At 34.6% G+C, this 72,089-nt stretch overlaps 1 protein-coding gene across 1 annotated transcript; it reads left to right on the top strand.

Moving 5' to 3' along the window:
- Nucleotides 1-23,707: 23,707 nt before the first annotated feature.
- TNFSF8 (TNF superfamily member 8) lies at nucleotides 23,708-66,040 on the top strand. Its single transcript, XM_051979513.1, has 4 exons — nucleotides 23,708-24,382; nucleotides 37,223-37,265; nucleotides 55,147-55,218; nucleotides 59,607-66,040. Exons 1-4 carry the CDS (start codon nucleotides 24,185-24,187, stop codon nucleotides 60,011-60,013), a joined length of 720 nt encoding a protein of 239 aa, XP_051835473.1. The 5' UTR covers nucleotides 23,708-24,184; the 3' UTR covers nucleotides 60,014-66,040.
- The last annotated feature ends 6,049 nt before the right edge of the window (nucleotides 66,041-72,089 follow it).

Below are 72,089 nucleotides of genomic sequence, written 5' to 3'. Positions count from 1 at the left end.
AATGTAATAAAATACACATAAAAAAGAGCGAAGGGAAGTTCATAACAGAGACAAAGTAAAGCAATATTAGAAATACATCCTAAATTTAATATATACTTTTAAAGAAACAAGCTATCCGCAATAGATTAATGATTTGATATACAATCCTTCTTTTCTATTCTTCATTGCATATTTGAATGTCCATTGTTTTTTTTTTTGTTTGTTTGTTTGTTTTGTTTTGTTTTTTTAATTTTTATTTAATAATAACTATATTGCCAGAATCCATGCCAGGGTAATTTTTGAATGTCCATTGTTGATGGTCATTGCCAGTATATAATTCCTTAAAAACTTATTCTTTGTTTCAATAGAGGGTCTTTCCCTTTTTCCTCCCAAATAAAATAAACCAAATCTCATAGGGAGGAAATCTCAGATCACTTCTGGGGACAGTTCTAATTCTTTACCAAAGTAATAGACAAATATTTGGTCCAAGGCAATTTAGTCTCTAACATCAGTTTAGTAATCAATTTCTGAAGACTCTGATTCATTCTTTTTACTTTCCCTGATGAGGGCAGATGCCCAGATATATGGAATCTCCGCACTCAATTTGCAATCTCTACTAGTTATTTCTTATAAAATTTTAGAAGCAAAATATGTTCTTTTTATCAGAATCTAAAGTCTCTAACAATCCATACTTAGGTACAAAATGTTCCAGTGTTATTCCACTAACACCTCTTAAAGCAGCAGAACTCAGGAGAAAGCTCCCACCAATCCCTATCAAGTGGCCCACTCTATCTCAGTTTCTGCACTAGTATCATTCCATTAAAACTTAAATTGAATATTTTGAAGCCAGATTCCCTCTCTCCAGAGGGACACCTTCTCAATGCCTTCTTATTTATCTTTAGACATATTACATACATCCTTTTGTATTGTACACAATTTGTTTTGCAATTACATATATTTCTATGCACTAAATTTTCTTGCTTTTACTTTTTTGTTAAAGGAAGAAAGCAAGACTAACCTTAAGATTCAGAATATAGGTAACATCTAAATGACTTTGGACCAAAGTTCACAAAATTGATAAGACAATCCAGCTGGGCTGACAAAACATTAAAGCACAGCTCATATAATTTTTATAAATTGCCCAATGTACAATTTAGCAAGCAACATGGTAGCTTAAATATATTTCATCTAATTAGGAGATATAAACATACAACCTTTTTAGGTTACCAAAGAACCACTCAGAAGAACTGTCAAACCTCTGAAGCTTGGGTATAATTTAAAAGGAGCCTTCAATACTCAGCTGGCCAGCTCCTGGCTGCTAAGGCTTTCACTCCATAACTCCCCTCCTCACTTCCAAACCAAAGTGGGGCTAAGAATAAGGAGCTTGATTTAGAAAAGCAGTTTTGTGTTTGTTTGTGTGAACCTATGTTTTGTCTACTATGCTTCTCTCAGCTGATCAGTTTACATTTCTCTAATCAATAGTGATTTCGAGGGTTTTTAAAATGACTATAAGTGACTTTAATTTCTTCATATGAAAATCATCTGTTCATTGCTTTTGACCCCCTCCATTTTATATATGGTGAAAATGAATCCTAAAGATATTAAGTGACTTGCCCAAGATAACACAAACAGCAGATTAGATCTAGAACTGCTAATAAGACCATTATGAGTTCTGGATGGAGATCGTGTGTCTAGACAATAGTTCGTGAGCAAAATTCTTGAATTTTGGTAAAGTAAACAGTCAATATGAGCCAATAAGGTTAACATAGAAGTCAAAAAATCCAATGCAATTTTAGGCTGGTGTTCATTTGCTTCAGTCATGCTTGACACTTCATGATCCTTTTTGAGGTTTTCTTGGCAAAGATAATAGAGTGGTTTGTGGTTTTCTTCTCCAGATCATTTTATAGATGATAAACTAAGGCCAATAGGGACAAGTGACTTGCCCAAGGTCACACAGCTAGTAAGTATCTAAGATCAGATTAGGAACTCATGAAGATGAGTCTTCCTGATTCCAAAGCCAATGCTCTATGTGCCACCTAGTTATCCACATATTTAGCCTAGAAGAGACAAAGTTATGAACAATATAATCACCATCTACAAATACCCAAATAGCTATTATATGTAAAAAGGAAAAACTAGAACCAAAGGATGGAAATTATAAGGAGAAACAATTGGTTCAATATAAGAAGGCGCTCCCTAGCAAATAGTTGTCTAACAATGGACTAGGTTTCCTCAGGAAGTAATGAAGCCACACCTTCATGAAATTATTTAAGCCGAGGTTGGATGACTGACTACTTGTCAGGGACATAGTACTGAAAACTATGATTCAGTAAGGGTTAAAGTAGATGCCCTTTAGGATGGCTTCTAGCTCTGAGATTCTTTGATAATATCATGCCTTTGCTAGCCTTAGAAAAAGTTGAAGTCACACAATCTTAACCATTTCTTCAAATTCATCTTTCCCAATTTTTCAGGACTTCTCATAGAACCTTTAAATGTTATTCTCCATAAAGGCTCCTCTATCATTCATTCATTCATTTGCTCTCTGTATTAATTCATTCATTTCAGCAGAAATTTGCTAAGTATCTTCTATACGCTAGGCTGCAGATATTGCAAGCCAGGAACTCTAGCCTTAAAGAGTTTATAATCTAATATCAGAGTTCATTGCCATGTTCCAAAGGTATCATTATGATGTGCAAACCCTCAGTGATGAGGAAAGCAGCTCTCCATTAAACATTCAAACTACTAAACTGCAAATCAATCAACAGTACAGAAAATTCTGGTTTTTGTCCAAATACTGATTTCCTAATTTATTGATGACTATCACATAATGTGCATATTTATGTATGCCTAAATATAAGCATGTAGACTATAAGTGGAAACTTTCTCCAGAAAATTTAATAGGAAAAAAAAAAAAAGATTTGGGGGCAACTAGATAGTGCAGTGGATAGAGCACCAGCCCTGAAGTCAAGAGGACCTGAGTTCAAATCTGGGCTCAGACACTTAACATTTCCTGTGTGACCCTGGGCAAGTCATTTAACCCCATTTGCCTCAGCAAAAAAAAAAAAAAAAAAAAAAAAAAAATTGCCTTCAAAATTATTTCAGTTAAAAAAAATAAAATTTCCCCTAAGATAACTTAGGTATCCATTTGAAACTTCAAATGGATTCATTATTATGTGAAAAGAGATAAAACTGGAGCCTCAATTTTATTAATATCTCTGCAAAAGTAATAAATCTCTGAACTACATCAGCAAAACTAAGTTATTAATGACCAACAGTTAAATTAATTATAATTAATTTGCTAATAGTAATTTGCTAAATGCAATAATTGTATTAATTAAAAATAAAATTCTTAATATTCTCAATCCAGATGTTTGAGAAAACTTCACCAAATGTGGATTTTATTAATTCATGATTAATACTATAGTGATCACAGTCAGTTCATGAATCTTAAAAACAAAAAAGTTAATCAGTCTCAGTTCCTTGTTCAAATAATATAGTTACTCTTGCCTTCCAAATGCCTAGATTTTATCAGGCTATTCACCTCTTCCATTAATTGTGAAAAAAAAAAGTAGCATAGTGTAGTTAATAATAATAGCCAGCATTTATTTGGTATTTTAAGGTTTGCAAAAGACTTTACATTATTATATCATTTGATCTTCATAGCAATATTGGACAATAGATGCTATTCTCATCCTCATTTTGTAGTTGAAGAAACTGAGGTAGATGGTTTAATTGACTTTTCCATATGCTATTCTTATTCCCATTTTTATAGCTGAGGACACTGAGGCAAACAGGTAAAATTGACTTGTCCAGGATCATGCAACTAGGAAGTGTTTGAGGCTGTATTTGAATTCAGATCTTCCTAACTCTATTCTCTACCCACTGTACTGCTGTTATGTTCAGGCTTTCTGGAGATCCTCAGGATCAGCCCAAGTCCTTGGTCTTTTTTTTTTTTTTAATTATAGCTTTTTATTGACAGAACATATGCATAGGTAATTTTTCAACATTGACCCTTGCAAACACTTTTGTTCCAACTTTTCTCTTCCCTCCCTCCACTCCCTTCCCTACATAGGCAGTTAAACATGTTAAAATATGTCTTAAATACAATATATGTGTACATATTTATGCAATTCTCTTGTTGCACAAGAAAAATCGGATTTAGAAAGGTAAAAATAACCTGTGAAGAAAAACAAAAATGCAAGAAGTCCACACTCGTTTCCCAGTGTTCTTTTGCTGGGTGTAGCTGCTTCTGTACATTACTGATCAACTGGAACTGAATTGGATCCTCTTGTTGCCAAAAATAGCCACTTCCATCAGAATTGTTCCTCATATAATATTGTTGTTGAAGTGTATAATGATCTCCTGGTTCTGCTCATTTCACTCAGCATCAGTTCATGTAAGTCTCTCCAACCTTTCTGAAATCATCCTGCTGGTCATTTCTTACAGAACAATAATATTCCATAACATTCATATACCACAATTTATTCAGCCAATCTCCAATTGATGGGCATCCATTCAATTTCCAGTTTCTAGCCACTTAGTCCTTGGTCTTAGTGGAGAAGTGATGAAGGCAGGATAGCCACCACAAGGCTGGTCAAAGATGGAATGTTTCTATTTTCAGTCCTCTCAGCCTTTAAATACCTTAGTATGATTACATCATTACAGCACACTATGTGAATTAGAGAACCATCACCTCATTAATCATGTAACACCCTGCTATAAGTATCTTTGCTTCAAGTATACTTTTCTCAGAATTCCCCAATATCTGCAGTCCTCTACATACCACCTAGTGGGTCTTGATAATGGAGTATCTTTGACATCAAGAAGAATTGGATTCAAGTCCTACTTTTATTTGACCTTGAGTAAAGACAATCTCTCAGTGACCCAGACAACTTGAAGACTTTCTTAGTTGCAAAACAGCTGTTGATCTTCATTGGTGAGGATTATACCACCTAAACATAGGTCTGGACCTAAAACATGTCATTATGGAACTACCAGATCCCCAAAGAAAAAAATAAAATTTGTTTCAAGTATATGTCATATACAGGCAGCTAGATAGAGCCATAGATATAGCACTAACCCTGGAGGAAGGAGAACTTGACTTCAAATATGGCCTCAGATATTCCTTATGGGTATGACCCTAGGCAAGTCGCTTAACCCTGTTTACTTCAATTTCCTCATTTGTAAAATGAGCTGGAGAAAGAAATAGGAAATCATTCTAGTATCTTTGCCAAGAAAATCCCAAATGGGGTTATGAAGAATTGGACACAACTAACTGACCAAACCACAACCTAAATCATATATAGTATTTTCAGATATATATGCAATACTCTCTACCCTACTCCCCTACCCACCTATGGATGCAATAACCAGATACACAGTCCCTGCAATGGGGAGAACTTACCACTAGGAAACTGAGAATACATGATAAGAAAAAAAAAGTCTGAGACCATGAATTTGAATCCAAACTCTGTTTCTTAGTGTCTGTATGATTTAATACAAGTCAATAAACTGACAAGTTACCTGGTAGATAAGGTAGACCCCTTGAATAGCACATCTGATCTCAAGTCTGGTGTCAGATACATAGTAGCTTTTATGATGGCTCTCTAAATATTACCTTGTACTTTCTGTGCATTTATGTGTGTAAGATCCTTGAGGACAGGCAAAAGCTGTTTCATTTATCATACTTGTATAACTTGTATAATATGCTAATAGCCTAGCACATGTTAGATGCTTAATAAATCAATATTGATTCATTGCTTTAAATAAAACAATTCAATGATAAATGACTACTGTCAATTGAGATTTTGCTATGTATTTGAAAGGAAAGTCCATAAAGCTAATTAGTTAGTGCACGTAGATAGACTGAAGCTAGATAATAAGTTGAATTCACTATTTTGTTTCTTCTTCTTTAAAAAAAAAAAAATAAAAGTAGCATTAAGCCAGATGATGGCTAAGACAATTTCCAGGTTTAGAGTCTTATAATCCTATGGTTTAAATAAACATGGAGAGAAAATTCATGATGCCAGAATACAAAGTGAAGTATACAATTTCACTTTGGTTTTCTTGCTTTTTTGCAATATAGTTGTAACGGAAATATGTTTTACCTGATTTCACATGAATAACTGATATCACGTTGCTTACTTTCTCAGTGAGTAGGGGAGGAAGTAGAGGAAGGGAAAAAATTTGGAACAAAAAAAAAATTAATGCTAAAATAAATAAATAAATAAATAATGGTTTTTAAAAAAAACCTGGAAAAGAGATCTCCATCAAGCAATGTTAACTAGGCAAGGGAAGAAGATAACAGTTCCTTTCCTTTGATAGTCTCTGGAGAGGTTCTCTGAAGCATATTCATTTATTTAAAAGAATCTTCCTCCTTCCTTCTCCCTCCCTCTCCCTCCCTCCTTTCTTTCTCCTCCATTTCCTTCCTTCTTTCCCTTCCTCCCTCTCTCCCTTCTTTTCCCTCTCCCTTCTCTCAGGTACATAATTCCTATTATTTTTCCCTTGAAAATGTCATGATTCTGTGATGAGTTTCCAAACAATATTTCTTGTTCCAGTACAACAGATCAAAAAAAAAAACCCAAAAAGATAACTGGAGAAGAAAAGTAACTTGGAAGGAAGATATCTTTATTTTGCATTAACATATCATCTGTGTGAAGACCCAAAGATCTTGAAGTTGAGGAGATGGGACAGAAGGAAGAGAGATAGAGAGACAAAGACTCAGAAACAGAGAAAAAAAAGACTAGAATTTATCTAATTCTGACAAATGAAAACTACCTCAAGTTTCTTTTAGGACTGAGAGAAAAAGAAAATTTCTAGTTCCCCAAGCATGTTCTGGGGCAGGAAGTGATACAATTTGCATTTTGCATTACCTTTTTTGCTACTGTTGCCTTTAAGAATTGAACATCCAGATTTCCAGGTAAGATATACGGTATGGACTACTACTGACATTACTGCTATGGCTGATGGCTCTCAATCACCAAATCTCATCATCAAATCTCATCACCAAAGAGATTCTAATCCTGGAGCAGGAATTGAGATAGAAGTCACAGCAAGAAAGCATCCTAAGTGCCTAACACTACCAGCTATTGTGATTTCCTATATTGTTGAGCTAAAGACATTTCTTTCATTTCTCTTCCCATGCTTTTCTGTTATAGTCTCATCAAAAGATGGGATCTCAAACATGCTACATATTTTAATTATTTCTTTTCTATAAGCTACAGGTCTATTGTGTGTTTTAAGAATTCCTCTGCTACCCCAAAGATCTATAAGGAATAACTAAAGGAGGTTAAGAAGATGCCTGCAGAAAGAAGGCTCCATATAAGGTGACAACCAATTTCCTTTCTTTCATTTTTACCATATTCAATAAACTATATGATGGGAAAGAAACAGACAAAGAGAATGGAAGAAAGTGAGGGGAAAATGAGGAAAGGGAAAAGAAAAAGGTGAGAAGAAATGAGAAAAGAAAACAGAGAGGAGACAGGGAGAATGATAGAGCCACAGAAAAATAGAAATAGAGACAGAAAGCAACAGGAAGATAGGCAAGGCTACAAAGACAGAGAACCAAAAGAAGCTGACAGAAGAGAAGGAGAGGGTAATACTTTCAATGTGAGAAACCTATGATAGAGCGAACTTCCAGGATGAAGAGATTTAAATAACATTTTCTAGTAAAAGTCAAAGTTAGAAATGCACTGAAATGAATTTCATTTTGATCCAGAAGGAAGCCTAGGAAAAGTTTTCTATGGAAGCTATAAAGAGACCTTCAAAATAAAGAAAAGCTTTACTACTGAAAATCAGGATGTTTTTGTTTTTGTTTTGTTTTTTTCACTTAGGAAGTGGTACCTTATCCTTTAGAAATAATGACCTGAGGTTGAATGATACTTGTTAAAGAAGTTACAGAATAAATTTCTCTTCAGGTACTACTTGAACTAGATGTTCCCTGTGGTTCCATCTAAATCAGATTCTGAAGATTATAGGATCACAGATGAAGAGTTAAAATGAAATAACAAATCTCTTTATTTTAGAGAATTAATTCACTTGCCCAAGGTCACATAGGAATAAAGTGACAAAACCAGGGTTTGAAGTCAAGTCCCCAGAATACAAATCAAGCGTTTTTTCCATTGTATTATGTTGTCTCAGAAAAAGGCACTGAGAGAAAAGATTTCCTTCTAGTTTTCAATAATCTAAAATTCTATAATTTAAAGAAAGAAAGATGAAGCTTATGGAAGGTACATAAAATAGGTAAATAAGTAGATATATAGATAGATATACAGATAGATAGATAGCTAATACAAGTGACATTTCTTTGTTTTCCCAATTATATAGGAGAATTTTCTCTGATTCATTCTATATAATTACATGGGACTTCACATGATTAACAAGACATCTTTTTGAGATGAGTAGCAGGAATGAGGAATCACTAGTCATAGAAAGAAAGAAACTAACAAGTCCCCTAAAGCATGGAATCAATCCCATTACTTTAACATCATTAGCAGAAAGTAGTATTCATTTATCAAAATATTTCCTGAATAAAAATGAAACAAATAACAAAAATTGATGCTTCCTTAATGAGAATGGAAGAGTCAATAGGAAAGATATTAGCATATGGAAAATAGGACTTGCTTGAGCTTTAATGCAATCTATAGAATGAGGAATAGACAAGAACAAAAACTAACCAACAAACTTGAATCTTGATCAAAATTCTTTAGTTTTCAATTCAACATAGTTTAAGAAGCATATATTAAGTGCCTGATATGTGCTAATAGAGGTTTTTTCCCTCATTCTGTCTGTCTCATTCTTTTTCTGCTTCTGTCTCTGTTTATTTCACTGTCTGTTTTCTTGTGTTCTCTATCTCTGTCTCTCTGTTTCTCTCCCTCCCTCCACTACCTCCCTCTCTTTCCCTCTTGCTCTCACTCTTGCTTTCATAGTCTTTCATTATAATCTCCATTTCTTCCCTCTTTAGATCCCTATGTTCTATACCTTGCCTTTGGCATGGTATGGTGAGGAGAGAAACATCCTTGCTCAAGACATTACCAATTTGTAGAAGAATGTAGAAAAATATTTGGAATTTTGAATTCTTCAAATTTAAAGTCGTTTATGACTAGCTTCCCTTACACTATTCTGATCTTACACTTACACTAAGTTGTGCAGTGGATAGAGCTCTGAACCGAGTCAGGAAGATCTGAGTTCAAATCCAGCTTCAGACACTTACTAACTGTGTGAACACTCAATTTATGTTTGCCTCAGCTTTCTCATCTATAAAATGGCAATAATAAAAGAATTTACTTTGCAGGGTTGTTGTGAGGATTAAATGAGATAATTTTAAGTGTTTAACACAATATGCCTAGCCCTTAAAAATGCCACATAAATGTTAGCTATTATTATTGTGGTGATGATTGTTATCCCCAACTCCATCATGACTTCTGTAATCTCATGATTCTGACATCCTAGTCTTCTCTCAGCATCTGCAATGTCCCACCTCCAGTCATTTTTACTACTTGTTCCCTGTGCCTGGAATAGTTTCTTCTTCATCTCTGCCTACTTGCCTACTATTTCTCTACTTTCCTTCAAATCCCAACTAAAATGTTATTATCTATAGGAAGCCTTTCCCAATTCCTCTTAATTTTGGTGTTTTCTCTTGGTTGATTATTTCATATATATATAAATTACATACATATACATGTATATGTGTGTGTGTATATATGTTATATATATTCTAAGATATATATTGGATATAGCTTGTTTATTTTTTAAAAAACTGCATGTTGCTACTCTTATTAGATTCTGAATTCCTAGAGAGCAAGGAATTTGGGTTTGAGGGATTTGGGAGGAGGTGGTGGTATACATTTTATTTGTATACTTATCACAGTGCTTGATATATTGTAGGAGGTTAATAAATATTTACTGACTGACTACTTAGCAGAGAACATGTTTGATAACAGGTGTAAAATTAAATATGAATTCAAAATCTAAGACATGAATCTTGAGTGAAATGTAATCATTGGCACTTTCTTGGTAATGTTCTGCCTTTAAGTTTACAAAAAAGAGTTTTCTATCACTTAGGAAAAAATATTGCTACAAAGCTCCTAAAATCATATAACGGAAGCTCATAATTTTATATATGATCCTATTTTGTATTCTCCTTTGTAAAATGAAATGCTTGTACTACTGATGACTAAGTTTATAATAAAAAGAAAAAATGTATAATGTCTCAATTTGTAAAAAGTTTATTGTTTTTTACTCATGTCTGTATTTAATTTCTTTTCTTCATTGGCCACCCAGCTACATGAACATCCATAATATGAACAGATTTTGACTATGCCCACAATTTCTGCTTGAGAGGAGGTGCTAACTGGTAAGCTGGGGCTTTTTTCTCCCTTTCCCAGTAAGAATCATCAGTACACAGAAGCAATCAGTACAGCTACAGATGTGGTTCATCTGTTTTCCCTCCTGGCCCTTTGACAACTGACAACAAAACATTGAAACATACTTTGATACAGGTAGCCACTGTAGCAATAACAAAATGTGTTCTGTTTCATATCTGAAGGGCTGAAGTGTTTGACTCAAATAACTCCTTGCTACCTAAGGCCAGAGATACATTTTTGTTGAAAAACCAAGAAATGATCCAACCTCCTGTTTCATAGAAATTAGAAAATAACTTCAATCCATTTAAAAAGAAAAATTCACTTCCTGATTTTGCTAATGTCAGGAAATGTAAAGGTCACCTCAGGAAATTCCTTGCTTCACTCCCAAAACAATGTGATCTGGAAGGCTCATAAATCTTAAGGGACATCTGCTCTCTTATTATTTTGGATCAGCATGTAAGACAACTTATCAAGTCTCTCTCAGACATTCCTTTCTATCCCTCTATTTGGCCTCCTCTATCCCCAACCCCTCTACCATTAAAAACAAACATTCTTAATTAAATAATTTCCTTTACTTCAGTTTATAGGCCTAATAGAATAGACGCTTAGACAAAAAAGAACGTAAGAGCTGGAAGAGATCTTAAAATACGAAATGATAGACTAAAAAATGCTGAATGACTTAAAATGACCAATAAAAATAAGAGAAAACTTATAGCATAAAATTTTAAAACCTATATACAGCAGAGAATGTTAGGGATCTTAAAGACAATATCATCCAACCCCTCATTTTATCAATGAGGTTATTTGTCCATGAATATTACAGCAAACAATTGGCAGGTGACTAGAAACTGAGTCCCCTGACCACTCGGTCAATCCTCTGAAGTACAAAGCACCAAGTCTCTAGTTGAATGATGCTCTTTCTGATCTCTTCTCCTCAGATTTCAATAGTCATGCCCTGTTTTAAGGATATATCACTGACACTGATCTCTTCTTATCTGAAACTAATGAGTTTATGACAGTAGTTAAGTTAGTTAAGCAAAACAAATAGAAATCAAAAAGTACTAAAAGGAAGAGACAAAGGATCTAAAGAAAGCAAAAGGCTTTCATGGGCATTAGAAATATCATTTCATACTACCGAATGATATGCTAATTTTGAAGAAAGAAAGAAAATAAATATTAAGTGCTTAGTAGGTGCCAGGTACTGTGCTAAGCACTTTACAAATTATATTTCATTTGATCTTCACAACTTTAGGGGGTAAGTGCTAATGCTATCACCATTTTACAGTTGAGAAAACTGAGGCATACAGAAATTAAGAGATTTATCTGTGGTCATATACTTAGTAAGTACCTCAGATCTTTCTTAGTCCAGGCTTATTACTCTATCTACTATGCCATCTAGTAGCCTAATAATGTAAAGTGTTCTTATTTATTCCTTTATGAAGTAAGTTATTCAACTACTAGACAACATTGGTCATTTTCTTAAATGACTGTCTTCTTTTTCTAAACTCTTCTTGTCCTATTTAAATTTTAAAATTCCCATGCCAAACAAAGTACTCTCTGCATATAGTAGATGATGAATAAATCCTTGTTGAATGAATGGATGAATGAACAAATGAAAGAAGTCAGTATCATAAAGCCAAATTCAACTCAACATTTAGTTTGGCTCTAATTTGACCTCTCATTATTTCATTTGTGTCCTAATGTAGTCTCCAAAACTCAATTTAAAAAGGAAAACAGGTATAGAATTTCTCTTTTCTCCTACTTAATACCTCACACTGGGCTGGCACATGAATAATGCTTCTGGGTTCACCAAATCTCAAAAAAATATATTTACTCTAAAATGTTTAATAATTCATACTTCTCACTGCTTGAGACTGGTCTTATCTATCAATAATTAATATTTTACATTAATAATAACCATTACATTTGCTAGCATTTTATGATTTTCAGAGTTCTTCCAAATCCATTATTTCATTTGTTCTTTAAAATGATCCTGCAAGGTAAGAAGGACAAGAGTCATTTCCTACATTGTATATATAAAGGAACTGATGCTCAAAGATGATAAATGACTTGTTAGGACTAAGATGTTGGTATGTTTGGACATTTGCAAAATTCCTAATTCAATCTAGAAGGGGGAAAAAAAACCTTCCTAAAACTCAGCACCTATAAACCCAATATAGAAATTACAATTCACTTTTCTAAGTCTTATCACTAGTAGAGTCTAACTGATCTCTCACTATAGGTCTTTTTAAAGGCATATTTAATCAAATAATATTATATGTGTAAAGGACCTACAAGACCACCTAGAGATAGAGAGGAAGTCACATACACACACGGAGTAATGGCAGAAGAGGTAATAGAAACTGGAGAGAATATGGACAAGAATCATATAGGAGGGCAGAAAGATATAAGCTTTCATTATAATGCCTCAGTTTCCCTGAATTATTATACCCTGGATGGAATTGTTTTGGCCACCTCCCTTCCTTGTCCCAATGGGACTGAGAAAATTGGGGCCTCAAAGCTCTAGCTACTCTCACATTCCAAAAAAAAATCATAAAACTCCAGGTGGCTTATCTCAAATGCCTGGGCATTGCTCACTATCTCTTGCCCTAGACTCACCGTCTCTTGACCCCCCCCCCCTCCCATCCTATCAGGACTAAGTTATGATCCTTTCCTGGAATTTCCATTCACCCAGTATTCTGCCCTCCCCCCCCCTTGCCTTTGTTTCCCTGATAGCTATGAAGTAGGAGGGAAATTATTCCCTTTACTGAAGCTGTGCTCCCTTTAAGATTCCCTTTTTTGTGTCCCCTTTTGTAATCTCAGAGATCAGGATCTCCCAGGCTCCAAAAAGTCTACAGGCAGGGCCCATCCTCCAAGATGACAGAAGTAATACTACTCAGGGGCAAATCAACTTCCATAGAAATTCTAAATTCTCATTCAATTGAGAAATCCTGGTGATCAGCTCAGGTTGTTCTAGCCCCCCATCAGGATGCCCTTATAACAGGTTCCCTTAAACTCAACTCCTTGCAAATGGCTCAAGCAAATTGCTAAGACCCTGCCCACTGAGCATTCAACGCCAAAACTCCATTTCCCAATAGGACTCTGCCAATACAGAAGTCGGTCTCTTAGCAAACTGATTTCTATCCAACAATAAACTTTCATTTTGCAATTAATATTTCGGGGATAAGTGAATTCTTTCACTTTTAAATCTGTAGCCAATTAAAGGGGATTTTAAAATTCTCTTACTGCCACTAACCTCATCACTATCGGGAATGGAGGGATTCAGACCTCATCAACTGGCTCTATAAACCTCATCAACTGGATCTCTAAACAAAGTCTCTGGAATTAATTGCTAGCTGCCGGATGCTTTGAGACAAGAGTTCCATTCAGCCAGATAAGGGTCAGGCATCTTTTGGACATGAATCCTGTTCAACCGCTAGCCAAAATTCTCCACTAATATTAAAAACCTAATCTCTATCTTGCCTCAGTTTCTCTGAATTACATCAGGTGCATCCATGGACATAAGAGCATGGACATGAGTGGTATAGCAGGAAGAGGACTGCATTAAGAAGAAAAAGTCCTATCTTGTTTCCATCAGAGTTATGTGATCTAAATAGGTACTTTAACTCTGAATCTGGGTGCTTCCTCTGGAAAATGAGAGAAATGATACCTGCCCTGCTCGTAAATAGGAAGATGGAATCAATAAATTGTTGGCATCCCTCATCTATAAATCAGTGGTATATCATATATCTCACAAATCCCTATACCAAGGAAAGAAGAATTTCTGCTTCTCTATTGAAAAAGAGCTGCAAGCTAACCAAGTCGTAGAGTCCCTCAAAAAGACATGGAAGCCATCATTACCAGATAACTTCTTTTTTGCTGATTTAGAAAGGTATCTTTCTAAAATATTCTCTCATTCAGAAGCTGACAATTTTAAGCTCTGATGTTCACCCAGACCCTATAGTCATACTATCTATATTCAGATCACTGCAGGTCAGATGCATTCTTGGAATATAGAAAGAAAAGGGGCTAATGCAACCATCAGCACATAAGGCAATTTGGGGAGGAAAAACTGAGAGGAGATAGGAAGTGTGAGACTATCCATGTCTACCATTTTTTGAAACAATATCCATAGGACTACCACTTCTCTTGAGTTTCAAGCAGTCAGGCATTAATTGAATACTTTTTATGTGCTGCACACAGCAGGGGTTATAAAAGAACAGATTAGAACTTCAAGGAGGTTATCTGGGAAGATTAGACTCAAGCACAGGGAACACATTGCATAAAGAGGAATGTAACTAATTGCTAAATTGTGTGCAAAGACTCATAAGCATTATATTCTAGTGAAGGGGATACAAAAAGCCAAAGTAATCAAAAAAAGCTTCATAGAGGTGATGTGAGATTTGAACTCTGTTTTACAGGATGGTTATAAATTAGATGATGGTGTTTAACATATATTGGATTACTTGCCATTTAGGGGAGGGATTGAGGAGAAAGGAAGGAGAAAAAAAATTGGAACACAAGGTTTTGCAAGGGTGAATGTTGAAAATTATCTATGCATATGTTTTGAAAATAAAAGCTTTAATAAAAAATTAGATGGTGGTATAGGGGCTAGGGAAAGAATGGGGGGGAAACATGACTGAAAGTACAGAGGCAGTTCTCTGTTGCTGTTACACTATATTTTGTTGCTATTGTTCAGTCATTTTTGACTCTTCATGACTGCATTTGGGATTTTCTTAATCAAGATACTGGAGTGGTTTTCTTCTTCACTTCATTTTACAGATGAGAAAATTAAGACAAACAGGATTAAGTGACAGAGCTCAGATTTAAATGGAGAAAAAAGGAATCTTACTGACTTCAGACCCTACACTGGGTGGTTTATCTTATATTTGACTTCCAGGCCTATACACTAACCCACCTAGCTGCCCTGTGTTAATGAGATATTAACAAGATGAAACTTGGATTGAAACCCTGGTTCTTGTGCGAATCACCATTCTCTACTTTCAGAAAATGCCTTCTCTCAGTCCCTATTTCCTCATCTGTAAAATGAGATCTAGGATTAGGTGACTCTTCTTCCATATAACTTTACATCAATGAGTGACCTATTAGAACAATCTTTCCTCTTTACCCCAAAGTAATATGAAATATGAGTGTTTGGTAAAAATGGGCCAGATTCTGGGAGAGCCTCAAAAGAAAGGAAAACTTCAAATATGATGGATGGAAAATAGGGAACCAACAATATTCTTGAGGAAGGGAATGGAATGATAAAAACTGTGCCCTCTGCCTAATGAGTTGTAAAAACGGGCCAGGGGTCCTCAAACTTTTTAAACAGGGGGTCCTTTCACTGTGCCCTCTGCCTAATGAGTTGTAAACACCGGCCAGCCGTCCTCAAACTTTTTAAATAGGGGGGTCCTTTCACTGTCTCTCAGACTGTTGGAGGGCCAGATTACAAAAACTTTGTTTTGCGGGCCTTTAAATAAAGAAACTTCATAGCCCTGAGGGGGATAAACATTCTCAGCTGCCGAATCTGGCCTGCAGGCCTTAGTTTGAGGACCTCTGAGTCCCAGACCATCCTGAATTTCTCAGTTGTTCTGAAGATTTTTCAGTAAGAACAAAGTTATGTTTTCCTACTTGCTCTCTAATCACCCTTGCAACTATATATTGTATGCAAAACCTGTAACAGTAACTAAAACATTTTTTTTCCATAGCTGGCCCTGGGGGCTGAAGGTTAAGGAAGATCTGCTCTTTTAACTGAGTTTTTTTTAATTTTTCATACACCCACATCTTCCATTTCATCTATTAGAAGTTTTCCATTTTCAGCAAAGAGGCTGAGATAGTGAAGAGCTCTCAACCGGTCTCTCAAGAATACAGTCTTCTCCAAAACCGACTTCCATATCTGTCTCTCTAACCAGTACAACTACCAAAGCAATTGATTAATGCTACTACTTCTCTCAAATTCTACTAGAACTCAATGGAGTCTTCAAATGGGAGGAAGAAAGGAAAAGACAAGAGAACAGGGGTTCTCTTTTGCCTTATCTATAAAATGAGAGAATAAAAGTAATTTAACAAGGATGGAAGATGCTGAATCATTCGATATGTTGAAATCAGTTCCAACTTTATTCTTTGTGAGCTGCTAATGAATTCAGTTCTTGGAGAATGAGGAGAGTAGGTTCCCTAAAAGTCCCAGATCTGAAGAGGCTAACTTAAATCTTTAGCTACACTGTAAGCATCAGAACCACTGTTAGGCAAACATAAAGTGTCCTAAATGCCAGATGAGACATTACCTAAGTGAAAGTCACTCTGGCTTCCTCAATTCTAAAATAAGAGATGAGCACCTACTTGACAGGGTTATTGTGAAAACCAAATGAAATAAATAAAATATGTTGTAATTTTGCAAATGTCAAAAGCCTTGTATAAATGTTGGCCAGTCAGTCAAAATGCACATATCAGACCATTATTATAGGCCTGGAAGTCAAATATAAGATAAAATAAACCCTCAAGGAGCTCGCATTCTAATGGAAGAGATAAAATGTACATAACTAGTTATGTGCTTGATCTATGCAGGTAGCTGGAAGTTAAGCTCTGAAGGGAAGTCACCAGAAACTAAGAAAATCCTGAAAAGCACCGTGCAGAAGAAAGGACTTGAGATAAATGCTAAGGAAGCCAAGGAGAATGTACAAGAGAGGCATAAGGAACAGAATGGAGATGAGTTATGGAGTGACTTAGCCTAGCAGGAGAGAGGTATGTTTGTAGACTAGCAAGGTCAGTACAGCCAGATCACAGAGTACTTTAGAGTGAAATAAAGTCCAAAAAGACTAGAAAGAGAGGGGCCAGGTGAAAGACTACCTGAAATGCCAAATAATTTTATTTTTAATCCTAGACTTATGGGGAACCAGTGGACCGCATATGTGGTGTGACCACAGTCACACCAAAACTTCAGAAAAAGATGATCTTTGACAGTTGATTGCAGGATAGATTGGAGAGGAAAAATACTTGAAATGTCAAGACCAAATTGAGGGATACAGCTAATAACTGCCAAATCTAATTACCTTATCTAAATCTTTTTTTCTTCTTAATTTCCTTGTAACCTTTGACACGATTAGCATTTCTTGATACTTTCACCTGTCTTGGATTATTTCTCTCTTCTGTTTTTCTTCCTACTTGTCTGACCATTTCTTCTGATTTTGCTGAATCTTCAGATTATACCTAATTACCATGGGGGTCTCACAGGGCTCTGTGCTGAGTTCTCTTCTTCCTTTATGTTATTTCACTCAGGGATCTCATCAGTTCCCACCAATTCAATTATCATCTCTAAACAAATAATCCTCAAATCTATTAATCTAGCCCTAAATCCTTCTTCTGACCATCAGTCTTACATATAAGCACCTAACTGGATTGCCATGTACATATTGAACTCAACATGCCCAAAATACAATTTTTTATCTCTTCCTTAAAAATCCTCCTCTCTTCCTAATTTCTCTCTATCTTCCCAGATGACCTTGTGTCATCCTCAATTCTGCATTCCCCCATTCAATGATTTGCCATCGATATTTGTTTCTACTCATGCAATATCTCTCTTACACATGATCTTGAAAAAAATCTCCCAAGAAAATTTTGTACCAGAGAAATATGAATTTTTGTTTTTATGTGTGTTTACATTATTTTATTATAAAAGTGGGATTAAGTATTTGGTTATGGGCTCTGTGTCATCTGCTGGCTTTAGTGTGTCATCTGCGGATTCTGTAAAACTCCCCCAAAATTCCCATTTACTTTCTTATGCTGATCCATGATAGAATGAAACCACAATGGGGAAAGTTGTGATGTATGCTCCTTCTCTTCTCTGACATTGCCACATTCCTTGTCACACATCATGCCTGGACTATCATGATGGCCTCCAGATTGCCTCCCTCTCTATATATACACTGCACTCCAGATAATCATCCACTCAGAAATCAAACTAATCTTGCTAAAACTCAAGTCTGACAATATCACCCATGCCTCCTCCAATTCAATAAACTCCAGAATTTGGAATTCTCTACTTCTTGGCCTCTTTAACATCCTCCAAATCTCAGCTAAAATCCCACTTTAGGTAAGAAATCTTTCTTAGTCTTTCTTAATTTTGATGGCTTCCCTTTGATACTATCTCTACTTTATCAGGTATATATCTTATTTGTACATCTTTTTTTGCATGTTGTTGCCCCCATTAGATTGTGTACACTTTGAGAGTTAGTATTGTTTAATGTCTTTTGTGTATTATCAGAGCTCACCAGAGCTCATCAGTTATTGGCACATAGTATGTGCTTAATAAATGAAGTTGATTGGACTATTTTTTTTCCTGAGACAATTAGGGTGAAGTGATTTGCCCAGGGTCATACAGCTAGGAAGTATTAAGTGTCTAAGGCCAGATTTGAACTCAAATCCTCCTGACTTCAGGGCTGGTGCTCTATTTATTACACCAACTGCTGCTCCAATTGGACTATTAATAATGATAATATTTTATTATCACAGATTTATTAGTCGAATAAGCATTTATTAAGTAGCTACTGTGTACAGCACATTGTCCTATATGCTCCCCTACTATGTATTCAGCATAAGTAGATACAGAAAGTTTAGGTAAAATACACTCACAGTCCTGACTTCATGGATTCTATAGGAATTTTAAGGAGATAAGATACACACATAGGCAACTATCATACAAACAATTAAAGAGAACAAGCCTAAGGGAGGTAATAAGGTTTTGTGTGACATTTGGGGGGAAGAGTCATGACAGAGGAAGAGAATCAGATTAAGTTTCTTAAAGGATAGGTCATTTATTTTAGTTATCTTCTTATTATTTTTTGTTCAGTCATTTCAATTGTATCCAACTCTTCATAACTGTATTTGGGGTTTTCTTGGCAAAAATACTGGCATGGTTTGCCATTTCCTTCTCCAGATGAGGAAACTGAGGCTAACAAAGTAAAGTGACTTGCCCAAGGTCATATAGTTCAGAAGTATCTGAGGTCATATTTGAATTCAGGAAGATGAGTCTTCCTGATAGCACTCCCAGCATTCTATCCATTATACCACCCTACCTGCACCAGAATTTTATTCTCTACAAGCAAGGGATGAATTCACCAAGTAAAGAGCAAAGAGAAGGATATTCCTAAGACAGAGAAGCTGTCTTAGTTTGCAAGCTAAGTTACAGAGCTCCAGAATGAAACTTTGCATGGGGAACAAAGAATGAAGGTTGCTGGGAGACTCAGTCTTGAGAGCTTGAGCTAATTTCTTTCCTTCTAAAGAGAGGCAAGGCAGTATACTAGAAAGGGGATTCTCCTTATAGTCAGAGATCCTGGTCTCAAGTTCCAGCTCTGGCAACAGTTAGCTGAGGTATCATATTATCCTGGAAAGAGACCTAGATTAGAGTCAGAATAGGTCTGTGTTCAAATTACTAATTTTAAAACCTTGGCCATGTCATATTCTGAGCCTCAGTTTCTTCATCTGTAAAATGAGAATAAGACTTCTAATATATACCTTGCAGAGTTGCTGTGAAGAAAGTATTTTGTCAAACATAAAGCACTACATAAATGTGTATGTTAATTCTATTCTCCATAGTAAATTAAGCCTGTAGATGACTGAGATTGTTTGTCTATCTTTCAAAGAGACATAAGAATATTTGCTCTCTGGACTTCACAGACCTATCATAAAAAAGATTCTGGATATGAGAGTGTGTGTGTATGTGTGTGTGTATATACACACATACATACATACACATATGTATATGTGTATGTATGTATATATATACATATGTATGTATATACACACAGTTCATCAGCTGTATGTTCAGCATAAGCAGAGATAGAAATTCTATTTAGGCAAAATGTGCTCATTATCTGACTTCATGGGCTCTACAGCATGGTAAAGATGCCTACATACATATATGTGTGTATATGTATATGTGTATAATATGTATATATAATAACTATTGATATGTAGGTGTATATACATGTATACATATTATATACTATATATTTTTTAATTTGGATGCAATTGTGGTTAAATCACTTGCCCAGGATCACATAACTAGTAATTGTCTGAGGCCAGGTTTGAATGCAAGTCCTGACTCCCAAGTCAGTATTAAATCTACCTGCACCATCTAGCTACCCGTTGATATGCTATAGAAATACCCCTTAAAATGCTACAGAAATATGAGAGTCAAAGCAAGCCATTCTCCAATTGATAAATGGTCAAAGGATATGAACAGACAATTTTCAGAGGATGAAATTGAAACTATTACCACTCATATGAAAGAGTGTTCCAAATCATTATTGATCAGAGAAATGCAAATTAAGACAACTCTGAGATACCACTACACACCTGTCAGATTGGCTAAGATGACAGGAAAAAATAATGATGAATGTTGGAGGGGATGCGGGAAAACTGGGACACTAATGCATTGTTGGTGGAGTTGTGAACGAATCCAACCATTCTGGAGAGCAATCTGGAATTATGCCCAAAAAATTATCAAACTGTGCATACCTTTTGATCCAGCAGTGTTTCTATTGGGCTTATATCCCAAAGAAATACTAAAGAAGGGAAAGGGACCTGTATGTGCCAAAATGTTTGTAGCAGCCCTGTTTGTAGTGGCCAGAAACTGGAAAATGAATGGATGCCCATCAATTGGAAAATGGCTGGGTAAATTGTGGTATATGAATGTTATGGAATATTATTGTTCTGTAAGAAATGACCAGCAGGATGAATACAGAGAGGACTGGCGAGACTTACATGAACTGATGCTAAGTGAAATGAGCAGAACCAGAAGATCATTATACACTTCGACAACGATATTGTATGAGGACATATTTTGATGGAAGTGGATTTCTTTGACAAAGAGACCTGAGTTTCAATTGATAAATGACGGACAAAAGCAGCTACACCCAAAGAAAGAACACTGGGAAACGAATGTGAACTATCTGCATTTTTGTTTTTCTTCCCGGGTTATTTATACCTTCTGAATCCAATTCTCCCTATGCAATAAGAGAACTGTTCGGTTCTGCAAACATATATTGTATTAGGATATACTGCAACATATCCAACATATAAAGGACTGCTTGCCATCTAGGGGAGGGGGTGGAGGGAGGGAGGGGAAAAAAAAATCGGAACAGAAACGAGTGTCAATATAAAGTAATTATTAAATAAAAAATTAAAAAAATATATTAAAAAAAAAGGAAAAAAGAAATATGAGAGTCAGCATGGCATCATGGAGTGCCCACCTCCACATCAAAAAGTCCCAGATTCAAGTCCAGCCTGACAAATGACCTTATTATTTATAAACACCTTTCAAAGACTCTTTAAGTTGCAGAGAAAGGGCTTGTCTGAGAAGAAAGAGTTCCTTACTAGAGTTATTTACACCAAAGGAATTGCAGGGGCCAGTCCAAAATTCAAAGAAAGCAAATGTGAACTCAATCTAAATTGGGTTTAAGCCTCTGAGTAGACCTTGGGAAAGTAGGAACACCTATTAGGTATTTTCTAGACAAAAATCACCTAGAAATGGAATAGAGAGGAGGTGATGGAAACAATATATCACTAAGCCATATTTGAAACTATCAGGCAATTATTCTAATTCTTAATGTAATTCTAGGAATAGAAAAACTCAAGAGTCTCAATTGGTTGATTAAAAGTAAATCCAAAACTAACTGTCCAAATTTGCCCTACATATATACCTGATGTTTACCTGACCTAAAATTAAATTTCATATACATTTGAAACTTGGCAATGAAGTGAGGAAAATGGAATTCCAAAGTTTAAATAATGCTATTTTAGCTAATTGCAATTTATTTTCAAAATATGAGTATCTCAGTATAATGAATGTCAAGTGACTCCTTTTGTTCACATCAATAAAGAAAAAAAGAATACAAACTATAAGCTTCTAGAACAATCTGAGGTAGACAGAAACACATTCTCCATGAAACATTCATCATATATCAACTCCATGCAAGTATTGGTTGTTCTTCACCTGAGGATCATGAACTTAGGTAGGCTTCTTTTTTAATGTTGGACAATTGTATTTCCATATAATTGGTTTCCTTTGTAATCCTATATAATTTGTTTTCTGCATTTAAACAATATTATTCTGAAAAGGAGCCCATAGGCTTCACCAGACTGCCAAAGAGAGAGGTCCATGACACAAAAAGGATTAATAATCCCTGCATTATAATTGAGTAAAACATTCTTTGCCCAGTGAAGTATTTCTGCATTATCTGACAAAAGGACATTAATTATATAGATATTTGTCATGTCATTCCTTTGTCATGCCAGTGTGGCAAGTACTAACTGGTATTCACAGGCCTTATTAAGTATAGAAAAATGTGACAGTATTGCTACTTAATTTGGTTAATAGCAGACTCCCTCTAGAGCAGACAGATTTGTTTAGGTGACTTTTCGGTCAGTTAGTTTACTAGCCAATGGTATTTGTTGAGATATTGTCAGCTAGTTTATTGGCCAATAATATTTGTGACATATTATTCTAGAACATTAGACTTAACCTAAACCTAGAAATTTTTTTAGAACTCTAATAGAATTTCATAATTAGACTAGATTTTAAATATCAATTAATCTAATCCCTTCACTTTGTAAATGGGAAAACTAAATCCCAGAGAAGGAAAGGAATTGACTCATAGCAAATTAGTAAATGAGCAATACTAGAACTCTTATCTTCTGACTCAGTACAGTAATGTGGAACACAGGACACCCCTTCCTATTCTTTCAAAAGTCTCAGAAGGTTTTTCCCTATTCTTTTTTATAGCTTGGAAACTGAAAGGGATTTTAGAAAATATTTAGTCAATCCATCTTATTTTTCAACTGAGGATACTGAGATTCAGAGAGATTCAGTGATTTATCCAAGATCACATAGAGTAACAGAGGTGGAATTAAAACTCAGATCCTCTCATTCCAGATGCAAGACTCTTCTCCAGTATTCCAAACTGCCTTTCAAAAAAGAAATTCTACAAATATAGAGATAGAGACAGATAACTATATACATATAGATACATAATAATAGTCATATAGATAGCTATATACACACTTATAACTATTTTATACATACATATATATGTATATGTATATATATATATATACTTGTAGCTATATACATAGAGATAAATGATAGATACATAGATATAAGGAGAGAAATAGAGAGAGATGCTCACTTTTAGACATATTAAATTTAGTAAAACTAATTCATTGAAGTTATAGAAGGACAAACTTTATGCCTAAAAAGAACCTTAGAAACCATCTCATTTTACCCAAATAATTTTATAGATGAGGAAACTGAGGCCCAGTGAGGAGAAATAACTTGCCAGAGAGCCTCTCCACTGGGAAATCCAGTCTTCCTGACCCCCAAACAGATGTGGGCTTTCTAGGTAGACAACTCTTTTAAGTGGAGATCACTGTGCAGAAATGACTCTCTGGAAGAAGAAAGCATTAGCTGAAGCACTAAGCTGCCACCACCGGTGACTGTAAGTGAAACATAAGTCACTCCACACAACTTCATACACATACAGAGCTGGGGGTGAGGTTGCTTCCCACTCGCCTTCTGACATCAGACCCTTTCGATGTAGCTCACAGGACGACCAGCAACAAAATCCTTGGCGAGAAAATGAATCTCTTTCTCCCATCGCCTGCAGCCTTTCACATCACGCCCCCAGAGAAATCTTTCTTCATCCGACAAACAGTGAAGATTTTTTTCCAGGTCACATGATCCAGGATGGAGGGGGAAAATCCTACTTGGAACAGAGATGGCCTGTGAGTCTCAACAGATCAAGGACGATAAGGTGTGAGGTGGAGGTGGGGGGATTATATAAAGAATGTCCTCTGTACCACGGCAAACATCCCTCCACCAACTGAATGCTTCTCTTGAGGCAGCCATGAATGTGTCTGAAGGCACAGTCACAAGCCAGCTCAGGGCCACTAGCCGGACTTATTTTTATTTCACCACAGCCACCCTGGTTCTGTGTCTCATCTTTACTCTGGCGACTATAATGGTCTTAGTAGTTCAGAAGAAGGTAAGTCAATGGCATCCTCTCCCCCTTCCTGTCTTAACTTTTGTTGTGTTTTGTTGTGCTTTTGTTCTTCCTGGAGGTATTCTTTGAAAAAAAAAAAAACAATAAATTATTTGAGATAAATAGTAACAATTCAGAAAGAAAAGAGGAACCAGATTCTAGCTAAATTGTTTGTTTGGCTGAGGCACATTTTTTCGGGTACTTCCTCAAATGTTTCAGAAAGTTAAGGGAGAAGAGCCCACAAACAACAAGTGCATGGTGGAAGTGAGGTTGCAAGGCAGGTTTTTAAAAAGGTCCAAACACAGAACTCATATCATGGCAGGAAGCAATGAGTGTAGTCAATACGATATCATAATCAACTTGTTTTCTGTTCCAAAGACTTGGCCCTCAAGTTCAAAATAAGTCCATTAAATTTAAATGTTCCAAATATTAAATCCAAAAGTTGATTACTTTCTAAGAACATAAACCAAGAGTGAATTGTCATGGCAAAAATTCCAATTACTCCCATTTCTCTGTCATATTAAGGGATTTTCTTCATCATAACTCTGTGAGAAAAGCAGCATAGATATTGTTGGGTTTCCCTCCCTACTTTACTGATAAGAACCTATTGATAAGGAAGGATAGGCAAAGACACCCTTCAGAACTGGTTTTACATGAATGCTCCAGTATTGGACCATCATAGAGAAAGAAGGGACTATCTGGAAGGCTCATTTTCAGGTCCATCCTTGAAAACTCTCCCACCCTCCCCAGGACATCCAATCCACTCACCCAGTCCCAAGAAAGTGCTTCTCATCACAAAGTAGGTAGAATGTTCCCTCAAGACTTCTTCAAAACATTACAATGATCAATGGTGATAATGGAAGTTATACTATGTATTGATACTACTACTATGCAACTTGAAGGCTTAAATGACCTCGACATAATTATTTTAGTTTTCCTATACTTAGAACAGAAAATGTTGAAGCCAGAAAAAATTTTGAAAAATGGAATGTTCGAAATTCAAAATATACAGACTGGAAAGGACATTAAAGATTATTTGGTTCAATCTTCTCATTTTATAGATTATAAAACGGGAAGGACAGATACTAAAAACAACTTGCCGAGGTCAAATCACTTAATTGTGTAAAAAACAGGATTATAACCGGGATCTCCTGGCTAAGTACAGAACTCTTATTTCATTTCAATCAAAGACACTAAGACTCCTACATTTAACATGTAGGTAACCATGTACAAATTACTTAGTTTCTTGGAGCCTCTCTCTTCTCATCTACAAAACAGGAATCATAGAGAACTTAGAAGTCATCAAGTCTCATACATATATTTAAAGAGAAATCCCCCTCCCCTCTGAGGAAAAGAAATATTTGCTTTACCTACTAACAGGGCTTTGAGAAAAGGAATTTGTAAACCCTAGTATGTTACAAAACTGTGATATACAAAACAGAATTACTAATATTATTATGGAATTATAAAATCTACAAGCATTTAATAAGCTCCTACTATGTGTCAGAACACACTGTGCCAGTAAGTGAAACAACAAAGGCTAAAGTTAAACAGTCATATATATATATTACATACATACCAAAAAAAAGTGATTGGGGTGGGGGTGGGGAGGCAACTAATCACTAAAGTAGCCAATAAAGTAAGCATTGATATTAACAACAGAGGAAAAATCAGAAAGAAAAAATTACAAACTATAAGTCCAAAGCATGATTCTTGTAAGAGAATCTTCCTAAATATATTTCCTTAGTATTGATAAAACTAAAAATCAAGCAAATCCCAGGGATAGTTATCATAACTTGCTTCATAGCTTATTATTTTAAAATGCTATTGAATTATTCAGAATCTTATGAAATATTCTATTTTTATTGAGCAGAACATAAAATACAAGTGGCCAGACATTTCATGTTCTTTCAAGACAGGACTAAAAGTTTCTTAAAAATCAACTGCCTGTGGCCAAACATTATTCTAAGTTTTTGAGAGTTAAAAGCCCAAGTTAGATATAAAAACTTATTTCAATAAATGATTTTGATGTATCTGATTTTGTTAAAGGATGTAGTCAATCCCCAAAAAAGGTTAGATCCTAATCTGTGAGGAAATGACACATTAGTGTTTACTTTTAAAGCTGTTTTCTTGTACAAGTTATTGATGAATAGTGGAATAATTAATGTCTATTTTCATCAATGAAAATCAATGGTCACAAAAAGTTGAAGCAATCCTTAAGAAGTTCTTTTCCAATAGATCACATGCATTACATACATACAATCAGTTATATTTTACTAATAGGTCCCAGATATTGTAACATATAACAATGTAAACAAACAGGTAGTTTTCAAGAGAAAACTTCTAGTTGAGGATATAGGTATTTAAATGGGACAATGTCCCCAAATAATCCTGGTGTGGCATCATTCCTGAGCCTGCCTCTCTGCTCCTCCCTTTGTCTCTCCCACTCTGTGTGTATGTATATATGTATGTATGTGTATACTCATATACATGTACATATATACATACACACATATATAAGTGTGTATATGTATTATTTATATACACAATGCATATAATACATATGTGTACATGAGTATATATACAGACTACATTTTTATACATGTATATGTATAAATATATGCATAGGTATATATATGTATACATATGCACATATATACATACATACATACACACGTGTGTGTGTGTGTGTGTGTGTGTGTTTATACACACAGGAAGCCTGGCTTTTAGAAAAATCAGAAGAAGATAGAGAGAAATCACGGATATATAGCTATAAATAATCTGAAAAATATTCTCAGCTTAGAGTCTAAGTTCATAGGAACTTAAAAAAAAAAAGATAGAGCTGAAAGAGACCTTAGAAGATATGTAAGAATATAGAATGTTGGAACTGGAAAGAACCCTAGAATGTAGAATTTTAAGAACTAGAAGGAAAGTTGGAATCGAATTTTTAGAGCTAGAAGGGACCTTAAAATATAGAATATTAAAGATGGAAGGGACTTTAGAACATGGAATGTTAGGATAGGAAGAAATCTTAAAGATTCAACTTGATAATTTTATAGATGTAGAAAGTGGAGATCATGAATTAATACAATATTTAATAGCAAAAAGAGAACTACATCTTAAATCACCTAATCTAGTTTGGCATTCTTTATACTACATTGGGAATTCTCATTCAAATCTATTGAAACTTTAGTTTTTCTATTTGCTTCAATACAGATATTTACTGAATATGATTATCTTATTTCCCAAAAAGCAAAGTAGTAGAAAGGTCTTTAAATTAAGCCTTGTGCTCTCTGTTTTTTAAGCTTACTTTTCTATTTGGAAGTATAAATGCATTAGAAAAAAATGATTATATGACTGAACAAATTTTTATTTCCTTCCCAGAGACATGTCAGGCAGCTGCTTAGCTGAAGGACTCTTATAAGGACAATGCAATAAAGTCCTGGCAAACTTGAAATGCTCATTCAGATGCTTATAAACCAACAGAGGAAAAAATAGGTTATACATATGCCTAATTGTAGAGATCATGTGTATAGGTAACAATACCCTCAACAATGTATGTAGGGAGTCAAATTCACACTAATTTCCTGAGAGATTCAAAGGAATGAGAAATCTGCAATATGAACTAGAGAGTTCAGGGAAAGCTATATAGAGGGAATTAAAACTTGAAATCACAGTTTTTGAATAAGCTTTCAAAAAAATGTAATCATAGGTAACTGACCAATGGCGTATTCATTAATATATATATATATATATATGTGTGTGTGTGTGTGTGTGTGTGTGTGTGTGTGTGTGTGTGTATTCAGAACAAGGGAGGGAATACTATAAACGAAATGTATAGTAAAAATTTTATGAACATAAACTGGACTACTAGTATTAAAATGTATTGCACTATATTCTCCTCTTTGAGGAAGAGGCTTAGATAGAGAGATTACTATTTGGGTAGACTTTGTTTTTATTTTGTCTAGAGAGACTAGTGGAAGTGAATATAATCCCTACAATGAACCCACCAATGAATCTACCTTAAGAAGAGATCTAACCTCGGCTATGTAGATAGTGACTCCTGTCTAACTTATCCTCAATTCAAGTTTATGCCATGTTACAACATGTAACTTGGAAAAGGAATGATCTTCACGAATTAGGACCCCAAAACTGCTTTGTATGTCCTCAGCTGGTTTCAGCTGAGCACCTATTTCTGGATCCCTGGATAGGGATGGGGAGGGGGTCATATGATGGGAAAAGACTACTAATTTTCTAGAAGTATGACTATTTGCAAGAAAGAAGTTGTATGGAGAGGAGGTGGGGAGGGAGATTGAGATTGACCCAGACAAATATGGAAAGGAGAGAGGCAGAAATATTGACCCAGAGAAAGAGATTGCTATAAACAGGAAGTTTAAGTTGGAGGAAAAAAAAAAGAAATATTGGCAGAAAGGCAGTCAATTACAAAAAGCCAGAGCAATTACTAGCAAAAGACAGAGAGAAACCAATCTCCTAATGAGAGAGACATATAGTGTTTTAAGGAAGGAAACATAGACAGGTCTGGAGACCTAAATTCAAATTATAATAATTTTCATTTAAGATTACTTTTACTTAAGGTTTACAAAGCACTTTCCTGAGGAAAACACTGAGGCCAGTAGTATACAGTGTAAGTATTCTCATTCTTATTTTATAGACAGGGAAATTGAGGTTCAAACAGATTTAAGTGGTTTGTTCAGGGTCATACAGTATTTTTAGACCCAGAGCTCCTAATTTCAAACTCCTTTGTTCTTTTCTCCTAACTTAGTAAATAAGCTGTCTCTTCTTTTCTCTAGACCTCAGTATCCTTCTCTGTAAAATCAAGGGATGAGCTGGATAGTCTCTAAAGACACTGCCAAAGTTATCCTATGCTTCTTTCTATCATCTAGGACATTACTTGAATGGAGTAAAAGAATGGACAACAATTAGCTGCTGACAGGGAGAACATTCCTTTTACCTTGGACAGTACATGCTAGGGCCGTGGCTGGAACAATGGAACCATTGCTACATGGTTCCTAGGGTGCCCTTAGAGATGTCATGATACACTAAAGAAATGCATTGTCCTCCTATAAATGCAGATAGGCTCTTCCTATATTTGCTCCACGGCTTTTGTTTGGGCCAGAAGAAGAAAGGATTATTATTAGAGTAAAGGGGAAAGGGCAAGGAGGCAGAAAGGTATTGGTTTTCTTGTTTTCATTTAGACTGGGTTTTAAATACTGATTTTAGACAACTTTTTTTTTTGGTATAATTCAGTTAGTGGTTTCTCTCAAAACTAATTCAAGTCACTTTGGTCACAGAGGGCTGAATTCATTCATCATGGAGATCCCAAACTGTCTTATAATAATTGGTGTGCTGCTCTTGCTCCAGTGCTATTTTCTTTACATCACATTTTCACAACATTTTTCAGTGATACTAACTATATCCCACATAGAATAAGCATCAATTGTTAGACCATGGGTTCCAAACACAGATTTTTCTTTTTGGAAGAAACTAGGCTCTTAAAAAATCATATTGACATATCAAAGTACAAACCTAAACTTGATAGTATTTCATCTCTTAAATTGGAATAATAATTGCACCTTCTTCATACAATTGAGAGGATCAAATGACATAATGCATAGAAAGCACTTTGTAAATCTTAAAAGACAAAGTAAATATTATTGTTGTTGTTGTTGTTGTCATTGTTATTAGGAAAGAGATTGAGTCAATTTTTTCTGTGATATCTCCTATAATCAATAGTTCTATTTGATAATCTGATTCAATTCGCATCCAAAAAAAAGGAAGCACTTGAATCTAATTGCTTCTTTCTGCAATTGGAGGTATTGAGCCAACTATTACAGTATCTCTGCTATATCCTAAAAAAGAGACTTATCACTAAAAAGTAACTTTAAAGTCTTTCAAGTGACTAAAGCCTATATAAATAGAGTTGGAACATATCTTCATCTAGTTCAACTCTCATTTTTTAAATTGAGGAAATGGAGGCCTAAAGAACTTAAATGGTTGGATCAAAGTCACATAGGCAGGAAGTAGTAGATTCAGAATTTGAATTGAGATTCTCTGACTCTTATGGACAAAAATGGCAAGAGGAGCAGGCAGGAAACAGGCTTTGTTCAGGGTACCTGTTTTCTAGAGAATACAGCCTTACCAAGTAGGAGTTGGGGGTTAAGGTTTCTGCAGGAATAGAGCCACCTAGCTATGGGACTGGACAAGGAAGTAGGAGTAATCACAACACATGATACTGGAGTACTCTCAATCAGAAGTCTGGCAATAAAGGAGAAAATATTTCCCCTTGCTTTGCCTTCCTATGTGGAGACCCTGGGAAAAGCTCCATTTGCCATCTGGGAGTTACAATCCTGTTGTCTTACATTAGATTTCAGAATAATATTTGAAGGGAAGCCACATAGGGAATCTTGATACAATAAATTTTGAGCATCATTTTGTGTAGTCCAAAGGTGTGAATGAAATACATTACTAAGACAAAAATGACCTATCCTAGTGATTGCTCTGACTCTAATACACTTTATAATCCTGGGTAAACTATCTCCTTTCTCTGGAGCTTGGTTTCATCATTGAAAAAATGAGGGGTTTAAACTAAACAAATGCAAAAGTTTTGCTTTACTTCATTTTTAGTAAGTTTAAATAGTCTATCTGTTAGGTTCTAAGGTCCATTCCATTTCTAGATATTCATAATTCTAGAATTCTTCACTACTGTGATAAAACATGGGTATTGAACACCAAAATAAAAGTCTTAATTCATCCCTTCATTTATATTAGAAGTGGCTAAGTGACTCAGTGGATAGATTAATGAGCCTGAAGTTAGAAAGTCCTGAATTCAAATCCAGTCTCAGATACTCAGAGCTGTGTGACTCTGGACAAGTCATTTAACCTCTGATTCAGTTTCCTCATTTGTAAAATGAGGATAATAATATCTCCTATATTACAGCATAGTTGTAAGGATCAGATGATGTAATACTGACAAATTACATATGTGCCTGGCACATAATAGGTACCTAACAAATGCCCGTTTCCTTCCTCCTTCCCTGAAGATCTTACCTCAAAAGTTTACACTGTAATCATGGAAAATCACATCATCTCCCTAAGGCTTTGTTTGTTCATCTGTAAAACTGGGGGGGGGGGGGAGGGAAGGGAGGGGACTACTTGCACTACAATTTCACAGTTTTGTAAGGCTCTTGTAAGGACTTATAGATCCAGGACTAACATAGAACTTAAAGGATTATATTACTGTGAATTGTTATTATCTTCAGCATGAGAGCAGATGACCATTGGTCCAGTTGATCTTGAAAGAACAGGAGATTGGATGGGATGGTCTTTGACCTTTTCATTTTTATCAATTAGAAATTCCTTTAGATAATAGACAAAGTCACATGCATTGTCCAGATCCCCTCTACCTTCAAAGACTTCAGTATATACTCTTAACTCACTCCATATAAGTCTCCCAAAAGAGGATGAATGGGAGCACTTAAAAGAAATTGACTCAGTTACAAATTATATGTTCTTTGAACTGTTACACATAATAAGTCAACAACCATGCTCTAATAAAATTAGCCATCAGAGTAAAATTCCAAAATTCTCTATTTGCTCTTCTCATAAAGATGGTGAAAAGAAGCATTGTATGATGACATTGGCAGCATCTTTATTCTAGCCCATTACTTCATTTTTCAGAGTAAACTAAGGTATAGAGAAGGGATGAGTCAGCTTAGTCATTAAGTTAGGGGGGGGGAAAGAGTGGAGGAGTTAGGAATCTGGATGTCTGAATCTGAAAATGCTGCATGACCCTGAGTGAGCCATTCAAACCTCTTTGAACCTCAGTTTCTTCATCTATAAAATAAAAATGAGAATACTCACATTGCACACTGCAGAATTCATAATATCTTAAAATGTTATAAAAATGTGAGTTAGGTAGCACCCTGTCTAGGGTCAGGAAGATCTGAGTTTAAAACTGGCCTCAAATACTCATTAGCTATATGACTCTGAACAAGTCAATAAATCCTCAGTTTCTTCATCTGTAAAATGAGCTGGAGAAAGAAATGTTAAAACACTCCAGTATCTTTGCTAAGAAAACTCAAATGGGGAGTTGAACATGACCAAAACAATTGAACAATTATAATTTGAACTCAGGACTTGTGATTGTGATTTGCTTCCTTTCCTTCCTTACAATACTATATGAAAGGGAATTCTGTAGAATCAGGTCATACACCTGCAACAATGAATGAAAGTCATTGAGAGACTGGGAGATTTTTTTTTTTACTTCATTTTATATTTTTTCTTTTATTTATTTTTACTTTATTTTGATGAAAACAACTTGAATCACAAAATGTTAGAATTAGATCAAAACTTAAGATTATAAAATATTAAAACACAGAACATAGATTTGTCAGAGCTGGAAAGGCCTTTGGAAATTATCTAGTCAAGATGCTTTATCTTTTCTCTGGACAAAGAGACACCAGAACCTTCTAGAGCTGGGCAGGATTTGAGGTGTTATCAATTTGCCTTACAAGTGAATCAGTGACAGAGCTATGCATCCTATGATTCCTTCTAGGAACTCTCCACAAGACCACATGTAGCTGTTTAAGACTATACCTCCAAAAAGCCCTTCCTTATTCAAAAGCAAACAGGTCTAAGAGGGATAACAGATTAATCCCCAGTTCTACACAGTGTCCTGTTCATATTAGATATATAGTAGGCCTTGTAGAATTGAATTAGGTTTACTTTCTCAAATATTAGCACCTTACAAATAAATAATTTATCAGAGAACAATCTACCATCTTTGAAATCAAAGAACAGGTTCTGACGGAATGATAGGATATAGAGTAGCTAAATAAGAAGTTAACTTATTGTGCTCAGAAGTTAGCTAGAATTTCATTCACTGTCTACCTACTCCAATGCACTAATAAAAACAAAATGTCATTTACTTATAATATCATCTGCTTATTGCTTCTAAAGACTTCCAAAATGAAAAATATCAGTTGGTAAAGTTAGCTCATAAAATTATAGACTCTCTAAAAATCTAAGGTTATCTAGTCAACATTTTTGTCTCCTACCTATATTTTAGAGAGAGGAAACTAAGAGTCCGAAGGAAGAACTTATGAAATCATAACCATAATTATATATACATATGTATGTGTGTGTATATATATACATATATATAATTAACAAGCATTTTTCCTTTCCTCAAGCCCCCTTATTTGAAAATAAAAAAGGAAAACAAAACTGAAACACATAACAAATATACACAATCAAACAAAATAAATCCTCCATTGGTCTTGTCCAAAAAAGTATGTCTTGTTACCCATAGTTAGACCTTCACCTGCTATCAGAAGATAGGTAGCATTCTTAGTTATTGGTCCTCTGGAATTAGGGTTGATCACTGTGTTGGTGAGAATTCTTTTTTTTTTAATTTAATTTAATTTTATTTAATAATAACTTTATATTGACAGAATCCATGCCAGGGTAATTTTTTTTACAACATTATCCCTTGTACTTGCTTCTGTTCCAATTTTTCCCCTCCTTCCCTCCACTCCCTCCCCTAGATGGCAAGCAGTCCTATATATGTTAGATATGTTGCAGTATATCCTAGATACAATATATATTTGCAGAACCGAACAGTTCTCTTGTTGCACAGGGAAAATTGGATTCAGAAGGTAAAAATAACCTGGGAAGAAAATCAAAAATGCAAATAGTTCACATTCATTTCCCAGTGTTCTTTCTTTGGGTGTAGCTGCTTCTGTCTATCATTTATCAATTGAAACTCAGGTCTCATTTATCAATTGAAACTCAGGTCTCTTTGTCAAAGAAATCCACTTCCATCAGAATACATCCTCATACAATATTGTTGTCGAAGTGTATAATGATCTCCTGGTTCTGCTCATTTCACTTAGCATCAGTTCATGTAAGTCTCTCCAAGACTCTCTGTATTCATCCTGCTGGTCATTTCTTACAGAACAATAATATTCCATAACATCCATATACCACAATTTACCCAGCCATTCTCCAATTGATGGGCATCCATTCAATTTCCAATTTCTAGCCACTACAAACAGGGTTGCTACAAACATTTTGGCACATGTAGGTCCCTTTCCCTTCTTTAGTATCTCTTTGGGGTATAAGCCCAGTAGTAGCACTGCTGGATCAAAAGATATGCACAGTTTGATAACTTTTGGGGCATAATTCCAAATTGCTCTCCAGAATGGTTGGATTCGTTCACAACTCCACCAACAATGCATTAGTGTCCCAGTTTTCCCGCATCCCCTCCAACATTCATCATTATTTTTTCCTGTCATCTTAGCCAATCTGACAGGTGTGTAGTGGTATCTCAGAGTTGTCTTAATTTGCATTTCTCTGATCAATAGTGATTTGGAACACTCTTTCATATGAGTGGTAATAGTTTCAATTTCATCATCTGAAAATTGTCTGTTCATATCCTTTGACCATTTTTTGTTGATGAGAATTCTTAAGCCTTTCCTTTTTCACAACATTTAGGACAGAAACTTACTATCTCTTGAAGCAGTATATTGCATTACAGAATATCTTTGATTTTTTTAGAAAGACCATCCTTTTATATAGTAGACTTATAACTTACTCACTATTAGTACTAATTCTATGTATTGGAGCTATGTACTGGAACAAGCCAGCTCCTTATTCCATAGGACAGCTCTTCAAATAGGTAATAAAATGTATTACTTTTAGTTTTTTTCTAATCATTCTTAACTGTGTTTAGATATCACCATGGACAGGGAATGACTAAGTAGCATGATCAGGGAAAGTAAAAGAGCTATAGTTAAATTCTACAATCAAATCCCTTTTTCCCAAATAACTCCCCCTTCTGGGAAATACCACCTGGTAATTCTTTGCTTCATTTCCTTTCAAGAACTAAGAATGACAACCTCAGATCCTAAATCCCAAACTTTCCCTTACCAAGCATTATCTCTTGTTGTTTCAAGTTATGCTTAAATCAACCACAAGAATGCTCTTATTAAAATTTCATACAGGAAGCACTTTATAGGATTTTAAATTTGAGATTCAGGTTTTGATCCATATGGGTCAGAACATATGCTTAATTCCCTCTACTAGTGAAACCCATAATTTCGTAAAGATGTTAAATTGGAGCACAAAGGAAATGATGAGGATGATGAAGAAATTCATAAATATTCCTTCCGGTTTTAGGTCTATGATCCTATAAAACTGAAGGAAGTGGGAACATTATGTATTCATGAGGTTATAGATCTAGGGTTGTAAAGGCCATTTAGTCTAAGCCCTTCATTTTGCATATGAGAAAAATGAGGCTAAGGGAGGCAAAGTGATTGTCCAAGGCTATGCAGATTGTAAGTATCAGAGCAAAAGAAAAGAATGCCACAGTGGTAAGGATAGAGGTAGGGCAACAGTATGTGACAGTTGTCTTTCAATATTTGAAGAGCTATCAGGGCAAAGAGAGATTCTATTAATTCTGCTTGGGTCCAGATGGCAGAACTAATACTGAACCAGAACTTGAGTTGTAGAAAAGCTGATTTAAGCTTGAAGCAAGGGGAAAAAAATTACTCTGGCCATCCTCCAGTTTGTCAATGTCCTTGCTAAGTCACAGTCTGCACTGTTAATAGGAGTATCCATATTCATCAAAAATTGGATCTTTCAAGGTATCAGAATGAGAATTTGGGTGCTTGCTATTCAAAAGTAAAATGAATTACAGTGAGTTCCTCTAAATAAGAAATCGTCTTATAGAAGCTAGATGCCTTCTTAGGGATTTAACGAAGAAATTCCTGCTCAGGTAAGGGTTAGACTACATAGCTCCTGAAATTACTTCCAATTCTGAGTTGTTGTTGTTGTTGTTGTTTTTGTGTGTGTGATTCTGTGAATTCTTTAAGAGTTAGCAAAGTTTTAATCTAATGGCTACATTGCTAGTGGCAAGCCTACTTAAATATGGCTCTGCTGATCATTAGCACAGATGAGCCTGTAGTCATAGGTGAGTGGGGCTTGATTTTTACCAATTTAAAGGACAAAACTTAAAATAATAATTTTCAAAGAATGTAGCAGTTTAATTTTTTTTTCATTTTGATAGCACTTACATTAATTCAACTACATAGAAGAAAAAATTAAGTTTGTTATCTTTAGCAAGAATTAGCAAGTAAAGTTGGAAGCTACCACTTACCCTTTACACACATATACCCTTTTAGCATCCACACTCAGGTTAAGTTCCTTCCTTATCCAACTCAGCTCTATTTACCCTAGAGGTCCAATGTTTAGCGTCCACAGGACTCCCTTGAGGGTTTGATGATAAAGGTTTCCTCTCACTGTGAAGAACTGAACTTTCTTCCTTTGAATTGGTATCCTAAGGATCAAAGTCTTGGGGGTCACCATTCTTGCTCAACTGAATTTGTCTTAATTATTTCTTGTAATATCTTTATAATACAAATTACAAAATCGATTTGAGGGCATTGCAGGCCTAGGGGGTATTTTCTACTGCCTGGCCTAAGTCCCAAAATTGCTCATAACAGCTCTGCCTACATTCAGATCCTTGCCAATTTATCAGTTTGTGTCCCATTAACTCAGCATCTTTAACCTCACAGTCACCTCTGAAATGCAGGGGGGCAACAATGAAAGACATTAGTGGTAGCCAGGAGGGACAGCCTGACATAATAGGAGATTTCAGACTGATCAGGTCCTGACTGGAATATTCTCATATTTTGGACAATTAAAGGATTCATATCAGGAAGAAAAAACACATTTGAAGAAAGATATAGTACTTTAAAAGAAGCATGCTAATATTAAATTTGAATGACATCCTTCATTCCTGGCTTCTTTTTGTTCCTTCAGGAACCCATCCCTCAGCCATCTGAGAGTTTTCGCCGTGTAGGAGGTAAGACTTTGAAATTAATAATGAATGTTTCAGTTTCTTGACTTGTTATAAAACTTTGTTGCTTGACTGTCAAGAGTAGAAAAAGTGAAAATCTTCAACAAAAACCACATTCTGGATGGGTCTTGGCCTACTATGCTTGGGGTGGGACTTGAGGGGCCAAAGAGTAAGAGCTCTCACTAACAAACAGCCATTTCTAGTGAAAAGACTGAACTTATAATCATAAAATAGAGGTGTTGAGTCCTAATTTTGCCACTTACTAATCATGTCACTTCAGCTCTAAAAGTCTCACTTTCCTCCTCTGATAAATAAGAGAGGTGAGTTAGATCATCCAGAAGTCTCCCTCCACCTATGGTATTCTGTGTTAGAAGATACTTTCTCCAACTGTTAAAACACAAATGCTACTTCTCAGCACCGTAGAATGAAAGTTAATTCAATAGCAAGTTGTTAGATGTTCAAAGCAAAATCAAAGTCTAAAGGACTAGAAAATATACAAAATGGAGATAGAGACCAAATAGGATGAGCAGGTGGAATATTGTAGTGGGGCACCCTGGATACAGGGGTCAAGGACCGGGGGAGAAATATGGGAAAGTACCAACATCAAATCTCATCAGCTTCATTGTTCTGCCAAAGATAATAACAGGGCCCATTAACCAGAAGATACTTGAGTAATGTTGCCTTAGTCCCAAAACTCTTTTATTAAGGAAACTATTCTTCTACCAGTGTCCAAAAGTCCTTTGGGGTAGTCAATGCAAATTTATCATGTCTAATATAACAATTCTTCCAGAATACAAATTCAACAGCATAAGGACAAACCTGTCTCTCCTTTGCAAAAGAAAGATAAAAATAGTTACAGGCAACATTTAGTATTTTATATCTATCATTTAATTTTAACCTTTTGAAATAAGGAAATACTATTAACCCAATTTTATAAATTAAAAAACCAAAACCAAGAAAGATTAGATAGCTTAATACATTCATAATAGTGCAAGAGACTCACACCTAGCACTCCTTATTCCTATGCAAACTCTGTGTTTCTAAAAGGTGATTTAAATTCCACTTATTCCTTGCCCCATGGCTTTTTGTATTTTTAAATCAGTTATAGCCAGTTCTTGGCCCAAGAAATCCCATTGAGACATGGATGAGCAAGTATCCCACTTAAATATTAAGCTCCAAGAAGGCTTTCTCTATGTACTAAGGGAGGAAAAAAGCCAAAGAACAATCCAGAACAAAATAAAAGCACATCCGCCTTCCAATACAGTTTTATTCAAGAAAAGTATATGTAATGAATTGTCCTATTTGCAAACCTCAGAATAGAGGGGATTTACCACTCAGTGGAACCCACTATGTTGAGCTTATTATTAGATCTTGCCATGTCTTTTTTCAAAGCAGAACATCATTATTGGGAATGCCAGGGGACAGATGTAAAACCCTTTAAGGAACTCTAGACCTTCACACTGATGTAAATTTTCTGCCCACACAATACTCAGAAACAGCAAATATTGAGCACCTCCACTGAGGTAGGAAGTTTTTGTTCATATGAAAAAAAGAAAAAATATGATGAAATGTGATGAACCATCATTACAGGAAAACCACAGAAAGCAGAAGCCAAATATGCAGTGAAAGGATTTCTATGTCCCAATAGAATCCAACCCTGTCCTCAGCCAATGGCATACTACTTAGAAGAATACAAGAGGTCAAAGAAAACTTAAATCACTAGTATGAACTCAAAAAAGAAATGGGATAGTAAAATATACATAACCATCACTGAATGTGTCATATTAACTAAGAAAACCACATATTAACATTTTCTATGTCTCAAATTTTTGCTTGGACTGCTGTTGGGAATGTTGTGAGCAGTCTCATGTTTAATACCAATGCCTCAAAGCATAAAATATCAGATAATAGACTATGAGAACTGATGGGTTTCTTAGACTATGAGAACCAAAAGTAACCCCAGAGCAGGATATACTAGAACTGGAAAAAACCTTAAATAAATACATCAGAACACAGATTATAGAAAGCTATGGAAAGGATCTTAAAGTATATAATGCTAAGGTAATGCAAAGATATAATAATTATATAAAGTATATAAAGAGCAGAGAGGGGCCATAGGATCACAAATTAAACCTTAGAGTTTATTTGACCCAATTCTCTAATTGAAGTGAGGATCATAAAATGTGAATGACTTGACCAGCTTAATGCAGCTAGTAAATATCTAAGGAAGGATTTGAAATCAAATCTCCCAAGCTTTTTCTACCCTCTATGTCATGCTGCATATAGAATCTTAAGAAAATGTCTTAAAATAAAGAAAATCGGAACTGGAAAAACTTAATTGTGAAGGGGGAATGTGATGTAGTAGAAAGTATAATATATTAAAAGTAATGAAGGATCTGTGTTATTAGCTCATCTGAACAATAAAGCCTGTGGTATCTCCCTAATGGAATTGATATGAGAAGTAAATGAAATAATTTACATAAAGCACTTTGTCAATATATAAAGATCTATAATTATTAATATTGCTGTAGCTGAAAGGAACAAATAAACATCAAAGCCAATAGAAATCTTAGAACTCCGAATGTTGACCTAGAATCAGGCTTAGAACACTGAATGTTAAAGCTAAAAGAGATCTAGAAAAAAATAACATGTCAACACTATGAGAATCCCTTAGAAACCATTTAGTCTAACTCCTTTGTATTATTGAGAGAGATTACAGATCCTGAGCAAGAAGAGACTTCAGATCACAGCCCATCCCATTAGTTCACTTTTTAAAGGAAGGACTGATCCCAATGACTTGTCCCAGGTCGTATAGTCAAAGGTAGATTCTAAGTGCCTCTGATCCCAGATTCAGTATTGTTTCCATTATCCCAGACAGAATAAGTAAGGTGAAGAAAAAGTAAATTGCTAAAATAAATAAATAAATAAAATAAGTAGAAATTAGGAGGTAGTAAATTAATATGTTCCTTTGTATAGTTTAGAATTGGAAGTAATGTGAGAGATCTTCTTGACCATGGGGCCTTTGTTATTGGTGTTGCTGAATTCTTGCAGTTGTGTCTGATGCTTTGTGACTCCCTATGGGAAAAGATACTGGAGTAGTTTGCCATATCCTTCTCCAGCTCTTAAACAGATATTGGAAACTGAAGCAAACTAAGGGAAACTAAAGATTAAGTGACTTGCCCAAGATCATATAACTAGTAAATCTTTAAAATTGGATTTGAACTCAGGAAGATGAGTTTTCCTGATTCCAAGCCAAGTAATCTATCTATTGTGCCACCTATCAGTCCCAAAGAAAGCCTAAAGGTTTTTTCAAAATAATATTTTATTTTTCCAAATACATGCAAAGATAGTTTTCAACATTCAACTTTGAAAAACTTTGTGTTCCAAATTTTTCTGTCTCTTCCCCCAAGACAGCAAACAATACAACATAGATTAAATATGTACAATTTAAAAACTATTCTCATATTTGTCATGCTATACAAGAAAAATCAGGTCAAAGGGAAAAAATGAAAAAGAAAAGCAAGGAAACAAACAGCAACAACAACAAAAGATTAAAATATGCTTTGATCCACATTTAGTCTCCATAACTTTCTCCATTGCAAACCTATTAGAATTGCTTTGAATCAACTTATTGTTAAAAAGAACCAAGTCCACCACAGTGGGTCATCACACAATCTTCTTGTTACTTTGTACAATGTTCTCTAGGTTTTTCTCACTTCATTTAACATCAGTTATGTAAGACTTTTCAAGACCTAGGATTTCTTAAAGATTACTGAATTAATTTAGTCCCTGAAGGGAATTTAGTCCCAAGAACTTGGTTTTTTTTTAAACTATTTTGATAAACATCTCAACAGAATCAATTTCTCTTGTAATCCTATGCATTTTTTATATATTTAAAAACATTATGAGAAAGAGTTCATAAATATCATAATTATCATAAATATCAACAAATTACAAAAGGAGTCCTGACACAGAAAAAAAGATAAAGAATTTCTGAACCAGAATAACTCATCATTTTACAGAAAAGAATAAAACCCACGTTGGTTAATCAGCTTGTCCAAGATCACACAAGCAGCAAGAAGAGTGTGGATATCTTTAACTCCAAAATCAACACTCTTTCCACTACATTTCTTTCTCTAAATAAGTCCTAATATAGTATATAAGTCCAAGGCCAGATGATATTTATAGGAAAGATGTTTAGATCCCTTATTCTACTTTCCTCTTGAAGACTCCTCAAGTTTTCCATGAAAGAATGGGTCATTCTAGCATCTTTAAGTCTAGTACTATGTACCCTTTAAAGTCATTCTCTCATTTAAGTTAAAGACACCACCTGGTGGTATCCAAAGTAATTGGGAAACTTGAAATAGCACAGAATTAAAGAATTTTTTAATGGAACACCAAAGCTCCATTTCTCTAGTCATCACCTTCCAACTTAATAGGGAATAGAAACTGTCTTTTCTCATCGCTCTCAGGACAGGACTAATACAACCTGTCCTGACAAGGGTAAATATGAGATTTCTACAAAGCAGCACCTTAGGCCCTACCAGGTTTTGACACTTGGAGAGCATATTATCTGTCTGCCAGATCTGGGGTTGATATATCATTACAGAAGTCTGATTATTCCTGATATGCACCTTGGCAGGATCTGGTGGTTGGACCTGAAATCATCTGCTGGCAGACTAGATAGCATGAGCTTTTGAAGGTTAATTAAAGGCTTATTTCCCAGACTTCTTTAACTTTCTTTTTAATCTAGTAGAATAGTCACAATCAGGGACAAGAGATCATTATTTCTTTTGTTAAATTTTTTTTTCTAATAAGAAGGCTTTTGTTTAAAATAGATTTGCTTGAATCTCTATATTCTGGAATATTAGATTTTCCATAGAGTCTAAGTGATTAAAGTCTAAGTGATTAAAATGTTCCCAGTTCTATATAGGTCTGAGGACCCTCTCAGCTCTAAAGAAATGTGAGTAGCAAAAAAAAAAAAAAAAAAAAAAAAAAAAAGTGAGTCCTTCCTAGTGGTATACAGTAAGTGCAACACTTACTTACTAACACTTACTTTTAACACAATGTTTCTTACAACTATCTCTGACACTATCTCTAGGGCCTGCAACCAGTCCAGGCCAGTTAAAATGTCAGAATAAGTAATCCAAGAAAAACAATGTGGAATTTTGAAATTGCCCTGGAATATGCAGGTGATATGGTAGGAACAAAACTCGAGAGGAAAATGTGTAATTGGAAATTATCCTCAGAGATAGTTTTGAAATTCTGATGATGTCACTGCCTAGCTCAAAAATCTTCGATAGTTAATCATTATCCACAGAATAAAGTCCAAATGCTTTAATACAGCTAATGGGAAGGAGGGGGAGAAATACATTCTGCACATACTTTAATGTTTAATCTATCTTACTAATACTATTTCCATACAATAAAAAAAAAAAAATCAAGCCTTGATTTGCAGTGTTTGTTGAATTTCAAGGTATAAATGCTCACATTGAACATTTAATAATAGGCTCTTACAAAGCTAACTTAAGCTACTCTAATTCTGATATTTCCTCGCTTTGCTCAATGCATTTGCCTATGAAAAGAGAGGCTGAAGACAAGTCATACTGAACCTCAATTATTTACTGCAGAGCATCTTCCCCAAAATTCAGGTTATCCCTCCTCCCCAATAAGTACCTTATATTCCAGTATGCCAGATTCCTCTTTATAGTCCTCACATAGGTACTATATCAATCAATAAGTATTAATAAAAAATATTAATAATTTACCTATTACAAGGGCATTGAATGTTATAGTGGATAGAGAGCTATCCCAAAACCAAGAAGAACTGGGTTTAAGGCCAATCTCAGACACATATTTGTTCTATAACCATAGAGAAATGATTTAACTTTTCAGATTTCTAGACAACTCACTAAAATATTAAGCTGCAAAGAAGATGCCCATCTCCATTGAGAGAGAGAGAGAGTTTCCTCACTCTCTCCCTCAGAGGGATCTCTATGCCAATGAAATTTGACTGTGTGTCAAATACTATCCTAGATTCTGGGATTATAAAGACATAAATAGCATATTACCTACCAATTTATCTTTGGAGTGAGAAAGGAGAAAAATAATAGGTAACCATAAAAGTATGTGGAAAATAAGCATGTGCAAAATATATGTACTAAGACTTTTAGGATAAATATAAGGTAATTTTGTTACAAATACACTAATATTTATTTCCCTCTTATTATCTTTGCTCATGCTTTCTAGCCTCATACAAATGCCCTCACTCTTCTTCACCTCTATTTCAAGACTCTACTCAAGATGTACCTCTTTGATAAAGCCTTCTTTAACTATTTCTGAGCTGTACCCTCTTTAAATTTCTCTAGCTTTCCAAAGTCCAAACAACATAATTCATCTCCTGTACTACTTTATAATTATGGAGTCTCAGAATTGGAACAGATCTTTTTCAAAAAGATTGGTCCCATCCCCGATCCCTCTAAAACATTTCAACTGGTAGCAATGAGAGGTGGGGAAGAATAAGGGACCTCCCAGGACACATTTTGCAACAGAAAGTTCATTGTCTCTTGAGGCAATCTAGTCTGGTTCATATCTAAACAGATCTAATTTATTAGGAAATCTTTAAATAAAAAGTTTATTTCTCTACAATTTTCAACACACACACACACACACACACACACACACACACACACACACACACACCCTGAGACCATGAGATGAAAGCTTTGGAGGGAATAATCCCCAAAATCCTTTTAAGCCTTCATTGTCTCCAAATCTACTTTTGTCTGTGGTATGTGTGTGTGTGTGTGTGTGTGTGTGTGTGTGTGTGTGTGTATGATTGTATCTATGTGTCCATATTCTAACAAGAGCAGAAGTCTCATTTCCAACATATATTTGTCCCTATAATCACCTAGCTCCTAGGAGAGACCTGGACACACATTAAGTGCTCAAAAATCTATTGAAAGAGCTTGGTGGTTAACATCTACATGGAAATGCTGTCTACCAGCATTTTCCTTATAGGGCTATAGTTTCTTGGAAACAGGTATATCATACAATAGTATAAGTAGCACCAGAGGCAACCAAATAAGTCTTATTTCTCAACTATTTGTTTGAGACCCTTGTCAATGTCCTTCAATAATAACAAAATTAAATGGGAGAACTGAGGAACATTTGTGATATTTATTCACTAGGGCCAATATTCAGAAGGGGCTATGAGACAGAAGGAAAGAAATTGCATTTGGCTTTCTGGAGAAACTTCAGCACAACACCCAATTGCCCCAGAATCAGTCCGTCTGGGCTGTTCATATATGGCAGCCTGAATCTAGAAGTTGGCAGTTAACAGGGATGTGCACAGTCTCTCCATGGTCAAATCTACACTATGCTATCACCATGTTTCACTCTTGACTCTCAGATTTTATACAGTTTCATTTTAAGGGGATTCATGAGTTTCAGGCAAACTAATTCGCCTTTAACTCTTCCCCAAGCAAGAAGCTTAAAGAAGGGTGGTTAGGGAGTTTGTTTTGTTTTTCCCTTAAACTAAAAGGAAAACTATCAGAACAGAAATCTAAAAGAGGTTAAAAACAGATGCTGGCATTTGAGTTCAGGAAGTATGAATCTTAATGATCCTTTCTCCCCATCTCTGGCTTTCTCAAAAGCCAGCTGATTTCACCAAAACAGACAGACAGACAGAGATAGAGAAACATACAGAGAGAAGGAAGAAGGGAAAGAGGGAGAGGAGAGGAAGGGGTAGAGAGTGAGAGGAGAGGAAAGGATGAGACAGAAAGAGAGATAGACAGAGAGAGGGAAGGAAGTAGGTAGGTAGGAAGGAAGGGAGGAAGGAAAGAAGGGAGGGAGAGAGGAAGGGAAGAAAAAAGGAAGGAATGAAAGAAAGAAGAAAGGAAGGAAAGAACGGAAGAAGGGAAAGAACGGAAGAAGGGAAGGAAGGGAAGGAGGAAAGAAAGGGAAGAAGGGAAGGAGGAAGGAAAGAAGGGAGGAAGGAAAGGAGAGAGGGAGAGAGGAAAGGAGAAAGAGCAAGGGAAGAACAGAGAGAGGGAGGGAAGAAGAAAAAAAATGAAGGAAGAAAGATAGACAAGAGTTAATATTTGAGAAAAACAAGTCCAGACATGTCAGGCTTCTGATACATATCTTTAAATTCTCACCTGCCATAACTGGTACCACCTCAGTCAAAGTGGGGTGAGGATGTTTTCATCAAATGAGGGAGTAGCTGTTCTGGGTGTGATACACGGTTTTAGGTCTGGAGTGCATATCTTATCTTCCCATCTAATTCAATCTGTAAGGTGTGCCTGGGAATGAGGTTATAAGAGTTGGTGTCTGGTCTCTAAGGTCTCTTCTAGGTCTAAAAAGAAAGGTCAAATCATAGAATCACAAAATGTTAAAGCTGGGAGGGATTTTGGAGTAGGTCCATTTAATCAAAATATTCATTCTATCAAGAAGTATTTATTGAGTATCTACTATGAGCTATGTGACCCTGAGTGGGTCATTTCTCTCATTTGGATCTTTACTATTTCATCTATAAAATTAAGGGTTTGGATGACATGATCTTTAAAGATTTTTCAAATTCTACTATGATAAATTCATAGCATTATCCCAGGTACCCTGGAGGTTACAAAAGAAAACAGAAGATATGGTAGTGAATGTATTGCTGTCTCCTTTTAACAGATGAAGAAACTAATATTCAAAGAGATTAAATGACTAGTGCCAGAGCGGGGATCTGAATCCAGACCTCCAGATTGTGACTCCAACACTTTTTCATGCATTCATTTAAAGTTAATAATAATAATAATATATATGTATGTATGTATATATATATATATATATATATAAAACTAGGTGGCACAGTGGACAGAGCACTGGGCCTGGAGTTAGAAAGACCTAACTTCAAATTAGACCTCAGACACTTAGTAGCTGTGTGAATCTAGACTATTTATTTAACTACTTAACTTTTTGGTGGCTCAAAATAGCTCAGATCTCTTCTAATTGCTCTGCTATCTACTAAATCATGGGAGTAGCAATGAAAACATAGTTTGATTTCCTCAATGTTAAGTGTAATGATGGAACTTCCAGTTATGTTCACAGAAATCCTGGTGGGGCGAGAAGGGGAAGAATGAGCCAGACATGCTTGAAGATTTTCTTCCAATTGCACATGTTTAACCTATATTGACTTGTTTGCTGTCTATAAGAGTGGAGTGAGGGGGGAGGGAGGAAGAAAAATGGAAACAAGGTTTTGCAAAGGTAAATATTGAAAACTATCTTTACTTATTTTTGGAAAAATAGAAAGTCTATTTTTTTAAAAGTCAAAAAAAAAAAAAAGAAAGAAAGAACAATTAAGCTTTGGAGCAAGTCCCCAACACTTAAGGAAAAAAAAAAGATTCACTTCCTCTTTTATATATTAAATTGATTTTCTTTTGTGCATGCAAAGTGATTTTTTTTTTACAACTTCCACAAAAGTTCCCAAGACTGTCCACTGAATACTGAATCTTTATTTCTTTAAATCTTTAATTCTGACATTCAAGACCTCTACATTCTGATTCCAATCTAGCTTTATTCATCCCCTTCATTTGTCTATGTCCCAACCTAAGTGGACTACTAGTTATTCTCACTTGCATATTGTCCTTTTGAACTTATAGATTCAGAGATAGAAAGCAATTTAGAGGTTCATCACCTCAAATCCAGTATAAATGCAATAATCTCCTAATTGGTCTATTTTCAGTTTTCTCTTCAAACTCTTTCTATGTGAAAATTCTATTCCTAAAATATGACTTTGCTTATGTTAATTACTCCTCTGATCAAAAGTGGGTCTCTATCTCCCCCAACTGAAAATGATTTTCCTTCCTCTTCTCCAATCCTAATGTCCATCTGTTGAAGTCTTCTTTCTCCCACAAGACTTGAATTACAGCTCAACCTATTCTCTGACTCAGTCCCACCTCAGAAAAAAGGAATCAATCACATGGATTGAAAACAGCACTTATTATACTAATTGATACTTTATTATATCATATATATTATTATATGAATTAATATATACTAATTGAAGCACTGTCCTAGGAACCTCTTTGTCTTCTCTTAGTCCTTTTCCCTAACTTTTCCTTTGTACTCATCTCACTCGCTCCTAGAATATAAAAATTATTTATGTCTTCTTAGTTCCTCCTCCCTCCTTTGAACTTAGAGCAGGACTCCTTTAATATTTCTTTGTAACTTCAGCATAGTGTATTCTTTACAAATAGATGCTTGGTAAATATTGAATGAGTGAAAAAAAACTTGAACTTATAGCTCACAGAACATAGAATTTTATAACTAGAAAGGAATTTAGTCTAATCCCTTCTTCTTACAGATAAGGAAATAGACTCAAGAGCAAAAAAAAAAAAAAAAAAAACGCACAAAATCATACAGTAATGATACCCAGGTCTATTGATTTATAATCTAGAGTTCCAGCAATACTACCTTTGCTCAGTTATATAATGAGTCAGTATTTATAAACACTAACAACTTTTAGTAAGGTGACCAGAATAGGTCAATCAATCAATCAATGATCACCATTTGACTAATTATTCCCACAAGAATGGTTTAACTGATTTGAATTGCATGTAGACATAATAATAACTGAAACCCAAGTTCTTCTCCTAACTAAGAAGTATATAACTTCAAGGCCCAAGTCCTGGGTCTAAAGGTCCAGAGAAGCAGTCAGAGTTAAGGCCAGAAATCTAACAGAATTTTGTGTGCCAGCATCCTTCAATCCCTTCAGCCCACTTGAACTTCTAAGTAATTGTTCAAGCTGATCCATCAGTTTCAGGTCAAAATTATGGGGGTGGGGGGAAAAGAAAGGAACAAAAAACTGATGAGTAAAAGGTTACAGACTTCTTCAGAGGGTGTCACCAGACATATGCTCATAGAGCCATTAAAACACAGATGTCTGAATCAGCAAATATCAGAAATGAAAGGAATCTGAGGCCCAAGGAAGCAATTTCTTAAAGTTTCATTAAATTAAATATGATAGTATGATAGAATTATTTTAGTATCAAGACTATATCTCAGGTTAATATGACTTCATGAATAATAGCAATACTTGTTTAGATGAAGTTTATTTATACAAGCTTTTTATTGTTGTTGTTTTTGAAAACAAAAAGCACAATAGCTATCCAATCCCACAAACATATATTAAGTGTCTGATATTTTCAAAATAAGATGTAAGAGCATGGAATACAAAAAAATATATATTGCTCTCAAGAAGTTTATTTTCTACTAATAGAATAGATATATGAAAAAAAATAGATAAAAATAAATTTGATGAAGACCCAAAGGATAATAGTGGAGAGACTGGTACATGTGTGAGAGATATTGTAAAGTTAAATCAACAGAACTTAGAAATCAATTGGAAATGTAAGCATTTAGGATGATTTTGATAGGAGTACTCATTAGAAATAGGGAAATTTGAAAGAGGAAAAGATTTAGGGACAAAGATGAAAGATTTGGTTTTTGACATGTGGAGTTAAAGTTGATAATGAGATTTCCAAGTGAAAATGTTTGGTAGGTAAGGTAGTACTAGATTCAGGGGAGAAGTTATGACTGGCTATATAGATAAATAATGTATTTATGTATTTATAATGTACACTCATGAGAGAAGATGAAATCACCAAGGAGAAGTAGATAAGAAGAGGGTCCATGACAGAATATAGAAGAACACTCTATGAAATGGGATGAGTAAGGAGATGGATGATTCAGCAAAGAAGACTGAAAAAGAGCAGTCGGGTATGTAAAAGGAGAACCAGAAAGGAGAGTGTTATGGAATTCAAGGAAGGATAGAGATTTTAAATTAAGTCAGAATTTCAAGTTTTCTACTCATCAATCCATAAGCATTTATCAAAAATTTACTATGTGTGGGAAATAAGAAGAAAAAGTAACTAATAATAATAATTCCTGCCATCAAGAATTTTTATATTCTGAGATCTTTCTCTTTCTTTCTCTCTCTCTCTCTCTCTCTCTCTCTCTCTCTCTCTCACACACACACACACACACACATACACACACACACACAGATGCATACTATATATATATATATTATATATATATATATATATATATATATATATATGTATATATATATATATATATATTATATATATATATATATATTATATATATATATATATATACATATACAAAGTAGATACAAGTTAAGTTTAAAAGAGAAGTCACTGTCCTCCAGAAGAACTGGGAAAGACTGCTTTAGAAGATGGAACAAGAGCTGAGTCTTAATGGGAACCAAGGATTCTAAAAGGCAAAGGTAGGAGGAAGATAAACAAAACACAGAGCATAAAACATTTAAAGGAAAATCTCAGCAAAGTGATAGCTCTGAAAAACAGTATGATAGATCTAGAATCCAATAAATGACAGAAAAACTGGTAGAAGAAAAACCAAAGACAATGATTCTGAAAGAACACAAATTCTGTAAAAGCCAAAGCAAGTAAACTTTAAGAACATGACCAAGAAGAACAAAAATGCTACCACTGATGCTACCATTTCCAAAAATCATTGTCTTATTACTCACAGAATTCACAGAAACTTAAAATTAGAAGAGACACAGTCATCTCATATAACTTGATTAAGAATCTCTTATCTTATATCCAAAGTGGTCATTCAGTCTCTGCTTGAAGACCTTTAGTAAGGAAAAATACACTAACTCTTGAGGATTCCCATTATTTTTTTTTTTTTGGAAGAACTCCAATTATTAAGTTTTTTTTTTTCCTTCCTTTTATCAAGCCTAAATTTTTCCCTTGGCAACTTCATCCTAATTCTTCCCCTTAGAACCATGAATGAGAAATCTAATATCTCATTCCACATGAGATTTCAAACTTTTGGAGATAATTATATTCCTCCATCACCCATCCCAACTCAAATCTCTTCTTCTCTAAGAAATAGTATTTCAACAGGCTTCACATGGCATGAACTCAAGGTCCTTCATCATAGTGAGTACCTTCCCCCTTAAAGCTTTCTGACTTATTAATGTTCTTGCTAAACTGTATTTCCAAAAAAGTAATAAGAATGATAAATTTAAAAGCCTGTATACCATATTCAGGAAATGATTCAAGAAAATTTCCCAGAAGTTTTGAAAACAGAGATCAAAGTACTAATTGATAGAATTGGCAGGTTGTTAATAAAGGAAATTCAAGTTTAAAATTCTAAGGCATTTTGACAATAAGTTTGACATTTTCACCACTAATTTTGCAAGTGAACAGAAAAAGGTTTTGAATTCTAAGAAAAGTCAGTTGTAATAGATCAAGATTGCTTAAAATCAACAATAAATCAGGATGTAGAATAGCTGAAAAAAAAAAAAGGATCCATCCCTAAACTAACATCTTTCAATGATGAATCTATTTATCCATGAAGAGATCTGAATATTAACCTTAAAAAAAAAAAAAAGAGAGAAAACCATTTAAGTTGTTTCTTTGCAAAACTTAGGGTAAGGGTATTTAATTTTCAGTTACAACAAAATTAAAAATAACATCCTAAAGCAGGAGTGCAATTATCAAGAACTAAGTAAAGAAATCAATTATCTAATTTTTCAGATTAAGAAAATGTTATTTTTTTTAAAAATCTAATTGAAAGTTAAAAGAAAAAGTAAAGAGAAACTATTAAGAAATAAAAGAGTACAATGGGGCTAAAAACTTAAGGGAACTGAAAGAGTCAAGAGAAAGAAAGGGGGGAATTGAATGATAAACCAGTTCTCTTACAAGTAAATCAATCATTTCAGTGTGGCATAGGAAGATGACATAATGGTAACTTGTTCTGATGGGGAAAGGAAAGGAAAAAAATAGGGAGAAGGAAGAGCCCTAGAAATGAAATTCTATCCAGTCCAGATGTATGTATAAAAAATGAGTAATAATTTTTCAGACTCTCAAAGTATATGAGAGGTTGTTAGAGAGTTAGATAAGAATAATGGAGAAGAAGGGATAAGAGGCAGGAAATAAAAGAATGATCTTTCATTCATCTCTCTCCCTCCCTCTCCCTCTTCTATTCCTAGAAGGGAAAAGGAAATAATGTAATTGAAATGTTTCCATGGTGGGAGGAGGTAGAAGAGAGACAAATGCCTTATAATAGATGCACTGGCGTGAATGGCACATTGAAATGCTTATAGGACAACTCATTCTGAACAAAGGTGGCAATATGGCACCTTATCTCAGGAGAGAAAATATAAATGGGTACTGTCCTCTAGGGATGACAAAAAGAACATGGTGGAATGGAGTAAGGTGAACATTGGGAGGGGTGAATACTCATGAGAAAGGTATGGGAGTCAGACCTGACTCAGAATACAGACTGATTTCTCCAATCCCCAATTTTTTTCTTTCTTGAGTTAATATTTCAAGGAGTAGAATACAAAAGAAGAATCCACAAATTAATAATAATAATGAAAGAAAAAATAAAGGAAGGGAAAATAAGGGCAACATCTCAAAATGTAAGAATTCAGGAATGGAATAGAAGACCAAATTCAATTATTTTTGTTTTTAAGAAGCCCTACCTTTCACGAGGGACACATCAAGAATAAAAAAAGAAATACATAAGTATATGACCATTAATGAGAAAATAAAAATTCAGAATAAACAAATAAAGATAGAAATAAGAGGACAGAATAAATGAACGTTTCTCAGAAAAGAGTGCCACAAAAGAGTATTGTTTAAGTTAAAAGGTTGATGGGAAAGAGTGATAGAGGAAGATTTGGAATCATAATCTTATCCAAATGAAGAGGAGGAGGAATCAAAAGAAATTAAATTGGAAGGGAGAGAGAAAAATTAGCAACTTAAGTAAATGCTTCTAATAGCTAAAAGCTGGGAAAGCCCAGATACTGAAGCTTTTGGTTATCAGCACTTTAATTGCAAGATGGCATTTATTGAGAAGTATTGAATTAATTAACTTCAATGAGATTAAGGACAATTCCAAGGATGGCTGATCCTAATTAATTTTTTTTGTATGTGTTATAGAAATAATTGCTCTGCTGATGGTATCCCATCACTTCTACCTCCCCCAACATGTTGCAAATACCATGCTGTATTATCTGAAAGCATTAAATGACTTCAAGAGAAGAAAATGATTTTAAATATCTATTCTTCCATCCAGTAAAACAGAGAACACAAAAGCTTGTACCTGGGAAGGGAGTCTTTTTTTTTGCACTGATAAGAAAGATAAGACTTCCTTTGAAAAATACCAGAAAAAACTAATGCCAACTCTGTAATTGGAATTAGCATACTGAACAGCTTAAAAGAAAAGTAGTTACTCATAGATACCTCTGAAAATTATTGGTTTCAAATAATCAAAGTTACATATCAACGAGTTTGACTAAATATTCAGAGGATAAAGTTAATAGCATATTTACTTCAAATTATCTTCCATAAGAATCTTATATGTAAGATATATATTATTTTAAAAATTTCCCAATAAATAAAAGATCAAAGTATATGATAACATAATTTTCAAAAGAAGAAATATAAACTATAAATTATTTTAAAATGCTCCTAATTACTAAAAGAGAAATGTAAATTAAAACAATTCTTTGAATTTTCACTTTCATGTGTTAAGGTGACAAAAATTTTAAAATATGGAAATAATCAATGTTAGAATGTTGCTGGAAAATAGGCACACTAATATACTGTTAGTAGAGCTACAATTTGGAGCCTGTTCTAGGAAGTAGTTCAATTTTTATCTAAGAAAAGTCCTTTATTTTTCTGATCTTTGATCCAATAAATCTAGAAACTGGGCACATACTCCAAGGATATCAGATTCAGTTCTATCATTTACAAAATATTCAGAGCATCACTTAGGAGTGATTCTGGTAAATATTTAAGAATTGACTTTATGAAGGGAAATATATGTGTGATATGCTATTTTTTGAGGAGGAGAAAGAATATTTTTCCCAGTGTCACACAGCCAATAAGAGTGTGAGGCCAGATTTGAACAGAGATTCTCCTGACTTCAGGGGTGTTGCATGATATACTTCTAAGTTTAACCTGTATTGTTAACATCTTCCTTTCATTTTCTTAAATCTAGACAAAGAACAATAATTCATACTTGAATTTTTAGGCAATTTCTGAGGTATAAATGTTTACATTGAAAATTTAACAATCAATTTTCATAAGTTGGCTTCAGCATACTCCATGATCTTTTGTGGTAGGAAAAATGGGAAACAAAGTAAGAGCTCATCATTTGGGGAAGAATGAAACAAAGGATGGCATGTTAACATAATAGAATTATATGAAGCGATAAGAAATTATGAATATGAGGAAATCTGGGAAATATGTAAAGTCTCATATGAACTAGTAATCAATAAAACAGAAGTAGAAGACAATAAACATAAGTATGGTGATAGAAAGTAAAACATGAATTGAATACAGCTAAACTCCAATTAAGCAAAATGTCTTGGAAAACAGTTGAGGAAACATACTATTTGTAGAGAGACAAGAGATACAGGTGTCAAATGCTGTAATAATGTGCAGTATGACTGCTATACTTTACCTATTTTCTCTGTTTCAAGAATGAGTTCTATTTGGGATGCATATTAAGAAGTGACTCTACAGTAAAAAGCAATTTTTAAAGATTATCTATAATCTTAGAGAAAGCAATTTCAGTTGGGTGATGATGTCTGAATTTCTTGGGTAATGAGAAAATGGAGGCAACAAGTAGAAAGAATAATTTTTAGGAGTTTCGTAAAACGAGGAAATCTGGTATACAATGATTATTTAAAATGATTGCAGGGTCAAAGAGGTTTGTTTCTAGGAATGAGGAAGACTTGAGCATATATGTATGTAGGCAAGCAGAAAGAAGTTAATAGTTCTGTGCGACAGGTGCTCGGCCCCTTTCCCAAATTAACCAATCAGAGACATCATCAAGTACAAAGAGAAAGCATTTATTTAGTCCCTATAGGGAGAGACCTAGACACCTCAGAGGCATCCCAATGCTCCCTTGAGTAACCTCTCAAGTTTCTGGCTTGTTGGGATGCAAATAGAAAAAGAGCCTTTTCACTGGATAGACAAAAAGGAAGTAACTATCACTGACCAATGATCACCAATGTTGTCTGCTTCTTGTGGATCATGTCACTTCCTGTGACTTTCTGCAACCCAGGGTCCAAAACCTGATCTTCTGGCTCTGGGAACAGGTATTATGTGACTTAGGCCTAGTCTCATAAACTGAGGAAACTTCATCCAATCAGTCCCATTCATAGGGAAAAGAAAGAAGGAGAAGGAGGTGAGAAGGAAAAAAGAAAAAAAAAAATGAGGAGAGAAAGAGAGGGAAAAGGAGGGAGAAGAAAGTACACGGAGAGGAAGGGAAGAGAGACAGAGACAGAGACAGAGTCCTGTCAATAGAACACATGAGAGAATGTCATGAAAAGAGGTTATTAGCCTCTGCAAAGGAATGGACCATGTACTTCTTCAGAAACAGGAGTATTGAATGAAAGGATAATTGAAGGTGTCAATAGATTTGAGTGAGTAGGAGATATAAGGGTGAATTCTTTATCCTCATAAAATGTAAAATGGCTTATATGTCTTTGGTGATATCACTATACTTGATCATAAGAGCTGTCCTTGTTTTTTCCCATTAAAGAAAAGTCTCTCTTCCTACTTCATTGTAACAATGTGTCAACATCTTTTTTCCTATCTCATCTTATCTAGCCATAATTATGTATTTATCACCTAGAAATCACTGGAATTGGTTAATGGTGAAATGAGAAAAAAGCCACTCCCCTGAGATTGAAAAAGAAATTGTCATACTAAATCATATGTTTTGGAGGGTGATCAGGAATATATATGTTGTTCCCAAAAGTTGAGATAGAACTTTCAGTATTTTTTTTTCTTTTTTGTTTGTTGGGATTTTTTGCTTTTAGGAAATTGCTCATTGGACTTCTTAAGTATATTGAAGAAGCCTCTTGGGACTGAGTCATCAGCATATCTACAAGGTCAGTAACTGAATTCCATTTATCTAATCCTCTAAATTCTACTTAAATTATTTTTCGGTGATTTCAGTTCTGTCTAACTTTTTATGACCCATTTGGTATTTTCTAGCCAAAAATACTGGAATGGTTTGCTATTTCCTTCTCAAGTTCATTTTACAGATGAAGAATTGAGGCAAACAGGGTTAAGTGACTTGCCCTGGGTGATCTAATATCTGAGACCTGATTTGAACCTAGATCTTTCTGACTTCAAGCTTGGCATTCTATCCACTGAGCCACCTAGCTATTTGCCTAACTTCTAAAGGTCATTTCCCTATTTAGTTACTGAGGAAGGAAAGAAGGGAGGAAAGAAAGAAGGAAGAAAGGATGGACAGACGGAAGGAAGGAAGGAAGGAAGGAAAGAAGGGGAAAGAGGGAGGAAGGGAGAGAGGAAGGAAAGGAAGGAAAAAGGGAGAGAGGAAGGAAAAGGAAGGAGGGAAGAAAGGAGGGGAGAGAAGGAAGGAGGGAGGAAAGAAGGAAAGAAGATGGAATTATTGAGAAATTTTCATGTCAATTCCATCCTAAGCCTAGGGACAAAAAAGCAATATAATTCCTGATACTGAGAAACTTTTTTTCTTTTAAGGGGAGATAATACATATTATAAAAGGAAATCGTAACCAGGGAGTTATATTTTGGTTTGAGATGTCAAAGCAATGCTAAGTGGAGCCTAGGACAATAACATGACACATCCTCTCCACCAGTAATAGTAGTATTGATTTGATTATGACTGCAGAGTTGAAGAGTGGCAGGGAAGAGGGCATGGCATTCATTGTGGGGAGGGATTGGAATGGCAGCAGAGATGGCCAGGATATAAAGTGAAGTATGATTGGATCTGGCTAAATATGAGAGAACAGAATGACTAGAGTGAGAGTTCCAGATATGAGTCAAAGAATTGTTGAATTTTATCATGTTTATATGACTTTTGACTATCTCCCTCATGGCTACTAAAGCCAAATAGTCAATAGAATGACTGACTTTAGGACTTTTTTTGTACTAGTAAGATGTGTTTAATATACTGCAAACTGCTGCCTTTCCAATTGACATCTTAATGAACAACCCCCAAACCTTTTTGCATATTGCTAGATGCTTCTGTCAAGAGACAGATGTTTGGAGGAAATTTTAGAATGTGCTGCTATTCCAAAGCTTGAGTGGAAGAAAAATCTAACATTAGCTATAAGTGTCATTAGCCATGGTCATCTTATTTTCCTTTTTAAATTTGTTTTTGCCAGTAATTTAAATCTTACCCTTAACAAATGACTTGCATCAGAGATCAGTGAGAAATTTTTACCTTGTTATAAAACAGTAGCATAGTAGCAGCAGCAGATAAAACTACTAACTTTAGCCTCTGTTTTGAAAATTAATAATAATAATTAGCATTTATATAGTATCTTCTATGTACCAGCTAGTAAGTGTCATGGGCCAGATTTGAATTCAAGTCTTCATGTTTCCAAGCCCAGTGCTAGATCCATTATATCATCTAGAAGTCACTTTATTAGTGAAGTCTAGTTTTTACAAAGTCAATCTCAGCAACATGATTATAGAATCTCAGAGTTGGGGGGTGGAGAGGTGAGGGGAAGAAGGGGAAAAATTGGAACAAAAGATTTGGCAATTGTCAATGCTGTAAAATTACCCATGCATATAACTTGTAAATAAAAAGCTATTAAAAATAAAAAAAAAAGACATTGAACCTCCTCTAAAATGAGAATGATCATTTTTTTTACAAAAAAAAAAAAAAGAAAGGAAAAAAAAAATCTCAGAGTTGAAAAAGACTCCAGAAGAGCTGATTTGGTCCAACCTGTACCTGAAATCTCCCCATGACAATTAAAAATAATATTAAAAGAGATAACTTTAATCAAGTGGTCACCTGAGGAAAAATCTTTGTATCAAATATTTCTGATAAGGGTTAGATATCTAAGCTGTTATAGCTATTTCAACTGTGTCCTACAATTTGCAGTTTTCTTAGCAAGGATAGTGGAATGGCTTACCATTTCCTTGTCCAGTTCATTTGACAGATGGGGAAGCTGAGGTAAACAGAATCAAGTGTTTCTTGGTCACATGGCTAGTGTCTCAGGCAAGATTTGAACTTAGGTCTTCCTGTCTCCAGGGCTAGTGCTCAATCCATTGTGCCACCTCACTAAGAAATACATGACCAAAAGTCATTTCCCAACAGATAAGTAGTCAAAATATGTGAACAAACAGATCTCAAAAGAATAGCAAATTATTAACAACTATATTAAAATGTTTCAAATCATTAATAGTGTCAAATCAAAACAATTCTTAGGTTTCACTATAAAGTGAATATAATCACTATAAAGTTGAATATAAATGCAACAAATTGGAAAGATGACAAAAGATAAGAATAGTCAATATTAGAAGGATTATGGAAAGACACATTAACACATTCTTAGTAATGCTTTCAAGGAACTAAATGTTCTGGAAAGTAATTTGCATAAATGATTAAACATCTCCATGCCCTTTAATCCAGAGCGTCCACTTCTAGAAATGTATCAGTGATAAAAAGAAGGATTCCATATATAGGTTCCATTGAAACTAATAGATGTACATCGATTGGAGAATAGCTAAACAAATCATGATAGATTAACTTAATGGTATATCATTACTGTTTTATAGGAAATTGTAAATACAGAAAAACATGGGAAGACATGAAATGGTGCATAGTTAAGTAAAGAAAACTATATATATGACAACAACATAAATGGAAACAACAATAAAACAGAAAGTGAATGTTGTGAAATTACAATAACAAAACTTGGCCCCAAAGAAAAGTTATGAGAAGCAAGCTCTTTCTTTTCTTTACAAAGATTGCAGAACTTGGAGTCAAGGAGTACTGCATATGATAGCAGATATTTTTGATGTTTTGTTATGCCAAATTATTTTTTCCTTCCTTTATTCTTTATTATAAGAAATGGATCTTTGAGAAGAGAGGGCAAAGATACATTGGAAATAGTAGCTGATGTAAAAAATAAAAATATCAATAAAATTTTATTTCAATAAGAACAGAAATTCCCTCTAAATCATCCCTGAAAAGTAGCCATCCTATTTGAAGACTTCTATTAAAGGGGAACTTATTAGTAAAGGGGAATTTATATCTCCTGAAGCAGCCCATTCTAACTTAGAAGAGGTTTGAATACAAAGGGCTTTGTTTGTGTTTTCCCCTATGTCAAGCCTGTGGCACTATGGAAAGTGTTCTTTGAAGTTCAAAGACTGGTTGAAATTCCAGTCCTGCTATTTACCTATGAAATTTTGGGCAAGTTACTTCTTTACATCTCATTTTCCTCATATATAAAATAAATGCTTTGGACTTGTACTCTAAGCTACCTTCCTGTTCTAAATCTATGATCCAATGAAACTATGATCCATTAGATGAAACTACCACTTATTGCTATAAGTTCTTACATAGGAGACATTTAGAATAAACTGTCTATGGGACAGTTAGGAGGACAAATTGGATGGTTAAAGGTCCTCAGCTTCATGACATATAAAGATCAGTCAAAGGAACTGGGAATGTTCAGCTTGGACAAAAGACGACTTAGGAAAGAGAAGAAGGTATGGAAGTATCTTACAAGTATTTGAGAGAGTATTACATAAAGTTTTTTATACTTGTTCTGCTGTATACTAGAGGATGAAATAAAGAGCAAGGAGTGCAAGATGTAAAGAGACAAATGAAAGTTTGATATCAGAAGGGAGAGTGCTAAGAATTAGAGCTAACCAAATATGAAATGGGCTACTTCAGGAGGAAGTGGATTCTCCTTTACAAGGAATGGAGGTGGGACTTTAAGCAAAGGCTGGATGACTACTGGATGAGCGTGTTGGAGGGTTCTTTTTTTTTTTTTTTTTTTTTTTAATGTATGGGTAGGACTTGATGGCCACTAAGATACCTTCCAGCTCTGAGATTTTATGGTTCAGTGAGTCTTTGAAATATTTATAATTAACTTAATAATCACAGTAAAACTAATAAAAAATATTTCTATGGCTATTTAAGGCTTGTAAAGTATTTTACATATATTATGTCACTTAATAATAGCACTTACTCTCAGGGTTACAGTGAGAATTATCTTTATTTTACAAATAAGGAAGTAAAAACAGAGTGTTGCCAAGTGCCTTGCCCAGGGTCATACAGCAAGTAAATGTCTAAAACAGGATTTGAATTCAGATGTTCTTGATTCTAATGTTTTATCCATGTGCCAACAAGCTTTTTCTAGTAGAGATCCTGTACCTACAGTGTTCTCAAAAACTCCCAGTGCCTTGATTATCCTAATTACTCTTAACAGATAATTCTAGACCTTTTCCCAAATACACACAACAATTCTGTTCTTTTATGTTTCTCTTTTCAGTTTCAAGCCCAATAAAAAGTTCCAAATTGACCTGGAACAAAGATGGAATCCTCAATGGCATTAGATATCATGATGGAAATCTGATCATCCAATCTCCAGGCTGGTATATCATCTATTGCCAGTTGCAATTTTCTGTGCCAAGTTGTCCAAACAATACAATTGACTTGAAGTTGGAACTTCTCATCAATAACCAAACAAAGAAGCAAACTCTGGTTACTGTTTGTGAATCAAAAACAAGAACAAAGAAAATCTATACCAACCTCTCCCAGTTCTTTTTGGAAGATCTAGATGTCAACAATACCGTGTCTATCAAAGTTGAAGAATTCCAATATGTGGATACAAATACCTTCCCTCTTGAAAGCGTATTGGCAGCCTTCAAGTACAGCAATCTAACTGAACGATTGTAACCTCCTTTGGTCCTTGGAGAGGAACCGGTTCATCCACCAATACCACATACAGTCTATAGCTTTTCATAAACTAAAAAGGGAGAAAAAGAAGTCTTTTCACTGGAGACCTTTATCATTAGATTAAAACCTTAAACAGTACAAAACATATGCCCAATCCACTTTCATTCATCACTCATTCTGTGATGATATGAGAGGCTGTGGGTGGAACTTTTTTTCAGGAGGGAGACAAAAGAAATTTCAGTCATACAGCAGCCCACTCTCCAAGCATCGACACTTAAAATTCCAAATCAGTGAAAGATCAATCAATCGTGAAAGATCAATCAATCAAGAAAGATTGGGCTACCTGTCCCTACAGTCTGACTTAGTAATAATGCCCAGAATATTATAGTAAATGGCTGGACTGGGCAGGGAATCACAAGGTTTGAAACAAACATCAGGGAAAATTCCCTATAGTAGAGTACTCCAATGTCAAGATAGGTCCATGGAAGAAATGTATTTAAAAACAAGAGATGATTCAAAGGAAGACTAATTAGATGGGATGCTTAGCAAACTATTAACTAAGGCCTGTATTTATTCCAATTAAGAACAACCATATCAAGCACATGCAATCATTAGCCTCCTGCTGCCTCAAAACATGAAATACCATACTATCAATGAACATTAGCTGGTAACAATGACTATAGTTCATGGCAATCATAGAAGCGGCAAATGACTGCTGTTTCAGATGCTTGGAGTGTTTTCTCTTGCAAACAGAAGAGAAATAGCTGTATATGTCTTGGACCTTCACTTCTCTTAGTGTTTGTGCTGATCCTAATTCCTGCATGTGCTTTTCAGGAAAATAATTAGATTCAGATGTAGGCAAATATGTTGAAAAGGACAGAGTTGAAATCTTAATACTTGAAAAGCCTTGGATGGAACTTGGGCAAGTTCCATCATTGTGATCCTGAAGATAATAGAAGGAAATCCTAAGTGACTACAATAAACTTCAATAGATAGGTTGGAGCAAGAAAGGCTGCAATAAATACAAGGCTCATAAACTTTCTTTCTGTACCCACCCAGACATCTGGGCAAAAGCGTATGTTTAGATAGATAAACCAAAGGGGAAGTGGCTTCATGCAGTAGAGATATATTCCTGTCTTGTTGTACACAAATTAAAGTTTGATAAATCAAAATCTTTCTTCCATTGATTTTCATCAGAACTTCAGAGATTTTTGTGACTTTCTTTGGGCTTTTAGTTTCAGTGTTCAAACTTTTGATCATTCTGTCTCCCTCACCCCAATTCAATTTCTCCATTAAGCAACAATCTGTAAACATTTAAATGCATCCAGGAAAATCCTTATTTCATAATCACTATCCTTACTTACCTCATTCTATAGTTATTAAGCATCTTCATATTCATCTCATTTGACCCTTACAATAGAATAGAAAGCCAAGGCCAAGAGAAATAAAATTTGTCTAAAGTCATATGGTACTAAGTGTTAAAAAGTCAGGAGGAAAACTTGAGTCATGATTCAAACTCCAGGAATGGGCAAGAATTCTGTGACACATATAAATCATCTTTACTAAAAGAACTGATGGAGGTAGAAGGAAGCCAAGATGAGAGAGAGAAGCCAGAAAGTTTTCTAAGCTTTCTCCAGTTTACCTCAGGAACAATATTAAATCAAGCCTCTAAAAGAATTCTAAAGCAAATGGATTCACTAAAAGATAAAGTGAATTTTCCAGTTGAAGATAACTTAAAAGGACTTCAGAAAAGGTATATCTCACTTAGGTAAAAATGGGAGAGTAGCCCAGCAAAAACAATGTCCAGGCAAACCAGCAAGAGATTGGTAGCCACGGTACACATCAGTAACTGATGCCCCAAGGTCCAGGCTCAGCAGGAAATTGGCACAGCAGAACAGTTGTGAGGTCCAGCCCTGGCACAGCAGACAAACTGCCAGCTCTGGATCCAGGGCACAATGAGCATGACTAGGCTAGTGCAGTGGGTAAGTCATCAGCCCCAGAGATCTTGGTGCAGAAAACCAGCGACCTGACTACTGACCCTTAGTACAACAAGTTTGGGCCAGTGTCCCCTGTAGCCCAGAAGCAAAGATCAACTTTTTTAAATGAGCAAAAAACAAAAGAGTCCTGACAAGAGAAAGCTACAATGGTGAAAGAGAAGACCCAAATACAAACTTATAAGATGACAACAATGTCAAAATGCCTACATGCAAAGCCCAAAAGAGGAACATGAATTGGTCTAGAGCCCCAAAAATCCTCTTGGAAGAATTCAAAAGAGATTTTACAGATCAAGAAAGAGAGGTAGAAGAAAAATTGGGGAAACAAATGAGTTATGCAAGAGAATTATGAAAAAGGAGTTAATAGCATAGAAAAGTAAACTCAAAAATTGAAGAAAATAATTCCTTAAAAACAGAATTGGTCAAATGGAAAAGGAGGAATCTAAAAAATTATTACTTAAAAATTAGGTTTGGGCAAGTGGAATCTAATGACAATATGAGACATCAAGACATTGATAGAACAAAATTTATAAAGTTTAAAAAATGGAAGAAAATGAGAAATTTCTCATTTGAGAAATAATTAAATGGAAAAAAATCCAGGAGAGATAAATTTAAATTATTGTACAACCTAATAGCCATAATTTTAAAAAAGAGCCTGGAAAGCATATGTCAAGAAATTAGTAAAAGAAACTGATATCCTAGATCCCAAGAATAAAATTGTCATTGAAAAAAATCCACCAATCATCCCAAAAGATAACTCCAAGGAATAGTACAGCCAAATTCCAGAAGTATCAGGCCAAAAAGAAAATATTGCAAGCAACAAAAAAGAAACAATTAAAATATCAAGAAGCCACAGTCAGAATTACACAGGATTTAGCAGCTTTTACATTAAGAGATCTGTGGGTTTAAAATATGATGTTCCAGAAGACAAAAGAGCATGGACTACAACCAAGAATCAATTACCCAGAAAAATTGAACATAATTTTTTAAAGGAAAAGATAGACATTCAATAAAACAAGGGAATTTCAAACTTTCCTAAGAGGATATGGATATGTTGACTTTGATGTGATGATATTTTAAAAAATTAATTAAGGGGTAAACAAAAGGATTGCACTGGGAAGAAAGGAAATGGAATCACATAAAGATACATAAGACCTATTATGGTATAGGAAAAGAAAAGATAGGGTTAGTATCATTTGAATCTTAGTTTCACCATATTTGACTGAAAGAAGAAAAAACTGATATACTGAGCTGTGTAAAGAAATCTATCTTACCACATAGGGACATTGGAAGGAATGAGGAGGAATAGGATGAAAGCAGAGAAAAAGAAAAGGAAGCAGGGAGTAGGATGGAGGGAAATACATAGCTAATAACCATAGCTGTGAATATGAATGGGATTAACTCTCCCAGAAAATTAAAGCAGAGAGCAAAGTGGATCAAAAACCAGAATATTATAATGTGTTTACAAGAAACACATTTGAAACAGAGAGATACACATAGAGTAGAGGTAAAAAACTGTCAGAATATATTCTGCTTCAGCTGAAGTTTAAAAAAAAAAAAAAAGCAGGAGTAAGCCCGATCTCAAGGAAATCAAAAGCAAAAATAAATCTAATTAAAATAGATAAGGAATAGAACTACATCTTGCTAAAAGGTACCATAGACAATGAAGTAATATCAGTACTAAATACATATTCTCCAAGTGATATAACATCCAAATTCTTAAAGGAGAAGTTAAATAAATTACAGGAAGAAATAGACAGCAAAACTATGCTTTTGTAGGGAACAATGACCGACCTCTTTCAGAGCTTGATAAATCCAACCAAAATATAAACAAGAAAGAAACTAAGCAGATAAATATAACATTAGAAAACTTAAATATGATAAACCTCTAAAGAACTTTCTAAAGAAAATTTCTAAAGAAAACTGAATGAAGGTAGAAATTAATATACCTTTTCTCTCAGTGGCACATGGGACCTACAGACAAAAAAAAAAATTGACCTTGTGTTAGGGCATTAAAAACTTCAAGTTCAAATGCGGAAAGGCAGAAGTTTTAAATGCATTCTTTTCGGATCATGATGCAATAAAAATTATAGGTAATAAGTGGTCCATTAGAAAAAAGTTTAAAAATTAATTTGAATTTAATCTAATATTAAAGAATAAGTGAGTCAGCAACAAATCATGGAAATAATAATTTTGTCAAAGAGAACAACAATAATGAGATGACATATGAAAATTCATAGAACACAGCCAAAGCACTACTTAGTGGAAATTTTATATCTCTAAATGACAAAATGAATAAAATTAGAGAAATATCAAATCAATGAACTGGGCATGCAGTTGAAAAAGCTAGAAAAAGAAAATTAAAAATCCCCAACTAAACAGCAAATTAGAAATTCTGAAAACCAAAGGAGATATTAAAAAAAAAAAACTGAAAGCAAGAAAACTAATAAATAAAACTAAAAGCTGTTTTTATGAAAAATAACAAAATGTTTTAGCTTTAGCAATAAGAGAAAAAAGAAATAAGGAACAAAAATAGGTGATGAAGAGAAAAAGCTATCGTTCCTTGCAGATGCCATAATAATATGTTTAGAGAATCCTTGAGAATCAACTAAGAAACTTCTTAAAATAATTAGCAATTAACTGTTGACAAAAACTTCTGGGAAAATAGGAAAATAGTATGACAGAAACTAGGCATGGACCAACATCTCACAACATATAGCAACATAAGGTCAAAATGGGTACATGATTTAGATATAAAGGGTGACATTCTTAGCAAATTGGGAGAGCAAGAAATTATTTTTCTGTCAGGTCTATGAAGAAGTGCAGAACTGATGACCAAGTGAGAAAGAGATAGGGATACTTTTGATAACATTAAATTAAAAAGATTTTGTACAAATAAAACCAATAAAACCAATGCAACCAAGATTAGAAGGAAATCAGAAAGATGGGAACATTTTTTAGAGCCAGTGTTTCTGATAAAGGCCTCATTTCTCAACCATATAGAGAACCAAGATCAATTTATAAGAATACATGTCATTCTCCAATCGGCAAATGGATATGAACAGGCACTTTACAGATGAAAAAATTAAAGATGTCGATAGTCATGAAAATAAATGCTCTGAGTCACTATTGATTAGAGAAACATAAATTAAATAGCTCTGAGGTATTATCTCATACCATATTGGTTAATATGACAGAAAAGGAAAATAATAAATGTTGAAGAAAGTGTGAGAAAATCAGAACACTAATGCATTATTGGTGGAGTTGTAAACTAATCCAACCATTCTGGAAAGCAGTTTGGAAATATACTCATATATATATATAAATATATAAGGCTATAAAAAGGCTATAAAAGGGCTATAAAACTTGGGTCTAGCAGTACCACTACTATTACTAATAGCAGTACTATTACCCCAAAGAGATTATAGAAAAGGGGAAAGGACCTACATGTACAAAAACATTTATAGAAGGTGGTGGCAAAGAATTGGAAATTGAGGGCTCTCCATGGTTGTGGAAATGGTTGTGATAAATGAATGTAATGAGATGCTCATGTTATAAGAAATGATGAGTAACTGCATTTCAGAAAAACCTAGAAAGACTTGCACAAACTGATGCTAAGTGAAGTGAACAGAATGAGGAGAACACTATATACACAGTTACAGTAGCACTGTGCTATGATCAACTATGATTGAATTAGCTCTTCTAAGCAATACAATGATCCAAGACAATTCTGAAAGATTCATAACAGTAAAAAAAATTGCTATCCACATTCAGAGATAAAACTGTGGAGTCTGATGTAGATTAAAATATACTATTTGGTTTTTTGTGGCTTCTTTCAAAATGTGACTAATGTTAAAATATATTTCTATGACTGCACATGTATCAGATTGCTTGCCATCTTGGAGAGTAAAAGAAACAGGAAAAGAGAAAAAAATCTAGAACCCAGAATCCTATAAAAATGAATACTAAAAACTATCTTTACATGTAATTGGAAAAAATAAAATACTATTAAAATAAAATTAGTGAATTCTCATATGAATAGTAAATTTCTTTGTATTTCTTTGAAGTTTCAAAAAATCAATCTTAAAAGTACAATGTGAAAGAGGATCCTTAAAGGAAATTTGTGTAATAAAGATTTTAGTGGACAGCTGTATACTCAGTTTGAGTCAACAATGTAACTGACAGCCAAAAAAGCTAATGTGAACTAGGGCTGCATTAGGAAGATGGGATAGGTTAGCTGTACATGTGAAAAATAACTTCAGTTTGGACTACTATTATTTAATTAGAACACTTATAAGGGCAAAATTCTCCAGAGGAGGGCAGCCAGGATAACCAAATACTTTGAGTTTATGCCATCCAGAATTAACTAAAAGAACCTGGGATGTTTAATTTGAAGAAATGTAAACACAGTAGGGCTATAATAGTAATTTTCAAGTATTTAAAGTTGTCCAGTGCGTGAAGGATTAGATTTGTTCTATTTGATACATAGGGAATGCAACATAAAATATAACCTCACTTCAGTTTTTAAAGTTTCTCTGAGGAAGAGTAGAGGAATAAATAACCTGGATACTGCTCTAGATATTGTGAATAGAAGGTAGAGACTCTGGAACGTCAGAGAACAGAATAAGGGAAGAATTAGGGAGATGGGGAATATTTTGGGTTGGAGTGGGCCAAAGAAGAATTCTCTCATGGCTTCTTATTTGAACTAGTTATTCTTACTAAGTGCTGAACTCAGGTTGTGAAAGAGTACAAGGGTTACCAATTTCCTTTAAATTTTGGTGCCCTGATATAACTCCAGTCCTTTTACCTTTGTTAAGGTTCTATGACAAAAAAACTTTTGAGTAGGGAATCAGGAGAAAGAGAATGGAATAAACAGGCACAAAATACAGTTAGCAACAGTAATTGTGAAATTTTTTTTAAAAAGCTTTTTTGACAAATGCCTTATTTCTCAAACATATAGAAAACTGAGTCAAATTTATAAAAATAAGAAATATCCCTCAATTAATAAATGATCAAAAGATATGAACAGTGTTCAGATAAAGTAATCATAGCTATCTATACCTATATGAAAAAATGCTCTAACTCACTATTGATTGGGGAAATTCAAATTAAAGCAATTTTGAAGTATTACCACATACATATTAGATTGGATACTAGGACAGAAAAGGAAAATGACAAATGTTGGAAGGTATTGAGAGGAAATGACACATTAACCTACTGTATGAACTGGTTCAACCACTCTGTAGAACGATTTGGAACTATGTTCAAAGGACTAAGGTACCATACATACCCTTTGATCTAGCAATACCATTATTAGACTATACCCCAAAAGAGATTTTACAAAAAGGAAAAAGACCAAGTGCACAATTATTTATAGTAGCTCTTTCCTAAGGGCAAGGAATTGGACATCAAAGAGATGTCCAACCAACTGGGGAATGGCTGAATAAATTTTGGTATGTAGTTATGATGGAATACTATTGTGCTATAAGAAATCATGAACTCTCAGAAAAACCTGGAAAGACCTCCATAAGCTGATGCAAAAGGAAATGTGTTGCATGCAAAGTAACAGCAATATTATGGGATAATCAGCTGTGAATGACATAACTATTCTCAGCAATACAATGATTCAAGGCAGGTCTTAAAGGACTTATGCTGAAACATGCTATTTATATGGAGAGAAAGAACTGATAGTATCTGAATGCAGATTGAAGCATTTTAACTTTTTTTAAACTTTTTTCTTGAGAATTTTGTTTTTGTGCTTTGTTTTCTTTCACAATATGAATGTTTTGCATGACTACATATGTATGACCTGTATTGAATTGTTTGCATTCTCAAAGAGAGGGAGTGGGAAGGACTGAAGGGAGAGAATAGAACTCAAAATAAATGTTAAAAATTGTTTTTACATATAGCTGGAGAAAAAGTAAAATATTAAATAAAAAATCATGGGGAAAAAAACCAATTCTATGCCAAGAAAAATAACTTTATGCCTCCTTTCCCATAACTCTGTGGATCACAATATTTTTCCTAGATACTACTGGTTCACTATATTTTAATAGCTTTTCATTTATTTCTACATTGCATTCAGAATTGTTTTCCTATTAACATATACAAATAGCTTATTTTAAACAGCTAAACCCAGATAAGTTTCGAGTTCCTTTTCATCCTATTTATAAGTATGTCTCCTGGATACGCAAGAAATAGAAAATGAGAACAGATTGCTTTTTTTTTTTCCAGAAGAAAAAAAATTAAAGAAAATTATATTTTCCCTTTCTTATATGTGTGTCAAAAATATCAGAAGCCTGAAAAAAAAAAAAAAAGTGATCTTCTAGATCTTTCGGGCTCTTATTTACATTACACATTGCTACATTCCCCTAAATTTTTTAGAACATTAGCACAAGAAGGAACCTTAAATTATTTACTTAAAGAGTAAGAAACATTAAAGAAAACCTTCAAAGAAAATGTCAGACATAGAATATAGAATGTGAGAACCACTACCAGGTCTGTATCCCAAAAGAGATAAAAAACCAAAAGGGAATGTGAGAAAATAGGACATTGTCACTGAAAAGACAATAGAATGGCAGAAGTGAAGAAATCTCTGAACAATGAAATTATTAAGGCTGTCAGAGGAATGACAGAATGTGAGAACATGGAATATGAAAGCTAAAAATGTCCTTAGAATACAGAATGCGAAACAAACAAACAAACAAACAAAAAAAAAACACCTTTCAACTGAAAGAATTTAAGAAATTGCTGTATTAGCCAGATTTTAAAGGACAAAGATAAAGCCAAACCCATCTTAATTTTAAAACAGCAAGATTTTTTTTGAAGGATATGAAAACCATATGTACATATTTATATACAGGAGAAGGATATAAGACATGTGATCCTAGATACAGTACCACCATCCAGAGTACTTGCTTTGGTCTGAAGTAGGAAGAGGAAGTTATTACTTCTATTATTCTATACTACTACTATTACTAGCAATTCTGCACTAGAGGAAAGACGTAAGTGGAAATCCCAGGGAAAAACCTTGGAGAGAGATTGCTTAGTGATATAAGACATAGTTGTGGCAAGACAAAGACTCTGGGATACTCCAAGCTCATTGTTGTGGAAGACTCCGCTAAGGGATCAAGGTCCAGAGAGGTTCCTGTCCAGGGTATTTACTAGACGGTTTCAAGACACCCAAAACATATAAATAGACTTCACATTAATTGCCAAGTGGCAAAAAAATTTAGTTCTCCATGGTCAGTTTCTCTGAAAGAGAGGCAGCATATCTTCCAAAATACTGGCCTGTTGTTTTGTATCTCCCAACCCAGAGGAGGAAGGGGATGAGGGAGAAGGGATGGGAATAATGTAAGATAGTAATAATATGCTGCTCCCTCACTCCTCAGATAAGCAAGTCATCTGTGATGTGTCCAATCAATCACTAAGCCTATATAGCTTGTCAGAAAATCATATAATTAATTGAATAAGCAGTTTTAAAACAAGTTCTAGATGACATATAGGTAATAGAGGACTACAATATTTTGTATTGAGTTAGATCAAGGAAACTGGATGCTTCAATCTAAGTAAACCCAAAATACTTTCTAATGTTTCTATTAGTAGGTCAATTGAAACTAAATACTACAATTGATAAGATTCTTTTCTTAGTCAGAGGTTGCTTTCATGGAAATTCACCAATCTAGTTGTCATTCTAACTGTATCTATTTGTAGTATTTTTCTTCAGCTATAATTGGCCTGAATTAAATGTCTAAATCAATGTCTCATTTTACAAATTAGCAACCTGAGGAACAAAAGACATTATTATACATGGCAGCATAGTACATTAGAAAATAGACTAGGTTTAGATTTAGCAGATCTGAAACTAATCCTAGATCTGTCATTAGCTTTGAAACTTTAGGCAAATCCTTTCCCCTCCAAACCTAAGGGAAAAACATAATATTTAATTGGGGCTAGTTCTGAATGTCCAAAAGGCATTTCAGATAGATACTTAGGCTGATGAACCTTGAATTGTCCAGAGTGGGAAAAAAGCTGAGACACATTGAGACCCAGTCCCCAGTGGAAACTATAATCAGAAGGGAGGGAGTGAGAAAGTGAATGATAAGAAAAATAAAGGACAAAAAGATTAAAATTACTAAATATTTTAGGAAAATTTTATGATCAAAAACCTTGATCATAAACAGATGAGTCAATAGGAAAAATAATAACAGAAATAAATATGGTTTCTAATTCTAGTACACAAGGTCAGGTAACTAAGAATGCTGCAAAATAAAGAAAAATGATCCAACATTTGAAGAGACAGAGTAATTTGTGGAATTTGAGGACAAATCCCAAATCTATTCCTGAATGTTTTAATAAAGAAATTAGAATTATGAGAGAAGTTATGTACTACATAGCAAAAATAATGATTAAGAAAAATTGAATCTATGATGACAAATCTGGCCAAAGAAACAAAAGACAGAACAATAGATTGGAAATGCAATACATAGAATTAAAGAAAACTTAGAGGAGAAGCAATAATAATAAGAGAAAATATACTCAGTAGGCAAGCAAAACATATTGAATTAAAAGTACAGAAAATGAAATACATATTGAAAAAGTTTAGAGATTACCTATAGAAGGAAAAAAAACCTCCAAGATATATAGTGTTTTAATTTAACAATTCAGTTCAAAAAAGGAGAAGGTACTACAGTATGTCCTAAGGAGCAATGGAGCTGAAGACAAACCCTAGAATGAACCTATCCTGCAAATTTGAGCTTAACTATACAGGATAAAAAATAGCTGTTCAACAATAAAGGAGAATTTGAGACATTTTAAAAAAAGAAAATCAGAATTGAGATTATTTGCCTCTCAAAAAAAACTCCAAACAAATCTATCTGCCAAGGGAAAGTCAGAAACTATATGAGCAAAACGACAAAACACTTTCCACACAAATAAAGTCAGATCTAAACAATTGGAAAAATATCAAATCCTCTTGGATAGGTCAAGTAAATATTATAAAGATGACAATACGACCTAAACTAATCTTATTTATTTAGTGCTAAACCAATCAAACTCCCAAAAAACTATTTTACTGACCTAGAAAAAATAATAACAAAATTCATCTAGAAGAACAAAAGGTCAAGAATTTCAAGGGAACTAATGAAAAAAAAAATCAAATGAAGGTGGTCTAGCTGTACCAGATCTAACACTATATTATGAAGCAGCGGTCATCAAAACCACTTGGTACTGGCCAAGAAATAGACTGGTTGATCTGTGGAATAGGTTAGGGTCACAGGACAAAATAGTCAATAACTATAGCAATCTAGTATTTGACAAACCCAAACACCCCAGCTTTTGGTATAAGAATTTACTATTTGACAAAAACTTTTGGGAAAATTGGAAACTAGCATGGCAGAAACTAGACATTGACTCACACTTAACACTGTATACCAAGATAAGGTCAAAATGGGTTCATGAGCTAGACAAAGAATGATATAAATAAAAGAGAAAAGCATAGGATGGTTTACCTCAGACCTGTGGAGGAGGAAGGAATCTGTCACCAAATTTGTAATATTCTCTTTAAAATGTAATGTTCTCTAGGAACAGGTTTCTTGGGAGGAGCCTTCCTTGCAGTTCAGTAACCACCCCAAATGCATCCAGGAATTAAAGTCCAAATCCTTTATTGTCTCAAGTTTTGTCTCCTTCACTTGGAGCTCGGCTAGTTTTTATGGAGGCCTTCTGGAGCTTGGTTTCAGTGTTCTCCACAGGACAGCCTGCCACTTCTTCTCTGTCTTCCTTCGTTCTCCCCAACTGAATCCTGGTTGAGGCTTCCAGCTTATATATGGTCTCTTTTTAAAAAAAAATTTTTTATTTTATTTAATAATAACTTTATATTGACAGAATCCATGCCAGGGTAATTTTTTTTACAACATTATCCCTTGCACTCGCTTCTGTTCCTATTTTTCCCCTCCCTCCCTCCATCCCCTCCCCTAGATGGCAAGCAGTCCTTTACATGTTGAATAGGTTACAGTATATCCTAGATACAATATATGTTTGCAGAATCGAGCAGTTCTCTTATTGCACAGGGAGAATTGGATTCA

Source organism: Antechinus flavipes, chromosome 2 (assembly GCF_016432865.1).
Source record: "Antechinus flavipes isolate AdamAnt ecotype Samford, QLD, Australia chromosome 2, AdamAnt_v2, whole genome shotgun sequence".
In the NCBI taxonomy this organism is placed as follows: Eukaryota; Metazoa; Chordata; class Mammalia; order Dasyuromorphia; family Dasyuridae; genus Antechinus; species Antechinus flavipes.
This window is presented reverse-complemented; position numbering and strand designations above follow the sequence as displayed.

Coding starts and splice junctions, on each gene's coding strand:
- TNFSF8 (XM_051979513.1), top strand. CDS start 24,185: ATGTCCTCTGTACCACGGCAAACATCCCTCCACCAACTGAATGCTTCT. Junction 24,383..37,222: donor TCTTAGTAGTTCAGAAGAAG/GTAAGTCAATGG, acceptor TTGTTCCTTCAG/GAACCCATCCCTCAGCCATC. Junction 37,266..55,146: donor GAGTTTTCGCCGTGTAGGAG/GTAAGACTTTGA, acceptor TTTTGCTTTTAG/GAAATTGCTCATTGGACTTC.